A 70,629-nucleotide genomic window follows, 5' to 3' on the forward strand; every position below is an offset into this window, starting at 1 on the left:
CCTTGCGCCATAGGGCGTCATCTGCATGAGCGCACATGTCGATGATCTCGAACAGCTTTCGGGCAGATGTGATTCGTCGTGTCGCCAATTCCTGGTTGGTGTGTCGATCTCGGACGCCTGATTTAAATGCACGAATGACAGAAGCATCGGTGATCTCGGGGATCATATTTCTGCACTCATTGAAGTGCCGAATATAGTCCCTCAATGATTCGCCTGCGTTCTGAGTTAAAGCATGCAGGTCATCTTCGATCGTGTGGCGCTTGTAGGTTCCCTGGAAGTTGGCGATGAACTATTGCCACAAGTCTTCCCATGAGGATATTGAGCGGGATGGAAGATGGACCAGCCATGAGCGAGCAGATCCCTTCAACGCAGCCGGTAGGTAATTCACCAGCGTGTTATCATCTGCGTCAGCGACATAGAGGATCGTGGAGTAGACTTGGAAAAATTCTTCTCGGTTTGTGCTTCCATCGTACTTCTCTATTGCTCCTGGTCGGAACTTCTCAGGCCATCGCACATCTCGGAGCTCGGGTGTGAATGCCCTGCACCCACCCCCTAGGGCGAAAGGTGGCCCACGATGATGACGACATCGGGGAGGTTAATCTGATGAAGAGGATGACGAGGACAAGGATGAGGGATCGCTTGGCTCAGGAGCTCGGCTTCTCGGTTGATGATCTCGTCCTCGATCTCGACCAGGAGCGGGAGATTGGGAATTTTGATCTCTTTGGTTGTCGCCGTTCCGCTCCTGATCTTGGCGATTAGCCCCCCGATCTCGCTAGTTGTCATTGTTGACGTCGTTGCGGCGGCCACTATGGGCCCGCCGGTCTCGATCTTCATTAGGGGTCCCCCTCCCCCCCGACCGTCATTCTGTCTCTGTCGCGAAGGAGAGCGGTGACGATGTCGTCGGTGGGTAGTGTTCTCCCCACGAAGAGAAGGAGAACGATGTCAACGTCAATGATGATCGTTATTGTCACGATCTCTTCTGTCTTTCCGCCGGTCGTCCAAGTGTTCACGAAGATCGCGGTTCTCGCGACGTGGCATAGTAGGATCCCGTACCTCCTGAGGTGATTGGTCACCAGAGAAACGTGCTCCATTGGGATTTTCTCCGTCTGCGCCTTCGGCAGTCGGCCCTCCGTTCCCACATTGTTCCGGGTCGACTGCTGCCTCGGCAAACGCGGCGTTGAGGTTGATCATGGCCTCCCGCAGTCGCGCTGCCTATTGGTCGACGTCTAGGTTTTTCACCCGATCAAAAGGGCTCTCGTTCAATATCGCATCTAGGGTTCGCAACTGCTGAGCGGGTGTTCTCGCTGCTACGGACGTACTCACCTTAGTGTTGCCGACAGCGTTCACATCTCGTGGTGACTCCGAAGAGGATTCGTAGTCTTCCAAGAGGTGTAGCACAGATGGCTCATTTGGATTAGTTCTGACATATCCAACGAACCGATCTGATGTTGTCGCTGCATCTTGTTCCTTGGCAACACATGGAGTTTGAACGCGCGGTTGTTGGACGCGATGATGCGGTGGCTTAAGAGTCCTAAGAAAGATCCTGCAGCTTGTGAGATCGTGAGATCCGGACCTGTGGATTGGGCAGTAGGTGGCTCCTGTCAGTGAAGTACGCTAAATCCCACGTTCTCAACAGGCGTAGAGTTCAGCTTTCACGTGGAGTATCACTGGGCAGCCCTCGAGAGTATGCTTGATGTCTTATGTACGGGATACCAAGATCTCGGCCTTAGGGTGGTTGTCCTTGTCGGCTCCGATTTTTTGTGTAAAGGACAAAATTCGGCCGCTTGAGGATTCCTCCCAGGTATTGGCGTCGTCGATGTTTCGTTCTCCACTTGAGTGGGAGGAATCGTCGGCGGGGTGTCGTTTCTTAGAGTCGCAACCATGCCTTTCTCGTTCCCGATAGTGATTAGGCCAGTCGAGATTGGCGTGACGGTGTAGACTGGAAAGACAATGGATTCGACTTTAGTCCACACCAGCGGTGTCGAGGTAAAGGCTCCTCGGTCGACGCCGGTGTTAGTACTACTACCGGTAAGTCCTGAAGTCATACTGGTAGATCCTTGAGCACCAGGTCCCCCTACCTGGCGTGCCATTGTTGACAAGTGATACTCGCGGACCGGATGAGTAGAGTATTGGGGTACATTGGAACGAGGGTCTATGTAGTACGACATCAAGCAGACAAAAGGCAGAGATTATACTGGTTCAGGCCCCTTATCAGGTAACAGCCCTAGTCCAGTTTATATGGGATTTACGATGATGAAGACAGATTACAAAGAGAGTAGTCGAGACAGATGATACCGACGAGATCATAGTCGAGGGATTCGACGAGATCCCCCGACGACTTGGCTCAGCGTACTCCGGCTTCGTAAACTATGGTGGGTGTGTTTGCGATAGAATTAGATGTCCTTCACCCCTCCCTCAGGGTCCCTTTTATACCGTGGATCATCTTGACCTCCAAGAAAGATTTGAGGATATCGGATCTGGTACGGTACAACAGAAACTCTATCCCTTCCGAGCAGGACTTTGGAAATCACTTGACTCGTAGAGATAGTTTTCATAATTTGAGGCGGATTCCGTACTTACATCTTATTTCTCTTGCCTCCTCCTCCATCTCTCCACCTCTTCCTCCTCTTCCTCATGCTTTCTAGGTCAGCGACTAACAGGGAAAGGCACAACAGCCGGCGGGAGAGGAGCAGCGACTACGGTGGCTCCTGCTTACCGAGCAACGTCGGCGACGACACCTCGTTGTGCAGCGGTGGATGGATTTGGAGCTAGTCCCGGCCACTCCTAACCTCACTCCCCCGTGAGCTCGCTGAGGTCTCCCATCGTCTGCCTCCCTGCGACCTCGAGCTCTAGATCCACAGCCGCAGCCGCATCATTGAGCTTCCTGATGCCACTGCTGCCCGTGCCGCTTGGGAGCTTGGTTATATCGCCCACGCTGCTCTCTTCCATCTCCATCGTGGGAGCCCAAGATTGTTGATGGTCATTTAGTACAAAATTTAATTGTCAACTCCTGCAAAAAAATATTTCAAAATATAATATAAACTTAGTGGTAGGGGTTTATTACTAAATGTTTCCACGAGTTCTGGTAAAAATATGTATGCAGGCGATTTCTGGGAGAAAACACACTCGCCATGCGACAAAATGGACCACCGACCAATCATACGCAAGTACAAAGGATTGGAGGGCCCACATGTGAGTTGAAATCGACTTAAATTGGGGGCTAAACCATCCTCAACCAACATAGGGGTCCACCTGTCATGCATTGGAGAAGATTGGTGGCCATGTGAGGTTAGCCTGGTTTGGCCGAACCAGGGATTCTTCCGAACCAAACTTGTCGCCCCTGGCACCTCCTTTGCATGTGGCAGTCTCCTATTGTATGGTGATGACGGTTATGGGTGAACTGACCTCCATACCTGCCATTCCAACCATCATTGGCACACTATAAAAGGAGGAGTTTGTTTCACTTCTCAACACACAACTCAACAAGTGGAGTACAACTCACCTATATTTTAGGCACAAGTTTAGTATGTGGAATTAGGTAGAGAGTGAGGGGAAGCTCCGGAAGGAGTGTCCCAAATATCGGAGTTCTCTCTAGGAAGTTCGGGATGAGTGTCGGAGTTGTCGGCATTCTTCCACTAGAGTTCTGGAGAAGCGCTGGAGTTGTCGGCCTTCTTCTTGCACGTACCTCGGCGGATGCTTCTTCTAATCAAGTAAGTATTCAAGATTTCCTTATGTTATTAATTTAGTTTACTTAAGTGAGATATATACTCATCGATGCGGGTTTGTCGCTAAGTTTATAAATAAGTGCTCTAGTACTATGACTCTGGATAAAGAAGGAAGTTCCTATGCGATGCTAGAGTAGTAATCAATAGCTTAGGCGTGGTGTCGAAGTTGGTGATTACCTTCGTTTGTTCTGTGCTCTACGGAAAGTGAGGTAGGCAACAGGTGGTGATAGCTATGTTCGTCCTTTGTATCGACCCTCAACGTTTGGGTACATCATAAAGCTCAAGGCCGGACTCCAGGCTAATAGACTAGGGCAGGGCCGATGCCCGAAGCATTTAATAGAGTTATACCTTTAACTTAAGTTACCTAGTTGAATCCCTAGGAATCCTCTCTGGCCTAAGCCTACCATTTGTTGTTGTTCTTGGTTGAATCTTGTTCCTAGATATATAAATGTGTCCCTTGTGATTCGATACCCTTGGAATACTCTAAGGTCAAGTGCTACCGTTGTATCCATGTGCTTGTGGATCTATCTCTGACCATAACAAATACCAACAAAGCTCCAACTATGCCATCCAGAGCTTGGCGGCTACTGGGCTACTGCGTCCATTGCTCGGGAGAGAGAGGAGAAGTTGTCGTCGAAGAGATCCATGGCAGGTGGTGACGAAGACAGTGTTGCGACTTGTCGCGAAGACTGCCCGCCCGTCCACTGCCGTCCCCAGTGAGCATCCTGTAATAGCGCCATCATCATCGCGGAAGGGTTGTTAGGTGCAGCCACCACCGAATTGGGCCTGTGACATGTTCTGCAGTGGCCCAGATCTAAGGAGGGGGGTAGTGGGGGAGAGGAGGAGGCGATGTAGCAAGAGTGTGGCACTGAGGGACCTACGGCTGTGGGAGGCATCAACGATGTGTGCTTTGTTGTCGGTGGGCGAGCGGGTGCGGCGGTCCAGCAACACGGCGGGGTGTGTGGGGGAGAAACTTGCCGGCCGACTGCAAGCGGGAGGAGTTTGTCGACCAACCGCGACACACATGGGGAGGATATCGCCGGCTGGCGACAACAGCGTGGTAAAGGCATCACTCCTCACTCCTCCATGGTGGCAGCGGTGTTGGGTGAAACTCTAGCATAGGCTTCACATCACAGGTCGTGGACAGCAGACGGCGATGCAGATGACGGGACAACGAGGGAAGTTGTGGAGTTGTGGTCACCGTCGGCGGATTTGTGCAGCTGGCCTCGTGGGTATATGGTAGTGGCCATCATCATTGCAGTGTTGCGTGCCCTCACAATCAGCCCATCATCGTCCGCTTCCGCACGCCAACCACTCTCCCTCCTCCGGCGACGGCGACGCTAGGGCGACACACCGAGATTGAAAGAGGAGCAGGGGGTTGGTAAGTGAGCCCTACCTTTTTTTACTTTGTCACTAACATGTGAGACCCACTTCTATCTTCAATTCCTTTCATGACTGGGCTAGCACGTGAGTACTTGTTGGAAAGCTTATGCAGTCTACTTTCAGACGGTTTTAGTCCCACATCAAAATTCCAACTGAGCTGCCGGGAATATGCAAAACAAGCCACGTATATCATCCAGTCCGAATCTGATTTGGGTTTTGGGCCTTGTAATTGTATCGTGGGCTTAGCCCATGGGGTGTGCGCCCTAGGGCAACCCTAGGACGTCCCTATCATATTTAGTCAGTAGCCGTCATCATTTAGAGTGCGGTTTTGCTTAGATTATTCTGTCTATAACAGTTTCGCTGCTAGATCGGTTTGTGGAACCCCAAATTTGAGAGCTTAATCATTCATATGCAATTGTGTTGCAATCTATCTTGTTCTTACTTGTGTTCTTCGATTCGCATGCAGGGATTAGCCTTCTCGGTGAGGTCAACCAGGTTTCGGCACGGTTGATAACTAGAGGAGACGCGGTGCTGCGATTGCGGGGCTTAGTAGCGTGTTCGTTCAGAAGCCGGATCAAGTTGTGTCGCGACTCCCCCCAAATCGACTGTTTATCAGTACCTATCGGAATATCGGGACCTAACTTTCCTCATCAGTTGGTATCAGATCGCGGTTGCCCATTAGGTAATTTATCTTCCCATGACCAGAAAATTGAGTTGGTATCAGAGCGTGGTTTCCCGTTAGTTAATTTATCTTCCCATAACCAGAAAATCGCCACACAAAAATATTTATTCATTACCTAGAAAATTTGAGCCGTTGCATTGTTCTATAAGATTTTGCATTGTTGAATTCTAGGTTGCATCGTCGTGTCGAGTGCTGGTTTAGTTTTAGATTTAATTTTTAGTTTTGAGTATTGCATCTGTTCATCACTTAGGTCTAGGGTTCATCACTCAAGTCTGTGAGTTGTACGTTAGTTTTAGGTCTAGTTTTTCATCTCGTCGGCTGTTAGCGGGACCTTGAAAAATTGAATCGTCTCATCGTCGGGTTTCCGTTTTTGTATTTTGGAGAAATTTTTATCCAACGGTTTTGGAGTTACTCGATTTCTAGAGCTTATGTGTTGCCGTACTACTGTGCACATGTGGGGAGTACCGTGCGCACGCGTGAGGGGAGTACTCCGGATCAGATCAGATCTATCGGTGATTTTCCGTATTTTTCTCTATCTAGAATTGTTAAGTAGCGGATTTGAGATATTTTTATAAAAATAGAACCTACATGATATGAGCAATCCATTTTTGAGGTGATCCAATTTTAGTTTTGCACTTTGTGTTTTAGTCCCTGTAATATTCATATTTACATTCGATTAATATTCATATTTACATTCGAGTCCCTGTTCGAGGTCAGTGGTCAGTTCTTGTTTAAAATATAGTAAAAAATAAAGAAAGAAATAAAAGGCAGAAAGGTGCAAAGAAAAAACCACACCTAAAAAAAGAAAAAAAAAGGCAGAAAGGTGCTTAAAAAAAGCCACACCAAAAAAGAAAAAAAATCACTCATCCTTTGAGTATGTTTTCATAGTGCGGAGTTGTGCATTGATTTATATATAGTCCTTAGTGTTGTCGGGTGCTTGATTGAGGTAGAGTTGAGTCTAGGCTAGGCCAGCACATTGACTAGTACTTTGAACTATTATTCAACTTTGCATTTTCTGATTAGCACAATTGTGTTCCTTGCTACTATATATTGTGCCTCCCAATCTCCACATATATACTTCTGGTCAGCACCGCTTTGATCCTTGTAATCGCAATATCACGTCCTTCAAGGTGTCACGAACTAGCCACCGGTTGTTCCGTCCTTAGCATTGCTAGTAAGACACTTGTAAGAGCTTGGTAAAATGCTTCCATTTGCTAGCCTCCACTACAATCCATGTTCTGTAGTTAATAGGAACAATACTGTTCTGTTGTTCTCTCTTTTCTACTGACAATGGTAGGTTAAATATCTTATGGACATGAGATAAAGTTGGATGGGAGACAAACCATAGCTGCTACATCACCTTCTACAGATGCACATGATGAAAGTAATTTGGTGCAACAAGTTCTAAGTTCTCAAATGGAGAAGGCGGAGCAATGGCAGTACCACGAATTATTTGAAACAAAGTTTGTGGTAAAGGGTAGAGCATGTCGTTGTTATAATCGATAGTGAGAGTTGCAATAACTTTGTGAGTTCAGATTTGGTTGAGAAACTTGAGTTGCCTACACAACCGCATCCTTATCCATATTACATCAAATGGTTCAACTCTTGTGGTAAGTTCAAGGTAAATAGAATTGTGAGAGTAAACTTTTCGATTGGAAATTACCATGATACTGCAAATTTTGATCTTGTCCCTATGCAAGCATGTTCTTTGTTGTTTGGTCAACCATGGATATATGATAATAACGGTTTGCATAATGATATTGCTAATACATGCATATTTAGAGATAATGGTCGAAAAATGAAATTGGTACCATTGAGTTTTGCTGAAATTTTCAAAGATAATCTTGAAGGAATGAAGAATGGAATCGATAAAATTTTCAAAGATAGTTTTGAAAGGATGAAGAATAGAATTGATGAGATTTTCATAGATACCAGGAATGATACTAATATTGCGATGCCTTTAACTAAATCTGAGTTATTATGAAACAAATGTATTTTTGTGCCTATTGCTTTGGATACTAATATTTTGCAGGCATATGAGAACAACCAAGGTAATGAGGAGGAAGAGAAGAAAGACGAAGAGCAAAAAGACCTATCCATAGCTCCATACATGCTTGAGGAATGTTTAATTGACCAAGCGCCTATAATTTCTAAAGATGAGAAAAAAGGTAATGATGATGAGAAAAAAGGTAATGATAACGGATCTACAACTACTCAAGGTTTGCATAGTTATGATGTGCCAACTATGTCCACTACTTGTGCTACATTAGAGCAACCCATAGTGGAAAGAATTATTGAAATACCTTTGTCACAAAACAATTTGCTTGATGTTTCTTGTGATAAAGGAGTTGTGCGATGCTTCACTTATATCCATGCCACAACTAGTGAATGAACATGTTAGTTCTATAGTAGAGCCACCATGTGTTGAGTTTGAACATGTTATTTTCACATTGCTAGCGAGCATGAAGAGTTTAAATTGCTATCTTCTTTAAATACTTGGGGTTATTTTCAATTTGATGATCTTTGTCCACTAAACTATTTAGAGAAGAAATTATTTGCTAGATTTGAATTGCCATGTCTTTCTGATGTGATTTTTCATGTTATTGGCAACTATGATAGTAAAGGAAAATATAATTTGCATCGAGTATATATTTATTCAAATTTGACTATACCTCCTTTTCATGATGAGATGTATTGTCTAGAGGACCAGTTCCTCCAGTTGTTTAAATGAGTTACAGGTTGGTTTGCAAGAAGGGGAATGTTGTGGTTTTGCGACTACAAAGATTTCAGGATCCAACCATATGACCATCAAGAAATGCTCCTCCCTGGATGTTGTGATAGATAACGGTATGTTCAATACGCTCCATGACAAAGTGAAACCGAGAACTGTTTCCAATAAAGAATAAGAGGATGATGAGGACACAACTAGCTCGGATATAACCATGACTACCTTATGTATTAATCAACCAAAGGTGCATATATTCTATATTAGATTTACATGTTATATATTTGAACAAACGTTGCTACACAATGAGTTTCGTGTGTTTTTGTTTGCAGAGGTACTTGCTTGGGCGAAAGAAAAGAGACCAATTGTAAGGAATGCATGGATGATTAAAGAAGTTGATTGGGGACCAAACCAAGACCTTCTCCAAGTCCACTTCCATCTCACCACGTCACTTTTGATCCATAGAAGACAAGAGATCAAGTTTTACATGTTTTGGATTCGGATTTGGGCCTCCTAACAGCATCAACTTCAAATGGACCTAGCCGCTGATCTAGAAGGAATTTCGGGGCCCATGAATACTTGTTGGAAAGGTTATGTAGTCTAGTTTCAGATGGTTTTGGTCCCACATCAAAATTCCTACCGAGCTGCCGGGAATCTGCAAAACAAACAACGTATCTAATCTAGTCCGAATCTGATTTGGGTTTTGGGCCTTGTAATTGTATCATGGGCTTAACCCATGTTGGTGTGCACCCTAGGGCAACCCTAAGACGTCCCTAATCATATTTAGTCAATAGCTGTCATCGTTTAGAGTAGGGTTTTGCTTAGATTATTCTATGAAGAACAGTTTCGCTACTAGATCGGTTTGTAGAACCCCAAATTCGAGTGCTTAATCATTCATATGCAATTGTGTTGCAATCTATCTTGTTCTTGCTTGTGTTCTTCGATTCGCATACAGGGATTAGCCTTCTCGGCGAGGTCAACCGGGTTTCGACACGGTTGATAACTAGAGGAGACGTGGTGCTACGATTGCGGGGCTCAGTAGCGTGTTCGTTTAGAAGCTCGGTATCGAAAGATCGGGACCTAACTTCCCTCATCATGGACCAAGTCAACCCGCCACATCAACAAAAATTACTTCCCAAATCACTGAATAATGATTCGATTTTGCACCGGCTTTTTATGTTGAGGAGGTGTTATACCTGATTTTGGGGTTGAGGAAACGATTTGACCAAGGGCAAAAGACGAGAGACGCAAAATAGACTTATTACTCGTAGGGGATGATGAGCACGCACGCTGGGCACCTATTGGCCCTAGCATTCCGACGAATGAACGGAAGTATTTGATTGGCAGTCGAGATCTCCATTTAAAATAAACATCTTAATTACTCGTGTTCAAAGCTTAATGGGAGAATGCTACCAACAGGTCTACCGATGCTACGAATCTTTATCGGGCCCTCCAACAACTATGTCTACTACTGTTCTCTCTAATACATATATGTATCAATTAATAAAATATTTTTTCTCTTAAACTACTTATCCGAACTACGATCCGATTAAACCAATGTATTTGTTATAATTAATTCTTTATAATATCTATGATTATATTCTAATAAAAAAATATGTTTTATACCATTAATGTTTCATGAACTATAACGATATGTTTTAATATATGTTTTCACCATGTTTTACAAAACTTAAACAATCACTACTCTTACTCTCTGCTTCCATACTACCTTTTTTTCTCCATTCCATTCATGTACCATGTATATAGTGATCTTCAAAATAATATTTCTTCTTCTAAACTCCTTATCCGATCTATGATCCGATCACACTGTTATATTTGTTACAATTAAATCTTAAAAATGTATCATATAGTTATATTCCAATGAAATAAAAAAATATGTTTCAAACTGTTAAAACGTATGTGATAGCGACATGTTTTAGTGTTTTCATCACGTTTCACAAATTTTTTAAAATATTTTAATTGCTGATTTTTTTTCACTATTTATAATCTAATGCTTAACTCGTTGGTAAAGTGAAACACACCTGCTAGCTTTTATTTAAGGAATCGGACGATCGATTTGTGGTTTTCTCTTGAACATAATGTGCAGTATATGCACATCGATCAGCCGTATACATGCAAATATTTGCATTAGCCATAAGCCATTACATTAATTAGTAGCAGTACAAAACTCGGTTCGTATGAAACAACCGATCGATCGAACTCGACCCAATTTCACGTACTTGATCGAATACAAATTAAACTGAAAATTAGCAGTACAGGTCAAAGGTGATGGTATACTAGACTGGTAATGCGCCGTACGTGTCGTCACACATTACGCCTAGCCGTGCGTGGTTATTGCGCTATCCAATTCCAAACTTGTACGTGGACGGACGAGCGCGTCGATCGGCGTCGACCTTGCCACCGGCTTACTTAGGGACATCGGTTGCCTTTGGCTCCGTGGCGGGCTTGGCCGCGGCTTCGTCGGCGTCGCTGGACTTCGGCTTGACCTTTCCCTTGCCGCCCTTGGCGCGCCGGCCGGGGCCGCCGCTGCCACCGAGCGCGGGCGGCAGGATGGCCTCGCTGACCTCCATGATGGAGATGGCGTAGGGGCGCGCGGCGACGACCTTGACGAGCTTGGCGACGCAGGCCGCGCCGGGGGCGCCCAGGTACATCTGCCCGTCGCTGGCCTTGGTGTAGTTGACGACGCCGAGCTTCTTGTCGGTGTTGGACAGCAGCGTGGGGAGCATGGCGGTGCGGTCCTTCATCTCGCCCAGCTGGATGGGGTCGAAGTACTTGAGGAGGACGTGGTTGGCCATGGCCATCCGCTGCTTGTCGGCGGGGAGCGACGTGATCGGCTTCATGGCCTTGTCTTGGAGGACCAGCAGCGACGCCGACTTGAGCCGGTTCGTCTCCTCCGCGACCTTCGTCTGCGTCAGCAACTTCAGGAACGACCCGTACTGGGACTTGTCGGCGAGCATCTGGTTCACGTCGAAGGCGCCCAGCGCCGCCGGCGAGGCCGCGGCGAGGAGGAGGAGGACGGGGAGCAGCGTCATCTTGGAAGAAGCCATATTTCTGGTGCTAATTAAATTAGCCTGTGGTTGCGAGCTCTCTGCAATGGCGATCGATCGTGCGTGGATGCTTATAAAGGCCGCGATGGCTGCTATTTCTGGGAGGAGGTCGGGGTCGTCCTCTCCTCCAAATGTGCTCCTGCGTACGTACGCCGCGCGCCCTGGATGCCGTCGTCGCTGCTCTGCATGCGGCTGGTTCCCCGCGGTCTTCGCTCGCCTCCATTTTTAATACTCCCTCCTTCTCCTTCCCTAATTGTTTGACACCATTGACTTTTTTAAAAAACATGTTTGACTGTTCGTCTTATTCAAAAACTTTTATGAAATATTTAAAACTATATGTATACATGAAAGTATATTTAACAATAAATCAAATGATACGAAAAGAATTAATAATTACTTAATTTTTTTTAATAAGACGAACGGCCAAACATTTTTAAAAAAAGTAACGGCGTCAAATATTTTGGGATGGAGGGAGTAGAAGCCAACCCATTTCATGGAAACGGAAAAAGGGAAATAAATTCGCTACAATTTCCTTTTTTCTTGTGCGAGGAAATCAAACTCAAACAAGTTCGATCCTCAGTGTTGCACTATCACTAAATGTCCTGCTCGAACATCCGAAGCGAGTTACTGCCCCGAGGCACACCGTCACAGTGCCCGGTATGTACATTCAAAAATACAAATTAACCTTCAAGTGTATCCAACAAAACAAAAGGTAGTTTTTTTTTCGAGGAAAAGTCTTTTCACCAACTGCGGATGGAGATTCACAAATACGGAGTGTCAGAGTTACGGATATCACATACCTAATAGTAGTTGACTAAATCTCGGCAGGACCCACCACATACCATGTCTTATACGGAAACAACCTTCGGAGATAAGAGGAGTTCCGCATAAGGAAGGATGAATAGAGTTCTACATGGAAACGATAAGTACTACTCGAATTGTATCCATATTGGTTTCCCTAGTTCTACTTGGAGAAGGGGACACCTACGGGTATAAATACAAGGCCCCCTAGAAGGAGAGGGGACACAGAACAATAGATCAAGACACAAGATCAACATACAAGCCAACATATGACAAGACAAGACGCCGGATATCGACTTCAAAAATAAGCATGGCTAGTCCCCTACGGTGTCTTCGGATACTGTCAGGAAAGACATAGCATTGTCTCTGATCTCGCCGGGCACGGATTCGAGGAGGAAGACTACCCTATTGTCGACTAGTGATGATACTTCAAGCCGCCAAGTCGACAACAGTTAGATAGGCTACCCCAAATATTGTACTGGTGTGATCATGGTGAATAAGAGCAACGACCGGCTTCGGCCAAAAGGAGTAGGGTTATTACCTGACAATTTAGGGGCCCGAACTTGTATAAAAATCCTCGTCTCCGTCTCTTTTACCTAAGTCTCGCATATATTCTAGTACCAACAATCCCCATACTGTCCAAATACCGTAGTCGCGACATCAAACGTCGACACGGAGTAGGATTCAATAATTGTGGGATCTTTATCTAGCGTTGGTGCATATTAATTTGTGCTTGCTTCATGTTATTTGGGTGTGCTTTTATTGACTTGGTGTGTGCTCGTCATTCGTCATCGAATGGATTTTTGTAATAATTGACTGTAACTCGCTGAGCAAAGATCAAAATTTTATCTCATTATCTGAATAAAAATCCCATCCCACAGCTGTTGTACGTCCACTTATACCAGCCTCATCCTTTCCTCCTCCTTCCCATGTGTAATTATGCATAAAGGAAGATATCTTAGGTTTATTCAATAGATTAGAAAGTGGATAATAGTTCTCTTAAGGGAACGGCTATGAAAACCGATTTTCACGTACTGTTTGGGATCACCTACAAAATAAATGATATAAAATTTGGAAATGATGACCTATTATTCCAGGAAAAATAACAAACGATATATCTTGATTCGAGAAGTTCAATTTGAGGGGTCTTTATCTTCCGACAAATATTCTTTATTGTATTCATTCCATTTCATTTTTGCTCCATATCTATATTTGATAATATTGTATTTCTTTTTCGTATCCGGGGTTTCCAATTCCAATTCCGAAAAGTGAATATGGTAGAGCTTGTTTCTTTTCGATCCGTTTTCATCCCTAGGTCTGGGTAAAAAGAAATTACCCATTAATTTGAGTTTTGCGTAGGGGAGATTATACTTATTATTACCCACCTAACTCGGACCCATAATTTTAAAACTCGCATCCACACTATAAAAACTTGTCAAATTTGGTTGAATTTGTTTAGAAATGGTTTATTGCATAAAAAATAACTTTGTGTAATTTTGAGCTATTTCTATATGTGGGTCCACATGTAGGTTACCAATACCAATTGGACAGTATAACACCAATCGATTAGGTAATACCCACACCCATTAAGTATGGGCAAGTTAAATATGAGATGGGTATGGATAAAATTGTGAACCCATACCCCTCCTCCCCAGGTGACTGGTGACCCTAGAGCGTTTTGGCTTGACAGCATTGGCCGCAGTAAAGCAACTACTCATCAGCTCTTACCTGTTCGGGGGAAGTTATTTGCAACTTTAGGGGATAAGATAGCATGCTCTCTCTATTTGCAACTTTAGGTTGTTTAGTAGAGATTAAGATTGAGGAGAAATTCGATGTTTTATGCGTGGAGATGAAATATATCTTTTGCATATTTCTATGATTATTTTTAGGAGTACCAATATAGCATTTGTCAGTTTTTTTGTGAAAAGCTTTCAAATATAATTAAAGTGTAACTATACTTAATGTAATTTATATATGTATATGAAATAAAACGAGCTGGTGCAGTGGTACCATTCATCTACAGCTCGAGTGTTCGATATTCCCCATGCCCATTCATGTACATGAATTTTCTTCTGCCTATCACCAATCTCAAAGCAAATTCGATGGTTAATGATTTGAAAACTGTCGCAAGTATTTTACAGTTTCGTATCGTTTTTCACAATATATACTTATATTTCACTAGTGATCGTCTATAACATTATAACCTTGTTTTTTCATCCCACCGTGAGACAAGAAAAGGAGGGGGTACAGTCCCCACCGTATTATATATCCAAAAGATAAAACTCAACCAAGTTATATTTGGTTTGCGGCCAAACTCAACTGAGCAAAAGAAATTAGCAATTCTAATTTTTACCATATCTTTATCTTTACCTACTTAAAATATCCGTAATGTTTCCGTCGTTTGTGTCCAAATAGCACAAGGTTTACGCTTTCCAACGCAATGACCTGGCCCGCGTGAGTCCAATTGCGTGAGTCCAATTGCTTCATGATGCTTGTGTCGACCTTGCTTCGTGATACTTGTGTCGACCATCCTCATTGACGCGTGGCTCTGCCTAGCACCAGATCGATTGGATAGCTCCTGGCCTCCCGCGTGCGTCCATAGTTCATGATCGATTGCATCCAAGCCCATGTTCCAGATCGCTCGCATACACCAATGTTGCATGCTCATCTCACGGAGCCAATAACCCCATTCGGGGCATTTGAATACAGTGAATTTTGGTTCTATTCGTGAAATACTGTGCATTTGAGGTCAGTGAATCCCTGTTAGTGGATTCGATTCATGAAGTTGGGGCATTTGAGGTCAAAGAAATACGGTGAAGTTATTGGATGCCTAGATACTTTTGCATATGGTTTGGTAATACTTGCTTATTATTGCAAAAACCTAATATTTTGTGTCGCATGTTTTTTTTCTGATTATGTAGGCCTTCTCTAACAAGTTTGTGTAGCTTCGGTAAGAGCGGCTTGTGATTACTACTTTGTTAGTATTTCAGTTCATTCTTACACTGATGAGTCATGAGTCCTTTCAATCAAGGGCACATTTGTTTTACTTCCATAAGAAGATCGAATCTCCACGATCAATACAGCTCTATATGTATGAGTTGCTATTGACTATATACTAGAGTCAAACACGCACTTTGCACGCTACACCAATGGCCTCCGAAAAGGAGAGTAAGATTATTTTGGTAAATAGAGTGAAGAAAGATGCATTATGACATAAGAGTACCAATTCTATAATATTCAATCCAATGTTAATAGAAAATAAAATCTCAATTTAAAATATAGTATGTCCAGTCCAAACTTCTGTAAACATCTATGACTAATTGGACAACAGGGATAGTACAGCAGGAATTTCGACAGGATGAATAATGCAAAAAAAAAAAAGACAGGATAAATAGCACAAAAATTTACATAGAAATTTGGCCTTTCATGGATCCATTTTTTATGTTGATAATAGCATAAAAGCAGTCCACTCAAGATGGAGTTAAACGCCATAGATGCAATTGTAAATTGAGATTTAATTTTCTACCAAGTTTGTGGTTTAGCTAAAGCACTAAAGCACAAACTTACCCTTTTTGAAAATAAGCAATAGTATGAAAAAGCTTACAGCTGCTTTCACGAATTTATACTGTAAATCTGGTTCTATGACTAATTAAGCATACTCTACAAACAAAAGCACGACGATTATAAAACAGAATAGTACAGTAGGAATATTCAAAAATGAAATTTCAGCTTTGCATGGCAGCAACCTCACCCTCCAGCTCTGAAGTTTTTTTTTTTTTTTTGCGATAGTCCAGCTCTGAAGCTTTGTGGGAGGAACGAAAGAATATTTCATTATATCAGTTGTTTTTGGAGAGCTTGGCCATCCCTGGGCAATAAGAACTTGGTTGCTCGTTTCTGAGGAGCTGAAATGAAGTGAAGCAGAGACATGCCAATTGGCCAAGTGAGATCCCCTCCAATGTGAAGCAGATACATGACAACTGGCCAATTAGCCAAGTGAGATCCCCACTAATGTGAAGTAGAGACATGCCAACTGGTCAAGTAAGATCCCCTCCAATTATTCAGGTTGTACTTTCAATTCTTTTTTAGTAGTAAAGGGCACATGAAAGAAAAAAAACGTAAAGAAGATCATCTCTTCAATGATGGTATTATAAATAGTGAAGGAATGCTACATTACTTACCAAAGCCATTCATAATTAGATAGCTTACATATAATCCAGTTTTTGTTTAGGCTTAAGAATATTATTAAAAAAATGCCATACTAACGAAAATAGTTTAACATTTAGCCTATAAAACATAATCTGATAGTTTTCTTCTGTTACGCTGGTAACATTTTATTACAAGATAAAAAAGAACATTTTATAACAAATAAATCCTACAATCTCAGCAATAAATACTATATTTTGTGGCATAAATTTGCTTCTAGTCAAGATAACAGTCACGGATTTGACTTAACATCTTGCACAATATCACAAAAAAATATTATATTGACCAATAGAACCAAACTTGTCACTTGCAATTTTCACTAATGAAAATCTACAATTCTGAGCAATGAAAAATCCAAGCAACTTTAACACTTGAACCACATCAATAAAAAAATGATATAGAAACTTTGAAACCCACCTCGGCAAGACCACCACACCACTTTTTATAACTTTGCATGATCAAATTGTGGACAAATGCAATACAATACATTATTCATTGCCACATGCAAGATAAATATGGGGGTGGCCAGTAGCATCTAGAAAACAAAGTAACAGATCTCATTTTTATATGGGTTAATTGGATCCATGCCACTACAAATACGCCATTTTAGATAAATGTTACTACTATTTACGATATCGGCTACATGCTACTGGAATTTGGGGAAATTAGAACCGTGCCACTCCATCGCGTTTTCCGTCAAAAATCACCGTTAGCCTCAACTGCACGTGGGGAAGAAACAAGAGGGAGGATGGAGGAACTATCTTTGTCTACCCCTCTTATTTTCAAAGAAGTGTTGTTATTGCTATCAGTCAGTCTAACAGCCATCATGTCCATTTAACAAAATATAAAACAACCCAGATATGAATCGCTTTGTAAATTCAACTCAAGCAGATTAACAAATCCAAATTCCAACTGAACTTGCAGATAAGGAATGAGCAAGTAATAATAAGAAGAAAAAATTGGTTTAAAGGCATGTTGCCCATATTTAGAGGGAAAAAAGTGAAAATGTCTTCTAGCTCTAGTCATTCCTCTCCGACCAACTACTGTAAATAGTGCATAATAAAAAGATAAATCCAATGAAATATATTACTTGTGCAACCCAACATCAGGATGGCCTCAATTCATTCATCGCGCCTTGTATATATCATCTAATTCATTCATATCCCTCAATAATTAACATCCATCATTCAAAAAAAAAACACCCATGTAAAAAAATCTATTGCACTCCTAGCACTGCAATCAGCATACATGTGTACTGCATTTTGTTCTATTGCACTCCTAGCATGTCCACTTTGTTAGCTGTGTGCTTCAAAATCTTAGGTGCTGGCATTTTCAGAAAATAAACATGAAGCATCATTGCCATGTGTAGATATAAGAAAAACAAGGGCAACAGATGATTAAATATAGTTGTGGTTTGCACAGTATTAAGGATTTAAGGTGGGGATTTCTACCAGATCATTTGAAGTGTGCCTCTGAATTTGCTGAGTTTGTTGCCTAGTTAAAACAACAACAATTAGGCATCACATTCATAAGTTGTTCCACTTTGTTTATCATATACTTCAAACCCTCCTATAAGATTTACAGCAAATGAAAGCACACACTATACAACAATAATTTGCTTCTGTAGAACAGAAATAGCATATTTCAGAAAAATATAGGTATTATAGTTCCAGCTAATTAAGATGAGTTAATCAGGATGTTGATGGTACTAATAATGACATACCTGATAATGTCTAAGTTGATTCTCAAATGTTTTCATGACCAAAGGCTGACAGTGTTGTATTGGCATCCAAAGTTCTTACTCTTAGTTTTGTACCATCCTGAGGCATTTCAATTTCTTGCCAGTTATTTATCTGCACAAAATTGGAAAGCATAAAAGAAAATGCAGACAGAGAGCATCAAATAGTACACTCAATTATCACATAACCTCATCTACTCACAGAATTAGTTCCGCATTCAGCCTATAAAAGCTCGCCCTATGTTTTTTCCCCTATTGAGGTAGTAAAATGATTATTACAAATGAAATTTTCATCATTGTAAGAAGATCCTGTGGTAATTTCTATTTATCCCTTGGTTGTAGGCCAATTGAGCAAAAGAAGGCATAGGATAAAAAGTTTTGCAACATGAAAAAGGGATCAGTATAGCTGATCAGCAACTGTTTGGGGTTGAACAACCCTACCTTCCTTCCCAAAGAATAAGAATCTCCAAAGGATCAGCAATTGTCTTCTAATTATATCCTCTGGCCAACAATAAGAATCTCCGAAGGATAGAATACTTTTCAAGCATAAACATTCATGATTAGTGTTCAACTGTTCAGTAGCCACCAAATCCCAGTGTACTACTGAATCCAAATTCAGTTTCCTTTTAAATAAACAGATGATATCTATGTGCATGAAGGTAATCAAGAGGTCTGATGGCAAACAAAACAGCAACATCTACTGCTAGCCTATCTAAACTACAGGAGAACATATTGCCAAATACTTTTTGTACATAAACAATTCAAGTCGAGTATTCACCTGTTTGGTAGTCACCGAATCCAAATTCAGTTTTCTTTTTAAATAAACAGATAATATCTATGTGCACCAAGGTAATCAAGATGACTGATGGCAAACAAAACCAGCAGCATCTACTGGTATGCAATTGCCGCTATGCTGTGGAGCTTCATTGGTGGCTCTTGTGTGAGAGGCAAAGCAACTGTAGATGGTCGACCACCTAAAAGAATGAAGCAAACAAATTTATGGATCTCAGTAACTAAAGATGCATAATTAAAGACCAAATCTAAGGAATGCAATAAATCAGTAAAAGAGGTTGAAACAAAACAGAAAGCCAACCTCTTATACCTCTTAAACTTTTATCCTGAAAGATAAAAGAAATTTGAGTTACTTGCCAAGAACCTGCACAAATTCAGAAATACATGATAGTGAGAGCCTGGAAGGCTGCAACACACATACAAAGGGAGAAAGAGAGAGCATGAAAAAAAAGGGGAAAGGAATGATAAGAGGCAAGCAGGCAGCCAGCCCACACATCGTCTGTGCCACTGCCCACTGGTCACCGTCACATATGAGAACAATCTATTGCCGGCGGCAACGATAGCAAGGGACTCAGATACACATGAATCGTGGACGGCTTTGGATGTGGAGAGGGACATGCATGGAGACAAACCTTTTTGGCTGCGTACAATGCTATTCTTGCTTGATGCCGTCGCCGGCCAGAGCGGCTTCAAGCTTCCGTGCAGCACCGTATTACTCATCTTGCCAAATCCAGCACAGTGTTGGAAAGAAGAAAGATGAGGGTGGGGAGCAGAGCATTTCCCCATGGAGCTCACCGCCGTACTGTCGATGAGCCTCCTGTGCTAGCCCTACCCTCGCCTCCGGGTGACCGGATCCGCCGGCAAGGAGGTCGTGGCTACCGAATCCGGCGGGCATGGCCTACCCTCCGCCGGAACTGGCCCCGCGGTGGCAAGGGGAAGGTGCGACGATTTGGCTAAGTGTGAGAAAAGTGGTCGGCGGCGGCGGCACGGGGGGGTGAGGGCGCGAGGAGGCGGCGGCGGTGTGGTCTAGGGGAGAGCGAGCGAGAAGAGAGGTGCGAGGGAACGGTGGCGGCTAGGTTTTCGTGGGGTGGAGGGCTGGGATAGGGTTGCAAGTTTTGCGGAAAAAACCCTTACTTTCCATGTTTTCGAGCGCGGTCTTGTTTTCTGATTTTTCGCTTCTTTAGTCAGAATATTTCGTTTTGTAGAGGTCCTGCACGTAACAACGTAGAACATAGAAACTGTAGGACAGGAACCTAAAACAAATTATCAATTAGTTTAAGGGTTTTTTTGCAAAATAACCAGTGTCGACGCGGCCGCACCTGCGCTCGTGAAATCCCCCAAGATTCCAGCGCCGATGACGCGTCGGCTCGCGCAAGTGGCCACGCCAGCTCAAAATTCTCTAGAGGAGCAATTCCCCTCTGTACAAAAAAAACACTGGTTTTTGTGTTTAAAGTTTGATTGTTCGTTTTATTTAAAAAAATTATGAAAAAAATAAAAAGACAAGTCACACATAAAATATTAATCATATTTTATCATCTAACAATAATAAAAATACTAATTATAAAAATTTTCATATAAGACGGACAGTCAAACGTTGGACACGGAAATCTAGGGTTTATCTTTTTTTTGGGATGGAGGGAGTATGTTCGAAGTATTCTAATATGAGGGCAGTATTATGGGTTGCAAAATAGGTTTTATCAAAATATATATTGCAGAAGCTTTGTGGCTTAAGTGATGAGATTTTCTTTGTTAATGAACAAGGCAAAAGACTGTGTAAATTGCAGAATAGCTAGAAAATGTAGAGTGAGAGCAAAGTGTGATAAATGCACGGTGGAAGAAAATGGAAAGTATCTACATATACAATTACTAAAATTGAATTCACCTGTTGCAACACATCAACATCTTTGCTAGTATAGTAAAGTTGCAACACACGAACATCATTGCTAGTAGTAAAGTGAAAAAATTGGCAAGGTTTACAACGGCAAACAACCAAACGAGCCCGGCCTTCCGCGAAGCCCACACGACGCACGGCCCAACTGCGAACGCTCACCAAGAAGGCCTCCCTCGTTCTTCGCCGACGCAAACCCCCCGCTTCTCCGTCATCCCCGAAAAATCAAACCCTAGGGTTTACGGGGGGGCCCGGCAATGGCCGACGCCGGTGAGCTGGAGGGCTTCCGGCGCCTGTCCGGCCTCGCCTTCGACGAGCTCTCCCGGCGGGACCTCTCCTCCGCCTCCGGCCCGCCACCCGCCGACCTCCCCACGCTCCTCCGCCTCTGCCTCCTGTCGCTGCCTCTCTCCGCCGACGCGGAGCTGGCGTTACGCCGCTGCACCCGCCTGCTCGCCTCCCTCCGCGGCATCCTCTGCCGCGACCTCGACCCCTCACTGCTCCCCGCCCTCGAGGTACGCGCTCCGTTCGCTTCGTCACCATTGGGTTGTTTTTTTTGCTCTCAATTCCGGAATCAGAATGTGATGCTCAGGGGACAACTGAAAATTTCCCCTTACCGGCGTAAATAACTTTTTCCCCTATGAATAGTTAGGTGAGAGCTCATCCGTGACAACGGATAGAGAGGTATTTTTGTTAATTTCTTGTTTGGTTTATATGTTGTAGGTGTTCCTGGACAATCTTGTATCTAGCAACCAACTGATGACTTGCTTTACTGCGGCCAATGCTGTTATGCCGAGACGCTCAAGAATCACCTCTCTGGGTTCGGTGTGCAGTGGTGGCAACCTTTTCGTCATGGAGCTCATGTCGCATCACTTCATTTCATCTGTGCAAGACGAGGAGGGGTTTTTGAGCGCACTATCATGGTCAGCGAAGGCTAAGTTGGAAGTTCCAGAAATTGGCCTTTCAGGAGCTCTTTCCCTGCTCCACAAGAGCTGCTTGCTCTCTATTCCGCCTGCTGTCCAGGCTCATTTCTTACTGCTGGCGTGCAGATGTGCTGACAATGGGGATCTGAACATGAATTTGCTGGCGTTCGAGCATGCCATGGATGTCTATTTGAGTTACTTACCTGCATTAGGTGTTTTCAGAAGAACTAGTGGTGTAAAAAGGCCGTTGGGTTGTTCCATGAAAAGAAGACCTTTGAGCTCTTGTTTACAGGCTGCAACTCATCAGAAGCTAGCCTGTGATATCAATAGGCTGGTTTTGTTTTGCAACTTGCACTCCAATGACGACTTGCCCATCAATGAGAGTGATATAGTCCGTTTCATTGAAGAGAACCAGCAAGTACTTCATGAACAATCTAGGCAGGACACTATTACTGCTGTGAAAAGCATAGTATCAAATGTCCTTCTTTTGGCAAAGCAGGAAGAGATGGATAGATTATATCCTAATGTTTCAGAGGAGATTATCTGCCTTGCTGCAGCACTTAGGCTAATGGGCTCCTCTTTTATACGAATTATGCATTGCATTAGGCAAATGACAGTGGGAGATGGCTGCCAGACCACACATTGTTTAGAACCTTGCAAGGTGTTTAACATCGTATCAGAAACCATCAGCTTACTTGGGCACTATGAACCTAATGAGCTTCAGAGAAATGACTTATTTGATACCATTGGTAAGCCTGGGGACGGACAACAGGGAGCAGTGCTAATGCTATCTCATTTTGCTACCTTATCAGTTCATTGTTTAAGAATGAGGTTTAACTTTATGTGGAAAGGTTGCATTTTCATGATGATGATGGCCAATCTTTGTGCTACTGAAATGTATCATTTTCTTATTGATGGTTCAAAAGCATCTAAAGTTCGTTGTGCTGATCAAGATGGTAGTTTGAAGGTAGTACTCTTTTGTACCGATTCGGATATTTTTTTTATCTCTGATTCTTGTTAGCATGTCTTTTATTTCTGTCATTTTATTTGATTCTAAGACCATATGCATGTAGGCCTCTGTTCCGAGAAAATCTTCTACAGTGATAGCATTACGGTTTCAGAACACACAGCAAGTTTATATTCAAGATAAGCTTGGCCCTGGCTTTGGTGAGGTCTGCAGGTAAGCTCCAAAAAGTTTAGGAGTAGCTCTTGGAGGTGTACAATGAAGAAGATAGTCTTAGTTGGTACTTTATATGGTAATGGTGAGGTTGATGTAGAGGAGCTTGATCTTAACAGTTCTTAGCATTTGTTGTTATTAAGTCTTAAAGTTTCTTCATACTTCTTTGAGCAGAAATCGACCTTTAGGGCAAGCATGGTTTTTCTTTTGTAGGTTGCATTGTTAATTGGTTTTTGTGTCATTGAAAATGGTACATATGCACATGAACACACTAAGGAGTGTAATTTGAAAGTACCATCTTGCTAATGCTCTAATGTACTGCTTTGTTTTTGTTAGGGATGTCTATTTTAAATCCCTGAACTTCCACAAAAGTCTAAAGTTTGTTTCTAAACTTTCAAACTGGATATTAATCACCCCTTAACTTATCAAACCATCTACTTTTGGGATTCTTCCTTCTCTTCCTCCTCATTCTTCCTGCTGAAGCAGTGAAGCAACAACTCTGGACGAATCACCGGCATGCCCCTGCCTGCGCTGGCATCGACCTCACCTGTCCTTGTGCCTCACCCACCATTGCTGCTGCCAACTCGCTTAGCTTCATCGCACATGCATTTGGCTAGGGCTTCGCTGAGGACCGAGCTGCACACAGGAGGCTTCCTTCCGATCTGGTGGGTATCTCGTGCATGTGGAGCAAAGACCCATTTCTAAGCAGCATGAGTCAAACGATGCAATCAATTAATCAAGCTACGTGTTTAATTAATACCCATGAAATATTGCTAGTTGGCACCAGTGAGCTTGGGCAGATTTTGTGTCGCTGATGCTATTTGCTACTAGATCAATGCCTCACCCACAGCCGCCAGGCTGCGGCCTCTGCACTTGGTCAACTTTACTCGCTGCTACTTGACCACTGCCTGCCTGCCTCTGCTTCCTTGCTTGCCCTTGGCCAACCTTTTTTTGTCGGGATGACCGAAGGAGGTCATCCAATGTCATTAAGATAGAGGAAAAAAAAGGTTACAAGAAGGTTTTTCATCGACAGCAAGCTATTGAGGAAGGATGTGCACAAAGCGCACGCCCCGACACCACATGCCAACTGCACAAACACAAGCTACAGAGAGGGGAGCCAAACACCGAACCGGCAACCGCCATGCGAGGCCGGTCACCGCTAGGCTTACAACAACACCACAGAACGGAAACTCAAAAAAGACAACGCCTTCATGAAGGTAGCGACATCAAAAGATGCCGTCGTTGTCCGTCCAAAAGACCGGACAAGGTTTTCAACTAGAGATCCTCGTTGAGGGAGGAGGGTACCTCGACAATGCCCCCAAGAAGGTTACCGCGCCCGAAGGCGTAGCCGCTGCCGGTCACCTTAGCCTGTAGGCTGTAGCTGAGGAAGAAGAGCAAAATGCAGGGATAGCGAATGACATGTAGAGTCCACTAATTTATTATTTTTCTTTGCTAACTGAGATGCCACATATTAAAACCAGTCTGGTTTTGGTTGAAATACGTAAACCAAACAGTTTGAAAAGTTCGGGGATGAAAGTGTCTGGTTTTGAAGTTGATGGACGATTTTTAGACTTATGCAAAAATCCAGGGGTGTAAAAAAGACATTTCCCTTTTTCTTAATTTAGAAGCCCTTTTTTCCCTTCAGAAATACTAGTTTTCTGTTTTATTTTGTGTAGATCTGTTATTCTTGTCACTTTGAACTCATATTTGTTCGTCCAATATCTGAAAAGCTTATATTTAACCTATTGCAGTTCCGATAGTCTTCAGAGGTGTACATCTAGCTATGGAAGGGATAATGTTAGAACCATTCTCAAAGGACTTACAGGACGTGGGGAGGATTCTTCAGATCTATACGATTTTATTGAATGCAATCCAAGTTTGGATTATTCAAATTGGTGGACACAACGGAAGAAGTTTAAAAAGTTTAAGGACCACAAATGGATAAGAAGCAAGAGACATTCTATGAGTAGACTGAGAACCTCAAAGGTATGGTTAAGATAAAAGTGCGCCAATGTACATCACCGCCCCTGATGTTACCCATTCAGTGGGTCTTTTGTATATAGTTCCAGTGGGTGGTTCAGCCGCTAGATCTCATGGGCGTTGGGCAGCCCAGTACCGGTGGAGGTAACATTATCCCTATCTTCCCCTCTTACTCAGTACTGTAGCTCAGTTGGTCAGAGTTTATTGGATAGGACTAGGATGGGTCCTTCCCTCTCTATATAAGGAGAGATTGTATTGTGGTTTGGATTAAGCAATGAAAATCGATTAGTCTAATCTCTACTCCCTCAATGTTCTTCTCCCTGTTCTAAATTTATATCCCTTCTCCAGTAGCTGACGCTGCCTGGATATCTTCTTGGCGGTGGTGTTTTGAATGAAGAAACATTAGATTGAAGGTGATAGTGAAACTTTGATAAGTCACAAGAATCTTATAGCATTAGAAATATCATAACTGAGATTGACTGGTTCCAGGAAGTCCACTCGAATGCGGGATATGTTAATGTTCTGTTTGTACGTGTGCATTATTTGTGTTACTTTATAATAGTAGAATCACTAGCATGTACTGTATCAAGTATCATGTCTGTTACTTTTGTATCTCGGCATATGTTCTCCAACACCCTTTGCTCCTTGAATTTTCATGTAACTTTTGTATCTTAACATATGTTCTCTAACACCCTTTACTCCTTGTTTAATTTGTTCGTACTTCCACCACCGACTATGTTTGGTCTCTCTTGTGAAACTTACATGTAGTCTGCTCGTTCTTTCTAATTATGCGCTCAAACGTTCTGAACGTCGGCACTATTATGCTGATTTTTTTTTAAAAAAAGAAAACGAATAGTAAATCAAAGGTGAATACATGAAAACTGTCGAATATTTTTGTGTATATTTTATTATTTTGTAAATTTGTGTAGTCTAGTTTGCAAAATAGGATGGACGCTGTTGGTCGGGTATTCAGATGTAAATGAAGGGCAATTGAAGGGTATCCCGATGTATATCCAAAACTTTTGATAAGAAAATAGATGTATAAATAAATCGTATAATATAATATGTATGTATATATATGAGAAAAGAAGAAATAAATAGGCCACATTAAACCCTAGAAACAAGAAGCCTATCGTTCTGGTCTCCTGGGCCTCACTCCCCGCTTCACTCCTCTGATGTGCTGGCCAGCCGCGTCAACCGATCAGCACAGGTACAGAGACCCGTCCCCAAGCCACGGCCGCCGCAACCACGCCACGCACCAGTCGGTGGTGGTTTGGATTGTCAGCTATACTAGTTGATACCTGTACCGGAAAAAGTATACTCTTGACTCTCTCAACTATTGTCCGAGTACTCTAAGTATCAAAACCAGTACAAACAATGTCCCTCGGTGGTTTTGAAGGTGGTTTTGGTCTACGTGGCGGTCTTGACCAAGTCTTTGTTCTACGTGACGCTTACGTGGTATTAGAAAAAAAACAAAAATAAAAGAATATGTAGGACCCATATGTCATTCACAAAAAAAAATAATATTGTGGACCCATAACGCATGATTGCAAATGTGGCTTTTGCAGGGCATTGCCTCGGAGGCAAGGTTGGTATCTGCTACGGCTGCAAGCCCGCAACGCCGATGACCTGCCGGCGCCGGACAAGGTGGTGCAGCTCATCCAGCAGCAGTCGCTCAAGTACGCGCGCATCTACGACACCAACATCGACGTCATCAAGGCCTTCGCCAACACCGGCGTCGAGCTCATGGTCGGCGTCCCCAACTCCGACCTCCTCCCCTTCGCGCCGTTTTCAATGAGAACAAGAAACCGGAAATTGAATCTGAGAGGAACTGGGGGCTGTTCTTCCCTGACCAAAGCTCTATATACAGTATAGGTTCTTGAGCTTCACGAAGCTCGGCATCACGCCGGCGAACTTGTTGCCGTAGAGGAGTATCTCAGCCAAGGCGCTGCATTTGGTCAGGTTGTCCACGAACTCCCAGCCGCCGCCGGCGTCGATCGCCGTGAGCTTGTTGTTCGACAGCTCCAGCGACAGCGCGCAGAGCGTGCCGATCTCGGCGGGCACCTGCCCGGCGAAGCTGTTATTTGCGAGGTTGAGAGCCACCAGCGCCGTGGCGTTCGACAGCGACGCCGGGATAGGGTGGGCAGAATAAAACCGAACTGAAGAACCAAACCGAAAAGACCGGACGAAAAAACCGAGACCGAGAAATTCGGTCTCAACCATTAAGACCGAAATTTGTTCGGTTAATTCGGTCAGGGTCTCAATTAACCGAATTGACCGAAATAACCGAATTGGGTCCAATAGATCTTGTTGGCCCAATAAGCCCACTAATTTAGAAGAAACCCTAGAGGCAAACCGATCCCCATCCATTTCACATGTGCGCCGCCGTCCCCATCTGACCATCCCCATCCTCCTGTGCGCCGTCCCCATCCCCATCCCCATCCTCCTTTGCACCTTCGCGCCGCCTCTTGACCGCATCAGCGTGCGCCTCTCGCCTCCGCCTCCATCGCCGCCCGTGCGCCGCCTCCAACCAGCCTACCTCCGCGGCTCCGCCTCCATCGCCATGCGCCGACTCCAGCCGGGCCGCCTCCACCTCCAGCCGGCGCGCCTCCACTTCCATCGCCGTATGCCGCCTCCAGCCGACCCGCCTCCGTCTCCATCGCCGTGCGCCGCATCCAGCCAGCCGGCTGCATCCCGGCCTCGGTGGTGGTCCTGGTGGAAGATGACAGCCATGGCCATGAGAAGCTGATTTCTTTTCTAAATCGTGTTCGATTTGCTTCTTTTCTTGTCTAAATCGTGCTTGATTTGATGGTGCACCAATTTGTAGTGTGTCATCTGCGATCTAATTGTTTGATTCATCGATCTTGCACTGATTATTTGATTTGTGTTTTATTGTTCAAACATATGTTACGGTTAGTTCGGTCTGAGACCGAACCGAACTAACCGAAGACCGATTTGTTCGGTCTTGAGTTTTGTTGGAGACCGATCGGTCTTGAGATTTTGAAGACCGAATTTTCAAAAAGACCGAGAAACCGAACCGAATTTCTCTGTTAGACCGAATGCCCATCCATAGGGATTGGGCCGGCGAGGAGGTTGCCGCCGAGGAAGAGGTATGGAGGTTCGGCGTGCGCGCGCCCGCGTAGCCCGGGAGCTCGCCGCTTCGTGCTTCCTTTTTTTTGCGGGGTCGTGCTTCGTGCTTCGAGGAGGAGCTGCCGCTCCCAACCGCCACCGCTGCTCCCCACCACCGCTTCCCACAGCTGCCGCCGCCGCCGCCGCCGCCGCCGCCGCTTCCCACACAGCCGCCACCGCTCCCCGCCGCCGTCGTCGCCATTCCCCACTGCCGTCCCCGCTGCCGCTCCAGCCAAGGTGAAGAGAAAGGGGGGGATATAATAAGGGGAGAGGGAGCATGACATGTAGATCCCACAATATTTTTTTTTTGTGTGAATGATATATGGGTCCTACATATTTTTTTTTTATTTTTGTTTTTATTCTAATGCCACGTAAGCGCCACGTAGGATAAAGACTTGGTCAAGACCGCCACATAGGTGTCACGTCAGCCAAAACCACCTCCAAAACCACCGAGAGGCATTGTTTGCACTGGTTTTGATAGTTCGAGGAGTCGATATACCTAGTTTTGTGGTTGGAGGACATGAATGATACTTGAGCAATATTTGAGGGATTCTAAGGATACTTTTTCCTACCTGTACCTATGGATGGCAATAAGGCCCGATGGCCTGGCCCAGCCCAAGCATGGCACAGCCTGACAGTTGGATCGTGCCTTGGCCAATGCCTTGGCACGGTAGGCCGGCACGGCATAAACGAAGAAAAATAGTAGAGGAATCCAAAATAGGCTTAATCAACCATATAAGGAATGGCCCAAAGAGAAGGGGAATATAAAATAGACTTATTTTCTAGCCATATGGACACAGCCCAAAGAGTTGAGGGAGGAAAAAATAGACTTATTATGTGGAAAAGCACGATAGGCTGTCGTGCCTTTGGACCGGCCCGGCACGACCCGAGTCTTATTGGGTCGCATCTGGGCCATGTATGCAGCCCGTGGGCTGGCACGCCACGGTTTGACGTGTAGGTCAGACTGTTCCAGCCTGACTGACCTCGGCTAGGCACGGCCGTGCCGGGCCGGACAGCCCATTTGGCCATCTATGCCTGTACGTTACCGTAAGATTTTCTTGATTGAACTGGACAACTAAGACATATGATGTGTTAAATATATTGGTTTTATTTTGTTAAAAAATACGTAAGGATTTTGGGACTATTTCTGCCCGTTGTCCTCAACATCCATAGGTATACACGATTTTTGTTCAAGCTAAACGGACTGAGAAGGGAAACTTTAGGGTTCGGTTGTGTAGGATAAGAGTCGATTTCAAGCGCGATACGATGTATGTAAGGATTCCAGGACTATTTTCGTCCGTTGTCCTCAACATCCATAGATGTATGTAAGGATTCCAGGACTATTTTCGTCTGTTGTCCTCAACATCCATAGGTATACACGATTTTTGTTCAAGCAAAAAGAAAGGAAACTTTAGGGTTCGGTTGTGTAGGATAAGACTCGATTTCAAGCGCGATACGATGCGGTTTTGCTCCGATTCTTGAGAAAACGGAAAGTGGGGGAGATAAGAATCGAAACCCCTCAATCAATTTTGGATTACCTCCAAGGATGTGGCCGGATTTCATGGAGGAGGGAGCTTCAGGCGTCCTCCGAGAGCCGCAGGAGACAGGCGAGAGGTAGGTGACGACACTGTAGCGCTGGGACCCACGCGATAGTGAGAGGAGTAGGGGAGGACGATTAGACATGTTGTTGTTGATGAGCCTGATGCGCGCTTTGTGGGCCGGAAGTGGAGAGGAGGAGAAGGAGGGAGGGGCTAAGGAAAGAAATGGTCTCAAAATGGCCCAGGGAGAAAGGAGGGTTTTTATTTAGATTTTTATTTAAATAAATATGAAAATGATGTTTGTATTATTAAAATTAGAAATGCAGATCTGAAAATTCTGAAAAACTTTCACATAGTGTAATTAATCATGTAGAATTTAATAAAAATTAAATCCAGTCATATTTTATTTCCCACATTTACATTGATTTTCATCAGCCTTTCTTTTCTTCAACATCGTATACATGTGTAATTGTAATTTTATATTTTAATTAATTACATAATGTAAATCTTTCTTAATTTTTTCTTAAATCTCTCGTGTTTTGTTACATAATGCAACGCACATGCACTTTTTCTAGTGTTTATATGATAGAAAACTTGTGGTAGAAAAATGTTTTTTTTAGTTCATATTTCTAAGATTTGTAAGATTTGTAGAAGTAATGCAAGGGATAATAATTACGTAGTCCAATATGAGAACTAATATAGGACAATAGTTATAGCACTGGAAAAATAAACTGGCAGATATTATAGCCCATAATACAATGGAGAACTAATGAATAAGTATTGTTTAATTCAAGTTCCTCTATTTGAAAAACACAAATTCAAATCAGACTGAATAAAGAGGGAAAGATAGGATTGGAACGATATGTTGAAATATTGTGAAAATAATGTGACCATGATTTGATATACTTGTGTGTAGAGCTCTTGAATGTAATTAACTATAGATTGGCATGTTTGTATATTAAGATTATTTAATTCAAGTTCCTCTATTTAAAAACCACAAATTCAAATCAAACTGAATAAAGAGGAAGAAAAATAGGATTTGAAGAATATAAGTTGAAATATTATGAAAATAATGTGAGAGGGATTTGATATAGTTGCACGTGGAGCTCTTGAATATAATAAATTGTAGATTTGCATGTTTGAATGTTAAGATGTAATAATTGTTAGTGGATGATGATGCTTTAGGATGTAGTAGGTTGTAACTTTATAGAATACATATATTAATGAAGTTACTTTACAAACCATTGGATTTTAGATTTTTTTTATTTTTTTGTGGTGGTTTAGATTGCCAATTGCATTAGTGTTCTTACATGGCATGGAACAAATGTCTCAGTTGTTGTCCACCTTTGTTTAGTGAGTTTATTTTACTCACTCCATATGTTGATCGCTTTGATATGTTAAACAATTGTCAATTAGAAGTTTAATATTTTATATGTTGAACAATTGGAAATTATTAGTTTAAATCAATTCTATGAATATATGAAATTATGTTCAATGTTGTGTTATATCTACTATAAATTGTACAATTAGTATTTAATAGTTCAGTGCCATTGATGCTATAAATTGTACAATTAGTAATGGGTACTAATCCTTATCCGTCAGATTTTAGAAATACCACATCGGCACTCGAATCCACATCATATGATCTGCATCTACATTCATATCTGCTAGATTTCTATAAATCTATACCATATCCTTGTTTTGGACGGATTTGAAGTGGATCAGATTGTCCGATCCATTTTCACCCCCACCAGCATTGTGTTCATACGTAGGAACACTCTAGAACATCCAATACGTACATACTACACCATAACATAGATATAGAAGCACTCATTCATCAGGATAAACAGGTATTAAAGGCAAATTATATGTCAGGAAAAAAATTTGATGATACTTAGTCTGCCGCACGTGTCTGACAGGGGTTCAACAATCGACAAAAGTTGTTACCATTATATATCTTTTTCTATGGATGGAGAAACGAAAATTCTTAGTGATAGAAAGTTTGACAGTATATTCCCTGATAGATGAAGGGTTAACGATTATCCACTTTTATCAATAGACCACAACGTCCTAATTGGTGTTGTAGTGTAGTGATGTTTCCTCCCCCATCATGGGGATCTCCCACTATCCCGCACCAACTACCGTCCACCTCGGAGGCACACCATCCTCCATCTTCTTCAGTATCCAGTAAGCCCCGCGCCTCCATCTTCTCCAGTATTCAGTAAGCCCCGCGCAGCGGTGTAACAGCCATCCCTTTAGAACCGCATAGCCAACCCATCCGACGAGCGGACCCATTTACGCATACCACACCACTTACACTTTCGTCCTCGCTTCATGTAAAAGGGTTAACCCAAGAGTGATATGCTTGGAGGAATTATGCTCTTGCTAGACTAGCAAGGTGGTACTAAACATGCGCACACAGCTCACATGGGTAACACAGGCATTATCCTAATTGGGCCAGGATGTCACACGCAGTCCCTCATCTTTTTCGGCTCCAATAGCCTAGCATCACCATCCTTCTCTTTCTTTGATAGCTCTTGTCACCGGATCTGGATCAGTCGCCACCTTCCACCGCCTCCTAAGCACCCATTACAAGAATTTTCCTATCTACTTTTACCGAGAAAATATCAATATTTAAAAGCACTTCACATAAACTATTGTGGTGTTGCACAGTTTCTTACTCAGGGTTGTGAATTTTAAACTCTTTAGGGAACATCCACTTGTTGTATACATTAAATCTAAATATTTATGAAAGAAATTGAGAATATAGATTAATATGTTATATATCATCGTATAAACATATAAGTTAAAATTCAACTTCTATATGTTGAAATAGAAAAGTTAAACTATAACTAGTTAACTAGAAAATTCATAATTATTTTTTAACTAGAAAAGGTTTAATTTGACATTCTATCATTATATATTAATCTATCTTATAACTATTTAAATGACATGTAAACTATGAGACTTCAAGAATTTAGAATTACTTCAAGGAGCATATCTATTTTTACGGAAAGTGGCATTAGTGGCTCATGTTTTTGCCGCACTCTCACATTGTTATCCCAGTATTCCTGATAGGAGTAGGAGGGTATGACAATGGACACACATATAACACAATCTACCTATACAATTAGATTACTATGTAGAATAAAGTTACTAAAAGCACTAATTAGCACCGTACTATATCCAGGGTTGGAAATTTCGGACCGAAATTTCGAAAATTTCGGTCACCTCCGATACGATATTATTTCAGTCTCAATTTTTCAATTTTTCATGAATTTGGGTAATATTTATTCAAATTCAACTAAATTTTACTCGAAATTTTCCAAATTTCGGACCGAAATTTTCGAAATTTCGGAATTTCGGTGACCCCCGATACAAACGTCTCAACCGATAGAGTGAACCCTGACTATATCGTTTCCTAATGGTCATTCTATTTATAAACTCTTCCGATTTCTCGGCCTCCACCATTTTAGCATTGATCAGAGTGAGACTGAGGGGAAGATGAGAACCACAAGTGCAACGACGCCAAGGCCTGCGCTGCTGGCCACCGCCCTGCCGGCGGCGGACGGCGCGTCTGCGACGTCGCCCTTGTCGTGCGCCGGCGCGTCTGCCTCAGTCGGACCATCCGCCGCAGGACCGTCCGCCGCCGGCCCGTCCGCCGTGGGGCCATCCACCGCCGGTCCCGGCGCGTCGGCGGCGGTGTCGTCGTCGACGTCGTCGGACGGGCCCGGTGCCGGGGCATCCGACTTCTTCCCCTTGGACTTGGACGGCGAGGGTGCCGGCGCGCTGGACTTGGCCGGGTGGGGCGGTGGCGCGCCGGTGTTGCTGTTGCTGACGGAGGCGATGCCGGGCGGCACGATGGGGGAGTTGACCTGCAGCACGGAGATGTTGTAGGGGCGGGTGACGACGACCTTGACCATCTGGGACGTGGCCTGCGCGCCGGGCTCGGCGGAGCCGAACACCATGATGCCGTCGGAGCGTTTGGTGTAGTTGAGGAAGCCCATGCGGTCGGTGGCCTGGCCGGAGGACTGGAAGAGGGTGGTGAGCACGGCGGAGCGGTTCTTCATCTTCATGCCGCCGAGCTTTTCGGTGTCGTAGTAGTCGAGGACGACGTGGACGGAGAGCACCTTCCGCTGCTCGTCGGAAGGGAGCGAGGAGACGCCGCCCGCGGCGCCGTTGTCGAGTGCGAGCACCGTGATGGTCTGCCGCCGGTTGATCTCGTCCGCCAGCTTCGTCTGCGTGAGGAGGTGGTTGAAGGTGGAGAAGTCGGAGAACTCGCCGAGGATCCTGGTGATGTTGAAGGCCGCCGCCGGTGACGCCAGCAGCGCGAGGACGACGGTGCCGGCGACGAGGAGGAGCGGCATGGCCGAGGAGGAGGCGTTCTTGCAAGCCATGGTTTGGTTCGAGCTTGAGGTTACCGGAGGTGGAGGGGGAGGAGAGAGATTGCGGAGTGATATAGAAGTCGCGCACGTGGGGAGGAAGCCAAACTTGGAGGAGGAGGCGCATGCATATGCATGGTTGGCTGGTTGGAAGGACAGTGTGGCGGGCGCGTGACGCTAAACCAGGGCCTCTAGCTTCATGGGTGCTTGCAATCTTGCATGGCCGTGGCCATGCACGCGCCAAGCTTCTCGGGCCTCAGTTTTGTCGTGCGCTAGCACGTCGCGAGTCCTACCTCTACTCCTATTTAATTTGGTCCCTGATTTTTCTTAACGGAATTGTTAAACGGTCATTCAACAAGATTTCAAACAGATTTTGAACCACCCAATCGGTGAGAATTAAATATGAGGGTGAGTTCGCCTCCCCACAGCACTCCAGGCGAATTCAGGCCGACGTGCTCGCTTCCGCATCTATCCACGTCACCCCGATCAATCCCTCCATTACTGGAGAAGTGATCTTTGCTGGGTCGAGCGATTTTTGCAATAGTCCCGGTTCCAAAAAGAACTGGGACTTAAGAGGTTTTTTAGTCCCGGTTTATTACTCCAACGGGACTAAGGGATCTTTAGTCCCGGTTCGCCCCCTGACAGGACATGTCAGACCCCTGTCGGACGGCTGAGGAACTTTAGTCATACCAACCGGGACTAAAGAGATTTGAGATCTTTAGTCCCGGTTTAAGCACGGATGGAATGTATCCGTTTAGAGAGATGAGCAGCGGCTATAGCACTTGGCCGGTCACCATGTGCATCTACAATCATGTATAGCCGGGGGGGAGATTGTAGATGCACATGGTGACCTGGTAACGACATTGATGTGTACCTAAAATCATTGGTTGTAGATGCACATGCCGATTATTATTCAAGGCCCAAAGCAACCTGGTAACGACATTGATGTGTACCTAAAATCATTGGTTGAAGATCTGAAAGTGCTTTGGAGGAAAGAGGGCGTCCCCGTGTGGGATGAGGACAAGCGGGAACAATTTAACCTACGAGCGTTGCTTTTCGTTACCATTAACAATTAGCCTACACTTAGTAATCTATCCGGACAGTCAAACTAGGGTACAAGGCATGCACTCACTGTATGGATGAAACTGAGAGTACGTATCTGAAGCATTGCAGGAAGGTTGTGTACATGAGCCATCGTTGATTCCTTGTTGCGAACCACCATGTACGGAAGAAAGACAAGCACTTTGAACAGAAGCCAAACCATCGTACTAAGCCTAAACATCGCAATGAGAAAGCAATGTTCGCTATGGTGAAGGATCTGAAAGTAGTATTTGGAAAGGGGCCTAGCAGCCAACTTATAGAGAGCGAAGATGGTCACGCGGAGATGTGGAAGAAGAACTCTATTTTTTGGGAACTACCTTATTAGGAAGTATTGGACGGCCGCCATGCAATCGACATGATGCACCTCACTAAGAACCTTTGCGTAAACCTACTGGCTTCTTAGGTGTATATGGGAAGTCCAAAGATACACTCGAAGCACGTAATGATCTCAAGCATATGGAACAACGCGAGGGCCTTCATTCGGAACCGACTGAGAAAGGAAGCCATTACTTGAGTCCAGCAAGCTACACCTGAGCAAGGAAGAGAAGGAGAGTATGTTTGAATGCCTGGAGAGCATCAAGGTACCGTCCGGATACTCCTCGAATATAAAGAGAATAATAAGCACGAAGGATAAGAAGTTCACAAACCTGAAGTCTCATGACTGTCACGTGCTGATGACACAGCTGCTTCTTGTTATAATTCGTGGTATCCTTCCTGATAATGTACGGGCAACAATAACGAAGTTTTGTGCTTTCATGAACGCAATTTTCCGATCTCACAAAGTCGTAGTATACGACAGAAACAAAAATTACAAAGTCCGAAGGAATTGTAATACATGTATATATTTATATATGCACACATGCATTTACTTTTGTGTATACTTATTTTGGTAATATATGTGTATATTTACTTAGGTGCAAACTCATATTTTGTTAATATATGCATATGGCCTCTAATTACTTAAGTGCATATATGTGTATATTATATGTATTTCTACATATGTATGCACATTGCATATATATGTGTAAAAACATATAGACCACATATATGCACTTAAGTAAATATAGGCCATATTTACTTAAGTGCATATACATATATGTGCACACTATATGTATCTATATGTATGTATAGATACATATGTATATGTGTAATATATACATTTCTATATTATGCATATATATGTATTTAAACATATATATATATATATATATATATAGTAAATTTGTTTGATGCTCCATGGTGCCCGGGCACCATTGTTGAAATTGAGTATATACCCAATTCAAATGAGTATGAAACTTTTTCAATTACTTAGGTATTAACATTAACTACTTTACTAACTAGTTTAAAGCAAGTTTGAACTGAATTTGAACTTGTTTTTGTTAGATTTTGATTCTAGGTATATAGCATCCATACATATAATTAGTTAGGTATGTAATCATGGATTGTGAAATAAAGTTAAATTTGAGTTGTTTTGTTGATAAGTATAGGTATGAATCAAATTATTATAACTAGGTATATACTCACAATTTGAAAATTTTGAAAAATTTGAGTGATTTTGTGCATTAGATACCATGGTGCCCGGGCACCATGGTGCCCCATATGAGTGTCATATATATATATATATATATATATATATATATATATATATATATATATATATATATATATATATATATATATATATATATATATATATATATATATATATATATATATATATATATATATATATATATATATATATATATATATATATATATATATATATATATATATATATATATATATATATATATATATATATATATATATATATATATATATATATATATATATATATATATATATATATATATATATATATATATATATATATATATATATGTGTGTGTGTGTGTGTGTGTGTGTGTGTGTGTGTGTGTGTAGGCAGCACATAGCACAACCAAATTAAAAAAAAGTAAAGAAAAAAATCACCAACCGGGACTAAAGATGGCTGAGCCAGCCACGTGACTAAGCCATCTTTAGTCCCGGTTGATGTTACCAACCGGAAGTAAAGATGGAGCTTTACTCCCGGGTATTTGAACCGGGACTAAAGACCGCCATCTTTAGTCCCGGATTCTCCCTCCTGGTTCGCTACCCGGGAGTAAAGGGGGTTGCGAACCAGAGAGATGAGGAGTTCTCCAATAGTGCTCCCCGCGTGCACCTCGGCTGGCTGTGCACCCTCGTCTAGTTTTAGTGATTGGCTACGGCCCAACGAGTTAGTTTAGGGCTTTAGGGTTGGGTCAGCATGGGAGGGGATGGGGGCTAGTGAGGCTGTGAGGGGAAGAGAAGAAGATTGTCAGCATGGGAGGGGATGGGGGCTAGTGAGGTTGTGAGGGGAAGAGAAGAAGATTGTCAGGCTTAGAGGGATAATCATAGGAGGTGGTGGCGCAATAGTGGGTGATGGAACGGGCAAACTGTGGACGGTGAGGTAGTGGCGATGCCTCCGAAACCATGGTTCTATAGCGAGCGGTTGGCCAACGTTGGCAGTAGGAGCAAAACAAATCAAGATGTTAGGAATGGTGGCTAGTGATGATGGATCTGATGGATCTGATGGTAAAAAAAGACGGGATAGGGACATGGTTGATATTCAAATTTGGCAGTAGTTTAAATTTATAGCAAGTTCAAGCTGATTCGACAGACACCTCCCTACTGCTAGTTTGAAAATGACAGGTGCGGAAGAGAGGAGGGGAAGGTCCGGCGGACCTCAGTGAGGCAGGTGTTGGCACCTATCTGTTGCATCTCAGCTTCTGCAATATTTTTCCTTTCATGGACAAGACAAGAGGCACCTTGAACTAGACATGGTGTGGTTTTTATTTGTGGGATTGCTAGATGGTATTCGATATACTATTATTAAAGCCAAAATCTTGTAAATTTCCGATCTTGGGATTTGCTTCACGATTCGTGCTCTGGCAACCATAGCTCTTCTCCAGCTTTGATGACACATTCTTCTCTAACTCTGACAATGGAGGCAATGGAGCTTTTGGGTTTTAGGGTCCCGGGTTGCAGGGGGGTAGGAGGAGGCCATAAGGCAGGGGAGATTCCTGGCTTAGAGAGATGGCAATGGAAAGGCGGTGGCCTAGCGGTCGATGCTACTGGTGCTAGTGATAGCGGCGGCAGCATGAGGAGGGAGTCGGGATAGGGATGGAGGGAGAAGGGGTTTTTAGGGTTTGGGTGCCTTGCATAAATCTTAAAGCAATCGGATAGTCTAGAATTTACATGATTCCTAAGGGGTTTCCTGTCGAACGGTGGGTGGAAGGTAATACTCGAATGGTGTGTAGAAGGTAGACAATGCCTTTTTTTTTTTTGCGTAAAAGCGTATCTAGGATGTGGTTAGGTCTTGTTCATTAATCCCCTATCCAAAAGGATTAAGAGGGATTTGAGGGCATTAATTCCACATATATTGTGATATAAAATTATTTTCCCTCATTTTTTTTCAATCTCTTTCTTGTAGGGATTAAATGAACAAGGCATTCTATGGTTGGCCCTTAACGGTGTACCCTCTATATATGGCGTTATGCTACCCAAACGATATTCGACAAGTGGTTTATCATTCTAGTCCTAATATAGAATTATACTACCCAATTAGTAATCTGGTCATTACCAGCCAGAATTGCCTAGATTTCATACTGCTTGTTCCGGTACCGCCCAACCATGTGTAACCTCTCTTTCGAATTAAGCTACATGTTGTCTTGTTAAAATCTTATAAGCTATACTTGAGCTATGAACTTATTTATCTATATCGCATTTAATCTAATATATATTTGAACAGTTACAAATGAAATTTGATAGAACATTATATTACAATAAGTATTTTATTAAACTCGAAACAGTACACATGTATCAGCCAACTCAGCAAGGGAAATTTTCCGTTCCAAAATCCAATTTAATTCCGTTTAATTAACCATGTGATTAATTTCAGACCTTAATAGGTACGGAACAAATCCTCTTACGAAAGAGATTAACCAGACGAGTCCTTAAATATCTCAACGATGGATTTTTTTTTCCCCACCTCTACAATTAACCTATACGTCTCCTTGAATCAGTTGATTACCATAGGTCCTCTGCTACAGCTTTTCAGAAAACGTCTCCACTATATATTTTTCTCGTGTTTTATGTCCTACGCAACTGTAGGATTGACAAGGATATACTTCCTCCGTTTCGCCGTTGATTTTTTTAAATATGTTTGACCATTCATCTTATTTAAAAAATTTAAGTAATTATTAATTCTTTTTCTATCATTTGATTCATTGTTAAATATATTTATATGTATACATATAGTTTTATATATTTCACAAAAGTTTTTGAATAAGATAAATGGTCAAACATGTGCTAAAAAATCAACGATGTCAAATATTTAGAAATATAGGGAGTATCTCCAATCCAATCAGCCATGTACAAGTGTACTGGATTTTTCACATTTTGGTCCTTTTAAAAAACTTATTTCGCAAATAGACCCCTAGAAAAACTTATCCTAAAAATGGTCCTTTTTGGGGTGCCAGAGTGGCTGGCGCCGTCCTTCGGCGCCAGCCTCTTTGGCGCCGTCCCCCTGCCGACGTGGCGGGGCGATGCTGAGGTGGCTAGGGGGAGTGCGTCAGAGTGGCTGGCGCCCCCCCCCCCCCGAAATTTTTTATTTTTGTTTTATTTGTTTGATATTTTTTTCACGCTTAGGGACACACAAGAACCAACCATAGAAAAATTGAACTCAAATGGACGTAATATGTGACATGTAGAATTTTTCCTCTCCTCTCCTCTCTCTCTCTCCGAACTAGTGCAGAGGAGAGAGATGTGCAACTTTTTTATTTTTATTTTATTTTTTTGATATTTTTTTCACACTTAGGAACTCACAGGAACCAACCATGTAAAAAATAAACTCAAACGGACGAAATATGTGGCATGTGGAATTTTCCAAAGCTCCACCGAAAAACTTCTCTCCTCGAAAACACAATCTTGCAAGCGGAATTTGGAGGTTTTAATATCGCTGAACCCAGCAAAGCAGGGGAGAATCAAATGTAACTTTTTCTGTAGATGTCCGTGCATATATTATTTGCCTGATTCCGAGTCCGTATGAGAAAGTTACGCCTATTTTAATAGATGACATATTTTGTCTGTTTCGGTAGAGTTTTGGAAAATTCTACATGTCACATATTTTGTCCGTTTGACTTTATTTTTTATATGGTTGGTTTATATCTTCTCCTAAGTGTGAAAAAAATATAAAAAAATGAAATAAAAATAAAAAAATTACATCTCTATGTACTGTTTAACTTATATATGTCATTTCATGTGGTTATATTTTGAATTAGATTAAGTAATTTCATATAGTGGTAGATTGCATTATGTTTAACATGCTGATCAAAGAGTTTTACTAAAGGAGTTATGGTCTAATTTTAGTGAAGGTGCAAAGTAGACTAAGTGGTATGCTAGATATTTTCAGACTTAGCTAAGTGGTAGTTTGAGTTTAAATTTTTTTTTGTGGTTGGTTGTATCGTGATCCTGAGTGTGAAAAAACATCCGAAAAAATAAAATAAAAATGACACCGTTACAACTCCATACAGAGAAAGAGGAATGGAGGCGGCGGCGCCAGCCATGCTGGCGCCCTCCTCCTGCCACGTCGGTTCGCGTGCACCACGGTGGCAGGAGGACGGCGCCGTCCCGTTGGATGACGGCGCCAGCCACTCTGGCGCCCCAAAAAGGACCATATCTGGGATAAGTTTTTTTAGGGTCTATTTACAAAATAAGTTTTTCAAAAGGACCAAAATGTGAAAAATCCAGTACAAGTGTACACCTCCTGTTCCCCTCGACGCCTACCTGACTACGCATTACCTGCAACAGCCTGCATTTTTCTAAACCCTCTAATGAATACTAGTAGCTTGCTCACCACCCAATTCAGTGAATTCGCCTTCCTAAGTACTAACTTGTTTAACCAGTGTCATTAGGAAGGTCAGCTAAGTACGTAACCAGAGCCATCCCCTGTGGCCGCCACGCCTCCTCCCATTGCTTCACACAACGGTAATTGCCATCACAATCACAAATTATCGCATTGCCGGCCGCCCACAAGTACTAAAATTCTTCGCCGTGATCTTGAAACCAAAGCACAAGAAAAGAGAGAGAAGAAGAGAAGATTATTAGCATCCTTTGACATCAAACCAGGGCGAACAAAACATCCCTTAAACCAATGCATTTTGACTTGCAAAAGGGCATTCTTAGCAAGCACATAAACTGGGCAAATGACAATTGAGCCTATATAAGACACCCCTCTAATGCTGTCCTAACTCAAAACTCCAGAGGAAAAGCTAGCCAGAAAAAAAGTGAAGTGGATGGAACAGAGGAGAACAGAAGGGAGGAAAGCAATGGAGAGCGCCGCCGCCGCCGCCACGTCGCCGGCCGGTCTCCTGCACGGCGCAGGCGGCAGCGACGAGCTGGGGCACTCGTCGAGGGTGTACCGCCCGGCGAGCGGGAGGGTGCCCTTCGAGTGGGAGGACGAGCCGGGGAAGCCCAAGAGCCCGCCGCCGCTCGACGCGGCACCACCGCTGCTTTGCCCGTCGCCGGCGATGCAGAGCGCTCGGCTCACCAGCCGAGGCGATGGCGGCAGCGGCCGGCGGGGGAGGAAGCGCGGGAAGGAGCCGGAGCTAGATGGATGCCTGCCGGTGAAGTTGCAGCTGGGGAGAGCCATGAAGAGGTGGCACCTCATTTGCTTCTTCAGGGGAGAATGATGTCAGAAACCATGATGCACCTGAGATGACTTCGTGTGTACTTGGCTGCAACCTTTGCGGCGGGGGGAATACATGCAATGGAAAAAAATTTTTAAGTCCTTCTGTACATGAATCAGCTGTAAAGTACAATGCAATTTACTTTCTTCCCACTGCATAAACGATTCTTCCTATTGCAAAGATGATTTTTTTCTGTTTCAATTTATGCACAGGTCAGGACGCGGAACAAATCCAATTTGTCTGATTTATAGCACTATACAGAACAAGTGGAATTAGAACGTAGAAAACGAGGTTTAAGCGTGTGCTGAAAAGCATTGAAATTTAAACGTCAGCACCGGCTTAAAAATGGTTTCTGCTATTTGCAAACCTAGGGGCTAATCAACTTGGATAATGTGCAGTTGCGGACAATTTACCTTGCCAACAGCCAACCATATAACTACAGTAAAATTCAGGGGAAACCAACTCTTGACCAGTTACAGGCAAAACTCGGCCGTTAACCAAAGCTATATGAAAGTTAAATTTAACGACATATTCAGAATTATAACGCTGCATGCAAGATAGTACTCAGCAAGACGTTCAGAGTATAAAGCTGCGGCCAAATTTGCAACCATCACCCACCAAATTTGTAACCATCACCCATCACCAATAAACTCATTCCAGAATCTACAACTGAAAGTAAAGGCTGTTTCAGTTTGTCGTCCCATTACCTGAAAAAAAAATACTAAGAGAACTGTGAGCATCGGTAATTCAGAAGCAAATGACTGCACAAGCATTGCTTGGGGCTCACCAAATTATATGCAGAAACAGCATGGAAAGTTGTAAACCCATAGTTCAAAATGAGCCACCAAATTCTGTATCCCTGGAATGTCGACAGAGCAATTGATGAAAAAAGAGAGATCCCATAGTCTACAAAGTTTTGCGAAGTAACTAGCCATCAAGGTTATACATGCTCAGTAGCAGTTCATTGCCTACTATGTCCAGCAAGACAGCAACATGTTCCAGTAGTCCAATGCAACCCAATATCAGAATATCTTCATCATCCTACAGGACAAATATTTGTTTTTTCATTAGCTAACAAAAAATAGACCAGTAGTAGCTACTTCCTCTGTCCCAAAATATAAGAACCTAGGACTGGATGGGACATTTCCTAGTACAACGAATCTGGACAGTAGAAAATGTCCCATCCAGTCCTAGGTTCTTATATTTTAGGAAAGATGGAGTACTTGCTAGATAAGCAAGACATGAGTAAGCAAGTAACAGGCCACGATATCAGTCATTCTAAACTAACATGTTAGTTGCCAGAAGACAAACACAGACAAATTTCAGAGCTAAACCAAGAAATCACATGACTTGACAATTGCCATTGAATAATAAGACTGGTGAGAATGTGCTATCTATAGCTTTTCCATGGTCATGGGGAAAGCAAAACATATTTGACAACTAAAATTTGTTACCATGAATAAACTGCATCACAAAACAAACATAACATGGGAATGTCTTAAGTAAGATAACCAGTAGTCTCTAGGAATGATTCATCACTAGTCTAGCATATCTTAGCTAGAACCAAAATTTTAGAATGCAGAATCAAAGGTACAGAATCAAGAAAAATATGAAATGGTAATATGCAAATTGATGGCTTATCTCAGCAGAAATGGGTGGAACTAATGGAACACGATACAGAAAATAATAGGACAGGTAATGTTATGTTTGCGATCACCATCAGTACAGATCATGCAAGTGGGATGCATACCGGCCCTCTCTCTCTCTCTGCTGGTTTCAGGTTGCCATAACTCATCCCTGTCCCTCCCTCTCTCCTGGCATGGGATTGGGGTCGCCATAGACAGGCTGGTCAAGGTCAACGCGTCGGACATCCTGGAGCTAGCAGAGCTCCACGACGCCTTGGCGACACTATGGCAATGCCTTTAAAACCATGGTTGTATGGCTATGGCAACGCTAATTGCTTCATAGCCCCTGGTCAAGTTGGTCTTAGGCTCCTAGCTGCTAGCCCTCCCAACTATCTATTGTAGCTCATCGAACCATGACAAAGAGGAATCAAAATGACTGTGTTTCCCATACCTTAGAAATAGGAGCAAGAATGGTAGGGGAGATGTTTCTTGCAAGTTGCAAATGCAGTAGAGCAATATTAGTGATAAATGTGGGCAAACAAGGAAAGGAGTCAATAAATTCACGTGTAAACCTTATATTTCATCAATTTGGGGCAGATATGATTTGCAGTTTGATTTGTATTAGGATATCATCCTAATTCATGTAAGACCTTATGCAGCAATGAGCACCAAGGAGCATACTTTTCTCCCATCCATCGAATACCATGTTAGCAAGATCTTTACTCTCATTTGAAAGGATGGCGCTAGGAGAGTTAGGGCATTTTCTGTCTATTTTCTTATAAAAGCTATATCATCCCAGGAGAGGTTGGATACATATTTATAGCTATAGCTGGTTAGCTGCAGGCTACTCTAAAAATGAGCGGGATGCTATCCTAGAGAGCATCCAAACTGAAAGCATAAAGCATGCTATCCTAAAAAGCATCCAAATTGAAAGCATAAAGCAAAAACTGAAAGATATTGTCTTAATAGGAATAGATGCTGTCCTAAAAGGAGAAAACAACCTAAAAGCAAAAAAGAAGGACCACAAAGACCAAAGACCAACATCACAAGGACACACAAGGACTTATTCTGTCATTCTCCCCCTAAGTCTTGTACGTCGTCTTGTGGGAAAGTCGGGCCATCCCGGCCCTAGAGCAAAAGCTCAAGGAACTTGATCCTCCCAAGGGGCTTGGTGAGCAGGTCCGCAAGCTGGTCCTTGGTGTTGATGTAGCTCGCCTTGATGCTCCCTTCCTCTAAGCAGCCTCGGATGAAGTGGTACCTAACCCTGATGTGCTTGCTCCGTTCGTGAAAAACGGGGTTCTTTGCCAGGGCCAGAGCGGACTTGCTGTCCACCCTGAGCTCCATCGCTCCAGTGTCTCGGCCGAGGAAATCACCAAGCAGTCAAGCAAGCCAGAGCGCCTAGGTCGAAGCGGTGGAGGCTGCTATGTACTCGACCTCGCAGCTGGACAGGGCTACCGCTGCTTGACCGACTACCAGCTAACGAGGCACTCACCAAGGAAGGAGAATCCCGCTCGTGCTCTTGCTAGTGTCGATGTCGCCGGCATGGTCGTTGTCGCTGTACCCGATGAAGTGTGCCTTGCCAGGACACCTCAGGTAGTAGAGGCTGTGGTCGAGAGTCCCCGCAACGTAGCGGATGATCCTCTTCACAGCCTGCTGGTGCTTCGTCGTCGGTCGCTGCATGAACCGACTAACGTAGCCGACGGAGAATGCCAAGTCCGGCCGTGTGTGGGTGAGGTAGCGAAGGCTCCCTACAAGACGCCGGTACTGCGTGGCGTCCACCTCCTCCGTCGTGCTGTCGCGGCTCAGCTTCAGTCTCTCCTCCATCGGAGTGAGCTAGGTTGCAATCAGTAAGCCTAGCCAGCTCAACGACGCGCTTGGCGTAGGCGGTCTGTCGAAGCGTGATCCCGGAGTCGTCCTAGTGCACCTCGATCTCCAGATAGAAAGAGAGAGGCCCCAGATCACTCATCTGGAAGGTGGCATTCATCTCTTCCTTGAACGCCGCCACCTCCGCATCCTTGGTGCCGGTGATCACCAAGTCGTCAACGTAGACACCCACCAGCAAGGCATTTCCTCCATTGCCCCGCCGTTAGATGGCCGCCTTGTGCGTCCTTGTGCTGTTGGTCTTTGGTCTTTGTGGTCCTTTTTTGCTTTTAGGTTGTTTTCTCCTTTTAGGACAGCATCTATTCCTATTAGGACAGCATCTTTCAGTTTTTGCTTTATGCTTTCAGTTTGGATGCTCGCTTTATGCTTTCAGTTTGAATGCTCTTTAGGACAATATGCTTTATGCTTTCAGTTTGGATGCTCTCTAGGATAACATCCCGCTCATTTTTTAGAGTAGCCTGCAGCCAGCCAGCTATGGCTATAAATATGTATCCAACCTCCCTCAGGATGGTATGGCTTTTATATATAAGAAAATAGACAGAAAATTGTCCCAACTCTCCTAGCGCCATCCTCTCAAATGAGAGTAAAGATCTTGCTACTAACATCTGGTATCAAAGCCATTCTATCCTGTAGCCAAGACATCTCTTGCTCATCCCCTTCCCGAGCTCCTCTCTAGCAGGAACACCGGCTGTTCCTGCTCATCCTTCCTCCCCTGCACTGACGAGCAGCAGCTCGTCAGAGGCAGCCTCTTCCCCACGCAGAAGCCCCCCAGTAGCGTGCCATGTCCGCAGGAAAGTCAAGCGCTCGGTCGCCTCGAGCGCGTGGCTCCGGCAGGAGGCCGAGCTCGCCACGGCAGAGGAACGCGAGCAAGCGGCAACAAAGACTGCTGCGATGGCAGCAAGGGCAGCAAGGCTGGCGGCGGCGGAATTGGCGGCGGCAAGGGCGGAAGTGGAAGCAGCGGCAGCGGCGGATGCAGCGCGTGCGGCGGTGGCAGAGCTCAAGGCTCTGCGCGACAGTAGCTCCAGCAGCTCTGTCTCCGCCTACGACATCCCCGCTGATGAGCTAACAAGGGAGGCAGCTCGTGAGCGGGTGAAGCAGTGGGCAGCCGCGCACCCCGACGCGCGCGGTGGCGGCAGCCCAGCCGGGCATGGACGCGCCGGCGGCGTTCCTGGCGGGAGCGCGCGCGGCGACAGCAGCCCAAACGAGCTTGGACGCTTCGGCGGACCCCCTAGCAGGGGTGCGCACAACGGCAGTGCTCCCGGCGGCAACGGTTGGGTTGACGAAGATCGCGATCGTTACAAGCAGCGCGTCTCTCCCTCCCCGGACCGATACCGTGGACACCACGGGATTCAGGATGTCATCAGGGAGGTCGGCCCCGGCGGTGGGTGGCCTATCCTCACCAAGACCAACTACGTCGAGTGGGCTGCGGTCATGAGGGTGAGGCTCCAGGTACGGCACATGTGGGAGGCAGTTCGGTACGGCGACGTCAACTACGACAAGGATCGACGGGCGCTGGATGCTCTCATCGCTGCAATCCCGCCCGAGATGCAGTTCTCGCTTTCCCAGAAGCGAACTGCCAAGGAGGCCTAGGACGCCATCGCTGCGGCACGCATCGGCAGCGACCGCGCCCGCAAGTCCACACTGCAGGCACTCAGCAAGGAGTGGGAGAACCTGGCCTTCAAGCCAGGTGAGGACGTTGATGACTTTGCCCTTCGTCTCAACACTCTTTTGCATAAGATGGTGCAGTACGGTGACGACACCTACGAGGAGAGAGCCGTCAAGAAGCTCTTCCGCTGCGTCCCAGAGAAGTACCAGATCGCTCACTCGATCGAGTCTCTGCTGGACCTCTCCACGATGTCGATCAAGGAGGCGATAGGTCGCCTCAAGGTCGTCGACGGCGATGAGCCACAGCCTCTCTTGGGGCCTATCACCATTGGCGGGAAGCTCCATCTCACTCGGGAGTAGTGGGAGGCTAGCCAGGGTGACGGGAGGGAGACTCCTACTCCTCGACGGGCGGCCACAAGCAGCGCAAGGCACACGGAGGCGGCCAGCTGCGGTGGACGCGAAGACGCACCGAGGGTGGCCCTCTAAGAGGCACCCAGGGCGGCGCCGCTAGCAACCATAAGCCAGCACGAGACGACGCCTGCCGCAACTGTGGCAAGCTTGGCCATTGGGCCAAAGACGGTCGACAGGCTCGACGCGGCTAGGCCCACGTCGCACAGGTGGAGGAAGAGCCAGCTCTACTCCTGGCACACGCAAGCATCGAGCTCTCCAGCAGCACCGGCCGCAGCGGTTTTTCTCCACCTCGACGAGTCGAAGGTACACGCCTTCCTCGGCAACAGCTCCAACAACGACAAGGCTAATGGGTGGTACCTCGACACCGGCGCCACCCATCACATGACTGGCCGACGGGAGTTCTTCACCGAGCTTGACTCCAGCGTCCGAGGCTCCGTCAAGTTTGGGGATGCCTCCGGCGTGGACATCAAGGGCGTCGGCTCGTCACCTTCACCGCCAAGTCCGGTGAGCACAGGCTGCTCACCAAAGTCTACTACATCCCCGCGTTGAAGAACTCTATCATCAGCATGGGGCAGTTGGATAAAAACGGCTCACGCGTGTTGGTCGAGCACGGAGTCATGAGAATTTGGGATCGCCGTCGCCGCCTTCTTGCCAAGGTAACCAGAGGCACTAATCGACTCTACATTCTCAACGCGCAGGTGGCACAACCAGTTTGCCTCGCCGCTCGTCAAGACGACGAGGCGTGGCAGTGGCACGAGTGCTTCGAGCGCCTTCACTTCGAGGCCCTGAAGAGGCTCAGTGCCAAGGAGATGGTGTGAGGCCTGCTGTGCCTTGACCACGTGGAGCAGCTCTGCGACATCTGCGTGGTAACGAAGCAGAGGCGGCTCCCCTTTCCCCACCAGACGAGCTTCCGAGCCAAGGAGCGGCTCGAGCTCGTGCACGGGGACTTGTGTGGCCCAGTGACATCGGCCACACCAAGAGGACGACGTTACTTCCTGCTGCTCATCGACGACCTCTCCCCACTACATGTGGGTGATGGTCCTCAGCAGCAAGGGAGAGGCTGCGGACACCATCAGGTTGCAAGTTCCACATGCTGCGCACCGACAACGACGGCGAATTCACGGCGGCTGAATTCGCGTCGTACTGTGCTGATGAGGGCATTCATCGCCACTACACCGCGCCATACAGCCCGCAGCAGAACGGCGACGTCGAGCGGCGCAACCAGACGGTTGTGGGGATGGCTCAGGCTTTCCTCAAGCAGAGGGGGATGCCGGCCATCTTCTGGGGAGAGGCGGTGGTGACGGCCGTCTACATCCTCAACCACTCGCCTACCGAGGCCCTCGACAGCAGGACACCGTACGAGGCTTGGCATGGGCGCAAGCCGGCGATCTCCTACCTGCGGGTCTTCGGTTGCCTCGCGTTCGCCAAGGAGCTTGGCCACATCGGCAAGCTCGACGACAGGAGCACCCCAAGGGTTTTCATCGGCTACACGGAGGGCTCGAAGGCCTACCGCATTCTCGATCCGGAGACACAGCGTGTGCGCACGGTGCGCGACGTAGTGTTCGACGATAGGCGAGGGTGGGCATGGGACAAAGCGGTGGACGACGGTTCGACTCCGACATACAACGACTTCACTGTCGAGTACGTCCACTTCGAGGGAGCTGGGGGAGTAGGCAGCTCTTCTTCACCGAGCGTGTCTACCCCAGTCCCCGAGCCTCCACCGACTCCGGCACAGACACACCCTCGAGCCACTACTTCGACTACGACGAGCTCTTCGTCGACACCACCACAGCCGGCGACCCCACGCACTCCAGCACCAACAGCCACTCCTCCGGGCACGTCCACCCCGACGCCAGCTCGTGTTGAGCACAGCCCGGTGGAGTTCGCTACTCCGCTCTCCCACGACGAGGAGCGCATCGACGCGTACCACGATGGCGAGCTGCCGCGGTACTGTACGATGGAGGACCTCCTCGGTGACCAGTCAGTGCCGGGACTGGTGCCTCGCGACCTGGAGGCACAGTTGCACCTTGCGTGCGACGATGGTGAGCCTCAGTCTTTCGCAGAGGCCAAGAGACACGCGGCATGGCGTGCCGTGATGCAGTCGAAGATGGACGCGGTTCAGGAGAACCGCACCTGGGAGCTTGCTGACCTCCCTCGTGGTCACCGCGCGATCACTCTTAAGTGGGTGTTCAAGCTGAAGAGGGACGCACAAGGACTTTTCTGTCATACCATACGTCCATACTGATTTAGAGTGCTTCATATTACACTATGGTCTATGAATAGTTGAACCAACTTTTGTTGAGTAAAATGTAACTTAGATCCACACTTGATGTCCATCTATAGTCCACATTTGAACATAGCCATTTCCGAACTTGTTTATGATTAAAACCAGAATAATGAATATGCGGGATTTGGCTAACAAAAGGCAACAGAATGTTTGGTGCAAGCATTTGATAGCAAATATAATTCCAAATGCTTAGAAAACCTTGCAATGCATACCATGGATCAATTACAATAAAACATTTTATATCTTCAAAAAATCATAAATAACAAAATCCATTTGAAAGTATTACTTTCAAGTGACTTTTATATTTAATATGAAATGCCCTGGCAAATTATTATTATTATTTCTGTGCTTGTCAGTCTCATAAAGAGTTCAGAACATTCCAATCTACACATTTGATATATAAAAACATATCGCAAAATATCACAGCATGCAGAGTTTAATCCCATCGCCCACATAGAATAGTTACCCTGTGAAGAAGATTTAGAGCAGCATAGCCTTGTTCAGGCCTCAGTCCCTCAAGGACCAACACCGTTTTAAAGCTAAACTACGATCTTATTTCATGCACATCTTGCTACTACAGGCAAGTCCAACTACAATGAGAAGACAAAATGGTTCTGAAGATGAAATACAGAATACTAGTTTTGTTCTGTTTGGAAGTTGAATAAAACAGCTAGTCAGAACATAAAGGCACTAATGAAACTAAATGCCCTGCGTACAAAGTACAGACATGCTCATAGTTTAAAATGCCACGGCACTTAACATTTGGAACAGATCTTGAACATACAAAATCCATATAAAACAGTTTGGATTGTAGGTAAGCGTAATGTTTGTATTTCGCTCATAATTCAGAACATTCATAACAAGATGCTAGTAACATAACTCATCCAGTTAGTCAAAAGATTCAGGCGCAATTTAGCGCAAATTTCCACAAGCAAAACAACTCCATCCAACTCATGCCTTCAGTAGAATTAAATTGTGCTCGCAATCAGCAAGCAGGTCTATAAAAAAATCTAGAAAATCTAAGAGCAAAAGGAAATGCAAACCTTCCTCTCCTCAGCGGTTGCGCTCCGGTGGAAGGGGCCGGTTGAACCCGCCACGGCGGTTCATGTACTGCCGCGGCTGCCGCTTGGTGACGACGCGCACCCCGCTGACGTCGGCGTCGGGGACGTGCTTCCCCTTGGTGGAGTCGAAGCCGACGGGGATCCCCATCATCTTCATCATCTCCAGCTCCTCCACGTCCACATCCCCGTCGCCCGGCGCGACCCCGTCCCCGGCGGCGCTCTTGGGCACCACGGGGGCCTCCGGCTTCTTGTCGTCCTTGTGGTCGGTGGCGGCGGCGGCGGGGGACCCGTCGCGGCGGCGCTTGTGGCGGCCGGCGTCCGGGGACGGGGACGAGCGGCCGCGGTGGGAGTGGGAGTGGGAGTGGCGGCGGTGGGAGCGGTCGGCGGAGGGAGAGCGGGAGCGCTTCCGGTCACGCTCCCCACGGCGGCGTTCGCGGTCGCGGTCGCGATCTCGATCCCTCTCCTTGTCCCGGTCGCGGTCACGGTGGTCGCGGTCGCGGGGGCGGTCGAGCTCGCGGTCGCGCTCGCCGTCTCGGCCGCGTTCCCGGTCGCGGTCGCGGGGCTTCTCCCGGTCGTGGCGGCGGTCGGACATTTGTGCTGCGAGGACGAGGAAGAGGAGAGGAGAGGAGCTAGGGTTTCGCCGAGGGGGAGAGGGCTTTACATGGGAAAGTTGGATGTGTTCCGCCTTCCGCGTTCGGGGGAAATTCTATCCCCTTGTTTTCGAATTCATCCTCCTGTCCTGCCGTTTCGTTAATCAAAAAATCTCTAGATGTTTTCGTCAGTAATTTAATACGTCGTATGCGTATGAATCGGTTTTTAAGTTCATTTGCTTTTGAAAATATATATCCGTATTTGAGTCAATTTATAAGATCGTTCACTTTTGGTAATACAGAAGAAATCATATAAGAAATATGTTTAAAGAAACTCACATGTCAATGTGAAACGATCGGACTCCTAACTATAGCTCATGATTTTCTAAAAATATATATATCCCAGCGAACTCGAATTTCATTTTAACTAAACCATATAACAATAATAAGATTAAAATAGACTCACCCGTTACAACGCATGGACATTTTTTCTAGTAAACTTTTTCGAAAAAAATGAATAAACTACCAAAATAATAATTGATTAAAATTAATATATTTTTTAAAAAACAGTCACATTTAAAAAAGTCGGTTTCTTAAATAAACCATTGCATTACCAGTGTAGTTGCTATTAAGGAATGAAAAATTCGCCATAAATAATTACAATATTGATGACAGTGGAAAAATCACATGATTCATAGCTTTTCTCACATCTAGAGAAGACGTACTGTAAAACTTCAATGTTTCTAACTATTATATATATTTGATCTAAATATATGATAGTAAAAAATAGTTTCCTTCTAATTACTAATATAGTATGTTGAAAAGAGAAAACTAACTCGTTTCCAAAATCTGGCATGATTTTTTTTGAGCCGCCACCAATAATTATTATTGTCTCACATTTCTCCTCAATTTTCCTTTCTCTATGCCCTAGCATTGAAGCAAGCAATTTTCTTTTATCTAACCCTGTGCCTAAGTAAAATCTAGGATGTATGGATAGTCACATACCCATATTGGATACACCGTCTTATATATCTGTATCCCGTACATATCGCCAATTACCAAGATTTCTAAATAAAAGAAATAATTCCGGATACTTTCCCGATACATATCGACGCACTCCTAATAAGTCCAAGCCCTAGCATCGATCCTGACATCCACCCCGTGCGCCACCGTCGTTCAACCTTACGAAGCGCAGCAAGGCACAACAACTAGCATGTTCCAATCGTTGGATATCGAGCGCAGCGCCTCAACCGTCCGCATAGTGTAGAAGTGTGCTGCCGTCTAATGTGTTGCCTCCGCCGTCCTCCTAGTGCTGCAGCTTTGCTCTCCGACGAACAAACGCAGAGCACCTCTGTCGGCCATTGGGTGCCGCAGCCAGCAGCTTGGCAGCCGGGCACATTGCTATGGCCGCTAGGCACAAAGTAACCCTCTCACCACCTTTCACTTGTTCATCCACTCCACTTCAAGCCCCCTTCAAATCTTCAATGATTTTTTATATACCGTCATTATGCTAGTAATAACCGCTAATGCAACCGCAAATTCATAACGTTAGAGGAGATAGCTATGAGATGTTTCATTTTGCTTGTTTTCTCTAGCTTTAGTGAACTCCTACTCTCCTATCACTCTGTGCATACAACTACAACCTTAAGAGAGTACTAGAAGATCTTGGAGCGTTTGATCTATCTGATGATGCAAGAAACAATTAAACTGATCTAGCTATCTAGATATTGAGTTGAACCTGAAGTTCTGAACAAGTTTGTTCTAATTTGTCATTGATTTTTTTTTATTTTTCTGCACTATATATATATAGACGTATCTGCGTATCTATGTTTTTTTTAGAAAATGTTGTATCCACGTATAGACGTATCACGTATCCGTATCATGGTACATATATCAAGGTAACATAGAGTAAAACTAATGGAATATGAAAAACGAGAATGAGGTGAACCCTTAGCTCCACCCACTCTCAGGCACATTGTTGGTGGCTCATATCAGCTTATTCATTGACCTATTGCTCTGGAGGAATCAAATTTAGCCAAAGATGATGATGATACAAACATTGAGTTACACCTTGCTTACTGTTCCTCCATGGTTGACTTCACCACCCTTTAATCAGCATACTCTAAGTTGATATGCAGAGATGATTGTTAAGTCATGAGTGTCGGATCTTGTTTGAATTGAATGAAATGAGTTGGGATGAGAATTAGTGGCAACCTATTCTCTTAAATTTATATGGGCATGCAAGGGATGATGTAAGGTTTGTCATGAGCCAAACATATGATGTTTAGCCGTCCTAAGATTTTGTTCTAAACCATAAGTATGGGTGCCCTAGTTGCAGCAAACATTTTTATTGTTGTATGAAAAAAAATTATTTCTGCGCAAGTAGTAATTTTGGTTGCAATGGGTCTGCCCTTAATTGTAGCAAAGATTTTTTGCTTATTGAATAGGAGCACTCTTGATAAATAAAAAACACAAGAAATTTGCTAAATAGACGTTTCTTTTGAATAAGGATGATTTAGTTGAGGATTACTAGCGACATAGTGTTTGATAATTGGAAAAAAAACCAAAAATAGTTGTAAAATAGATGTTCATTTGAGAAGGAATGATTTAGTTGACGGTTATTGTTCAATGGAGATAGAAAATCTATTGTACTGTTGGTTGCCACATTGCGAGCAAATGTTTTTTTTAACTCATGCATTTATTAATATAGCTAAGTTAGAGACATACATGAGTGGTTACATTGCATGAATCATAGGTGTGGACTGGGATACATCCACTTTTGTAAAGAAACCCCTTGGCAATGGGTAAATTACACCGTCTATAAATATAAGCTTCGGCGCACACTATATTTTGCGGGACAAGAAAGAAAGAGTCAAAGCCATTGATATCACTGCAAGACTATCAGCAATTCCTCGGGAAATCCAAAATATAGAAAACACTAAGCTCAAACTAGAGCAAATTCTGGGTGTCCTCGAGGAGTCTTTATTTCTGGCTTTCGTCGATCTAGCAGTGATCATACAAGATCATATACTTCTTGTTCAGAACTAAATCCGCATTCTTGAAAACAGGAAGAAGGCATTGCTGGAAGAACAGCAATCGCTCTTCGTGATAGCTGCCCTTTTAAGCTACATTTTGCAGAAAAGGACTTAGGAAGAATTGAAAAAAACAATCAGGTCCTTCTTCTTCGATTGCTTGCAGCGTCAACAACGAAGTCTTGGAGCTTGATTCCAACAGAACTAGAAGCAAGGTGTCATGGTTACGGATAAGGCATACCTCATATCCTACTACTCATGGAATGTACGGATACGACATACCTTCATATGTGTGATATGTTTCCATATACAATAAGGAAATTAGCAAGAGATTATGGAAATTATCCTCACGAGCAAGTGAATGTCAGAATCCTACTCGGGGAGGATTGGGTTTGTATTATATCGGATGGGGTCCATAGTCTCTGAGGTCTACTTGGAGACTTAGGTGATTCACAGTATAAAAGGCACACCTCCTGAGGGGTTTGGATCATCGAATCATAGCATCAACACAACCACCATAGCCTATAATCTAGAGGATGCGAAGCCTACTCACCGGGAGATCTCGTCGAATCTATCTCGACAAGGATCTCGCCGGTAATCTCGAGATTGTTGATTCTCCATTGTAATATGTGGTCTTTCCATATCAATCTCATATAAACTGGATTAGGGCTATTACCTTACGAGGGGCCTGAATCAGTATAATCCTCATTTTCTTATTTGCTTGATGTCATGTCGTGTAGATCCTCGTACCAACGTACCCCACTACCCTATTCATTCGGTCTATGGGTATCCCCGTCGACACAAGGTGAGCTGCATATGATTGAATCACTGCATAATCCCAAAAGGGGCCCTCACACACATATGGAGGTTCAAGCGATAGCATACAAATCGAAATTTCAGCCACACCACAAAAGATTTCCACTGAATCATAAGCCAAAGAAAGATGCAATAGCAACAATTCCAAAGATCAAGTCTAGATCCAAAGCACTGACGAAGTATGGTGAAGAAGCATAAGAAGTTGCATAAGAAACCAAAGACCACACCCAAAAGAGGCCTTGATGCATGGGAGGTTGAGGTCAGTTCGGCTTGAGTCAACACCATCAGCCTCCCATAAAGAACTTTCGCCGAAGCTCAGGAAGAAGGCATGCATCCCTAGAACGAGCTCGCCAAAGATAACGGTTAACGGTGAAGGCCAGTGCGACCTCTTCTTGTGCATATGTGGAAGCATCCTAGCCAGTAGATAGGACGCCGTCGATGTTGAGACTTGCTGACGGGACCAAATCTGACGATGAGCCTCACAACACCAATGCCAAAAACCACCTCAAGAACCTCAAAAGCAAAAGCTACGGGAGTAACCTGACAAGACCTACAACTACTACTACTACTACTACTAGAGGAACGACATCGGACCCCTCCCCACCCTAACCAGTGGCGAACCGCTTGAGAGAAGGAAAAGGGGTCAGGAAGAAATGAGCGGTATTGAAGGGGGATGCGAGAGAGTTGTGGAGAGACCGAGGAGAGTGACACCCAAAGAGCCCGACCAACCCAAAAGTTTAAGCTGGTGAGGAAAGACGGACAATTCACTTTATATTCCAACACCATCCCCCTACGCGAGGCCCCCTCAAGCCTCTAGCATGGAATAGAAGTGTGCTGCAATGTTTATTTAATTGTGTGCCAGCCAGGATTCAAACTCGAGACCTTTGACTCTGATACCATATTGAGTTGCATATATCGACCAGTTCAACCCAAAAGCTTAAACTAATAAGGAAAGGCTAACAATTCACTTTATATTCCAACAAGCGATGTCAAAATTTTCAATTGGTGCAGGAGAGTCACATGGTGGGATAATCACGAGCGAGCTCAAACCAAAAGAAATCGGACGGAGCATGTGCACACTTCCATCCAATTGCTAATTGCGTCCTTTTGGAAATGTGAGGACAAAATGTCCGGTTAAAAATAAACTTTGAAAGGTTAAAGAAATGCGAAGGTATATTTAGTTTGAGACCTTATTAAAAAGAAAAAAAAATAAGCCTAGTGTTGAAGAGTGGCAACTTTTGTTTCTTTTTTCTTTTTTTTTTTGGGGGGGGAGGGGGTGGGGGGGGACAGGCAACTTCTGTATTTCCCCATTTTTGGTATGTTTGAGCCATTGAGGACGGTAGTAAATCAAACATGCATATAGGTTCCGTAATGGAAAAATAGCATGCTTGCCGTCATTCTCACTTGGCATGTTATGATGACACAAATTGTTGGTGACTGAAGTTTTGTTTTTACTAGTTATGCGACAATCAAAACAGATATTTAAATTAGTATTTGGTAGAAACATGAATGAATAGATAAAGTCATAGAGTAATATAAAATGTTATTTCCTTAGTCTAACTTGATCAACACATTCGCCATAATAAAGTCTTGGAGCGATTTTAGTGATTAGAATTTTTTGCGCATTTGCCAGTTGCCACCACACATCAAGGTTAAAGAGCTCAGAAGAATATGCAATTTGCATATTTCACGGAAGGCAAAAAAAAAAAACACTATTAGGCATTGCGAATATGCAATTTTGTCATAACATAGGATTACAATAGAGATCCTGGCAGGAGTGAACAAAACGCCTAGCAGTCTCAATTCCCTTCCAGCGCAGCCCGTAAACCTGCCAAGAGACTCCATGCAGTTGAAAAACAGACAACCACCTTTACGCCCCCAAGATCTAACAAATCGAACTTCTCCACACATTTGCTTAGCTACACATTCAACCCAGAAAGAAGTCGCTGCAAAATGCTCCTCAGCGTAATTCCAGAAAAGAACTGCTGGTTTTATCATGTGAACAGACCTTCTAAACTTTCTGCACTTTGCTAGTAGTAAGCTCCTTTGGCTTGCCAGCTTTGCCACACTCCACTTCCTGCAGTCAACTAAAATTATTAGGCACTGGAAGATGCAAGTTACAACCCTTCTCATCAAAGTTCTAATTGGGATGCTTGCCAATTCATTTATTATAATCAGATAAGCAATTGTATTGCATAAACAATGATGTGACAAGAAATGCTTCTATGATACAATTACAAACATCTGATGCCACAAGGGGTCCATGACATAGCTGCACTATACACCCATATGGCCGCCAACAATTGAAGGTTAGGATTTGGCAAATATCAGATAACACCAAAGGATGTAGACATACAGCCATCCAAGGCAATACTATTAATTAAAATGGTGAGTCCTTTTATGATGAGTGATGACCTCATGGAGTTAAATATCACATTCTTCTAAATAGCTGTTACAAAGTGCAAGTTGAACAGCGCAGTTGGAGAAGTTAGGTGGGTGTGCTCATTACCACATTAAAGCTAATCAATTAAGAAGGGTATATAAATGTGTTGGTAGTACCTCATTACATGTTGACAATGCTCTAACTGCCAAGTGTTGCAACAAAGGACATTGTTTGAGTTCCTATTTTCCATATAAAAGACAAATTTATATTCTTGGTAATTGTAAAGTCTTATGACAATGTTACTTCGAAGTTCGAACAAAGCAGAATAGTTAGAACAAAAAACATTCATAAAACATTGTCCATGTGGTAACAAAAATCATTGAAAAATAACCAACGATTCCGCCAACTTGCTACATTGTCTGTTTGGGATGGCACTCCTAAAACAAAACAGGCATTCCCTAGAACATAACCAAATGCAATTGTACATCTGTAAGGAATCACCAACATTCTCTACAAATGTGCAAGTGTGTAAAAAGGATAGGTTGTAAAACAAGTATTTATAAATGTACATAAATGCAAAGGTGGCATAGGTATTCTATGGCCCCTAAGATAAAATCAGTTAAAATGGAGTGAGCTAGTCTATTAAATATCAGATGTTTGCCAGTTTGCCAATCACTTAATGTGATTTAGTCACTCCAAGCAATGGAATTATGTCCCATTACGTAAAGAAATCAGAACTGTTTCTTCCATACAATCCTACCTAGTAAAGCCATCCTGAACATACTTATCATATGAACTATTCATATCTAACTCCACATCACACTTCTAAATACCCTGTTGACAGTTCTTCTAGGAGCGTTTAATAACAGAACGGTCAAAAGGTTTACAGTGACACCAGTCCCAGGGGCATTTGCCACTGATACGAAGGACGCAAATATCAGCAGGGACAAATTTGTCATTTCACCCTCTTGTCAATCATGATTGTTGCAATTTACAAATCATCATAAGTGTCATTAAGTGTGCTGAGCGGAAATAATTAATACAAACAGCAGGTACACTCAAAGGTAGAATCATGGAACAACTTTGAAAAAGCTTCCAAGAGCATCTCTCTATACAATATGATAAGCCTACTGCACATTTTCTACCAAGTGATAACTCTCGATCATTTGTATAGATGCTAAAAAGGGCGATTAGGTATCTATCCTTGCCTTGTGTTTCAGGCCTATGCTTGAATCCACCTTTACAGATGTTAGGCCGAATTGAATTTTGCTGCACACACTCAATCTAAAACCCTTTGCATATATTCCCCACAACACAAATGCCTTTCGGGCCCAAATAGTACCTACCACATAAGACACACCTACGAGCATCTATCACACTCAGAACGCACAGATCAACACTTTTATGATCTAAAGGACATGGTCAGAAGGACAGCTCCATGTTCACCATCAAGTAGTAGACTTCACCAGGATAAACTACAGCAGCATCCACCATAAGTGCATCCCACCAACCAAACAGAAACGTTTGCTCAATTTCATACTGAAAATTACCGAGCAAATTCTATCCCAGATTCTCATTACGGGCGCAGATCCAGTAAAGAATAAACATGCACACGAAGCAACCTACACGACATGGATCGAATCCGATTCCCCGAAATTACATGCAAAAGCAGCAAAATCGCGTAAGAGAAATCAGGGAGAACGAACCTTGCCGGTGCTCTCGTAGTAGTCGTTGAGAGCCCATTGGTACTTGGATTGATCCAGCCCAAACCAGTTCGCCACGTACTCGTCGAGGCTCGCGTGGGCTGCGGCGACCGGAGAGAAATTCGACGCATCAGAATCCCAAATCCGGAGCTAAAATCTGAAAATGCAGTTGAAAAAAAAATCTGGATGCGCCTCACCTTCCTGCACGCGCGCGACGGCGTCCCAGAAGAAACCAAACGCCGATCCGTCGTGCTTGCCCCCCGCGGAGGCCTTCTCGTACTGCGGCGGGGGCACCTGCACCGGAGGCGGAGGAGGGACCTTCACCGGAGCCGCAGGCGGGGAGAACTTCACCGGGATCGTGGGCGGCGGGCTGGCCACCCTCTGCTGCTGCGGCGAGGGAGCCGGAGACGGCGGCGACGGCGAGGCGGCCGTGCGCGGGGCCGTCGCCGGGGTCGAGAAGCCCGACCGAGGGGACTCGGACGGGCGCGAGGAGCGCGGCGTGCTCGCCGGCGACGGCGGCGTGATGAAGACGGTGAGGTTCCCGGCCCTCCCGATCATCGGCGGCGGCGGCGGGGACGGCGAGGAGGTGGACCCCATCCCGGCGACGGAGGAGGAGGAGGAGGTAGGGTTTACCGCTGGAGCGTCGGGGCCCCTAGGGCGAGCAGCAGCGGCGGGGAGCTCGTGGGAAAGCTCGAGACGCCATTGCAGACAAGGGGGCAGTGAAGCTTTTGTTCGCTTGTTAGGAGGAGTGAATTGTTTATTTTATTTTATTTTTCCAATTTCCCCCCTCCGCCTTTCTTTTTTAATCCCTTTCCACCCATCAAATAACGTGCCTTTGGAGGTTACCACCCCGTGGAGAGAGGCCGCATGCACCGCGTCTACCAACGCCCCGTCGAGTCGGGCCCACCGTCAGCGACACATGCGCACGGATGGTCCACGCGGTGTTTGGTGGACGCCGTGCAGGCGAAGACCACCGAGGGGGGGCGCTTTCATTTGTAATTTCCCCCCTCTTCTTTTTCCTCTCAAACAGCGTGCCTTTTGGCGATGGCCGTGATGTGGGCGGGCCTCTGCACCGGGTCCACTGAACCAGGGTGGTGCGGGGCCCACGTGACAGTGGGATGGTGTATGCAGACCGGGTGTAGCAGGGGAGGCGGTGAGGTGGGGAGAGGTAAAGGGGCTCTGGGTGTGTTTGGTTGCAAGCCACACTTTGCCACAGTTTGCCACGCCTAAGGTTAGGCAAATTTGACAGGTGTTTGGTTGTAGCCACAGTTGTGGCAAGATTCCCCTCTAACAAATTAGGTCCCACGTGTCAATGGCTCAAAAAAGTGTGGCAAGATTCCTTTAGGCTTAGTAAGTTGTGACTAACAATTTGATCACCTCACCTTAGACAAGGTGTGTCAACTTTTGTTGGCAAGTAATAGTAAAGTGTTCCTGGTAACCAAACAGCCCCTTTGTCCTGCGAGCCCACTTTGCGCGGGGGGGTCGATCGGGTGAGGGGAGGGAGGAGGAGAGATGGTGGATTACGGTTTTGCCCCCGGAGTATGGGCGGATTAGCGGGGCGGTGACACTGTAGTGGAGTGGGAAGTGGGAACTAGTAGGCTGTTTTGATTGCTCGGCCTCGTTTGTTGCTCTTTCTAGGCGAGAATGATTGATTGGTCGGCCTGGCCACATGGAAGCGAGGGGACAGGAGGGGATAGTACGCCTGCACGGCACAGCCGGGCGGCCCGGGCCGTCGGATCCGAAGATCACACACACACATTCCACGGTCGCTACCTTTTGCAAATCCGTCCCACGAGCTTGCAAAACGTTTTGATAGCGGGGATCAAAACGTTTGTTTCAATATTAATTTTCATCGTAGGTTATATGGACCCATAAAAGGGTTTATTTGCTACCCTTCAAGTTGATAATAAGGGTTTATTTGCTACCCTTCATGTTGATAATGCTTATCGATTTAAATAAAATTATAATTTTTTAAAAAATAAATTTAACCAATATTTTATATTATAAAATATATAAAAAATTTAACAATATACTACCTATAGCAATATTTTGGGACGGAGGAAGTATAATTTTATTGAATTATTTTTTAAAAACTAACTGATATATATATATATTAAAAATTTATTTATAGTTAAAGATTTTAAAATTTGATATTAGTGTTGTTCTAAACATATTATCAAGTTGGAGGGAGTAAATGGTAGGATACATGGCTCAGGGCCTGTTTAGTTCGCGAAATGAAAATTTTTGGATGTTACATAGGATGTTTGACCGGATGTCGGGAGGGGTTTTCGGACACTAATGAAAAAACTAATTTCATAACTCGCTTGGAAACTGCGAGACGAATCTTTTGAGCCTAATTAATCCACCATTAGCACATGTGAGTTACTGTAGCACTTATGGTTAATCATGACTAATTAGGCTCGAAAGATTCGTCTCGCGATTTCCTCCTTAACTGTACAATTAGTTTTTCTTTTAATCTACATTTAATACTTCATACATGTGTCCAAAGATTTGATGTGATGTTTTTGGGATCTAAACGAGGCCTCAGTTTACATCCGTTGGCTCTTATATCGATATTTACGTTTATCAACTATTAAACAGTTCATTTTACCCCCTTAAAGGCTGTGTTTAGTTCACACCAAAATTAAAAGTTTGGTTGAAATTGGAACGATGTGACGGAAAAGTTAAAAGTTTGTGTGTGTAGAAAAGTTTTGATGTGATGAAAAAGTTGGAAGTTTGAAGAATTATTTTGGAACTAAACACGGCGTAAATCAAAGTGATTTTCATCCACATGATATTAATGCAGTTGACCAAACCGTGGTGTTCACATGTTGTTGACCACCTCTTTGATGGTTCTCCTCCTTATGTCCTCCATCCCTCTTTCTATCCCCTCTGAGTAGCGTCAATTTAACGATACAGGAGATATGTAAGCAGTGTCAAGTTGAAAGAGTTAAGGCATGTTTAGTTCACGAAAAGAAACTTTTTGAATGTCATATTAGATGTTTGATCGGATATTGAAATGGGTTTTTGGACATGAATGAAAAAACTAATTTCATAACTCGTCTGGAAATCACGAGACAAATCTTTTAAGCCTAATTAAATTCATCATTAGTATATGTGTGTTACTGTAGCACTTATGGCTAATCATGGACTAATTAGGCTCAAAAGATTCGTCTCGCAATTTTCCCCCCAACTGTGCAATTAGTTTTTTTTAATCTATATTTAATGCTCATGCATGTGTCAAAGATTCGATGTGATGTTTTTGGGAAAAATTATTGGGGAACTAAACCAGGCCTTACATTGTGAGAAAGTTTGTGTTATGTCCTTTCTCTCCTTATGTCCTGCTGCGTTCGGCAGCGTTAGATTGTGAGAAAGTTTGTTTCGTTTTCCGCACGTACGAACTATTAAATGGTGTGTTTTTTTTAAAAAATAATATACGAAAGTTACTTTAAAAAATTATATTAATTCATTTTAAAGTTTAAAATAGTTTATACTCAATTAATTATATGCTAATAGCTCACCTCGTTTTTTACTCTCCTCTCCTCTCAAACTCACCCAGGCAACAAAAACAAATACAGTCGTTGTGTGCGATGTCTTGAGCTAGAAACAGAAAAGCAACACGAGCAGTGCCAAGATGAAGACAGACTATAGAGTTGTCAGTTGAACCTTACGTCCGTTAACTTCGACAACTGGTGTAGCCCCTCTTTTTTATAGTTCCCAGCTTGATTTCACAAAATTTAGCAGGCAAAATTTGCTACTCCATCCGTTTTATATTGCAAGACTTTCTAGCATTATCCATATTTATATGGGTGTCAATGATATATATATGACTATATTCATTGACACCCATATAAATATGGGCAATGCTAAAAAGTCTTACATTATGAAACGGATGAAGTACAAGACACTAAAAAAAGTGTAATTAGCTGAGAGACACCGTAAAAACGTGACACGGCTGATGAACACTATAAAAATTATGTAATTATCTGTAGGATACTGGAAGTAATATTTTATAATTTCTGGATCAGAAGAGGTGATTTTTTTTTTTTGAAATGGCAAGATTGCCCCTGGCGCTGCTCCTCTCGAATCGCTCGCCCTGTCACGGACCGCCGCCCTCGCGCGCAGCCACCTCCTACGCACCCTTAGCTCCTGCAACATCTCGGGTCCCTCGACATTGCATTGCCTCTTCTTCTTGTTCCAACCAACCAAAAGGCAAAGGCCAAATCTTCTTCTTCCTCCATTGCTTCAGCTCATCCGCTCCAATCACCTAAATTTACAGAAGGCGACTTGGCAAGAGGATGCGGAGGAGAGATAGATATAGGTAGTGTGATACTAGCTTGAAAAGGAGGGATTTTTTGTTGTTGTTGGATATTTGGAGAGTGAGGAGATGCCGACTGGTGCGATGAAGAGGCTGTTCGTTGAATTGTTGTAGGCGTCGAACTCCGGCAGGGAGGCGACGGTGCTGTGCGCGCCTCGGCCGCGGAGGATCCAGATCCACCCCTGCAGCGCTGACCTCATCCTCAGCCCTCCTCACTTCCTCCTCACCTCCAACACCACCAACAAGGTGAGATTTCTCTCTCAAATCTGAAACATAAATCATCTCTTTCCTCTCTTTTTTTTATGTTTGTTCTTGCAAAAAAAAAGTAGAAAAACTTGTTCTTGATGTGTTTTCTCTTTTGTTCTTGATTTTTTTTCTCCTTGTATTGTTCTCGGTGCCTGGGGCAATCGTGAGCAGGAGGTGGCCGCGCACAAGGCAGCAGCGCCGGTGCTTCGTGACAGGGCGAGCGAGCCGGAGAGGAGCAGCGCTAGGGGCAATCTCGCTATTTCAAAAAAATTCTCACCTCTTCTGACTCAGAAATTATAAAATATTATCTCCAGTGTTCTACAGCTAATTAAATAATTTTTTAGTGTCCATTAGCCGTGTCAATTACACATTTTTTTAGTGTCCCATTGCAAATTTTGCCAATTTAGTATGACTCTTCACAAGAATGCGAAATTCGAATCTCAAATAATCCTTCTCAAGGTGTTAGCAAGATTGCAAGAAACTGTTCCTAATTGATTGGTGAGTTGAAATGATACAATTCGATGAATTATTTCTTATTATATTCATCAGGCTATTAGGGAGCAATCAGTACGTATGGGCGTAGAACTACATGGCAAATTGGTAATTAGAAAATAGAAAGGCGTGGACTTGTACATCCAAGCATGCATGAACAGAAGATTAGCTAATGAGAACGAAACTACAAGGCGGGTTAGTTGATTCTATGATTTTGTCAGTACCAAGTATAACACATACCTTCTATACATGAGTTCGTGGTATACGAGAATACCATATACCTAATGGAATATGAGAAGGCATCCTTTGATTAAGTAAATACAGCGGATAAAAAAAAAGTATCTTCCCAAAACAGAATGTGTTAGAGTCGTAATCAGGGAAGATAAGGTCTCCTTAGTTCGTATCATGTTCTATTTTTTCCAACTTCTACTTGGAGAGTAATAAATGATGATCTTCGTTATAAATACAAGACGCCATAGAAGGAGAGGGGACCGACTAAGACAAGGAGAGGGACAGACTAAGACAGAAGACAAGCAAATACAGATCTAAACAAACCCAATATAGAAGCCACAAAGACCAGCATGAGGGATAGCTACCTCCAATCTCACTGAGTTCATGTTTGAGAAAGAAGACTACACTGTAGCGCCGACTACGTGTGAGAGCTCCATGCCGTCAAGCTGACAGAGATTAAATTAGGTCATCCCAAATCTTCTACTCTTGAGATGAGATACTGATATATAAAAGCAATACTGGCTTTGCCCAAAAGGAGTATAACTATTACCTGTCATTTAAGGGGCCCGAACCTGTATAAAAATCCATGTCTCTCATCTCTTTTACCTCAATATCGCGTATACTCTGTTCCAACTATCCCCACACTCTACAAATACCATATATGGATATATCTTTGTTAACAGGTTTACCCAAAATATGGCAGATTTGAAGATTTCAATAATACTACACATACGTTAAATGCCAACTGGAAATAATTAATCTCCGGTTGTCAGGTTTTTAATCTTGATTTTTGATATATGACTTGTAGACAATAATATTTTCAACTTCGCAGAAATTTATTTTTTGGATGACAGTATGAGCATGTTCAATCTTCAATTTGTTCACTTTGTGAATTTTGGCACATTTTATTATTACCAATTTTTGATAACGTTGGACGTGTTTGCTTTGCAACCTTTCTAAATTTCGGCTGTGTTTTTATGAAAATAAACTTAAATAACATACTAAAATTTGATAAGGTGAAGATGGAAAAAGTATAGGAAGTCAAACTTGTTGTACCAAAATGTTACAAGCTTCTTAAATAGGCCTACAAATCAGAAAATTAGGCGTTGCTTTATTACTCGTAGAAGAATGTTTCACTACTAGTTTAGCACATGTTTGAGACTACTAAAATCATGAAACATGGTTGAATCATGGATTGAAACACTTTCTTCTAATACATGAAACATCAAGCTTCCACTGCTGAAACGTCAACAAATCCACAATAATCAAAGAGAAAAATGGAAATACCATTAAAACATCACGATACATTGGCTGAAACACAAAAAAAATATCACAAAATATACCAATTAGATCTAGCTTCTTCCTCCCCTCCAATGGCGTGCTCTAGACTATGTGACAATGAGTGGCAGCGGCAAAGGGGTAGTAGGCTGAATCAGAGATATCCAATACTTCAACAACCTAAGGGTTGTGGAGCCCGATGAACTCCGACCTAAGCGGAAGGGCCAATCGTCGATGATTGTGTTGTTGGTGGAGGACAAGACCGGATAAAGGGCGTCAGTGGTGACAAAGCGGGGGCAATGTGGCTCGGGGGGGAGGGGGGTAGCGGTGTTCCTAGTAAAGGTTGGGGGTGACGCCATCCTCTCCTGGTGAGTGTGTGAGAGAGAAAAGTGGGCGTATGAGAAAGAAGAGAGAAAGGGAGTCAAGGAGGTAAACAACTGGTTGGGAAGAAGCTCGATATTTCGCTATCCATTGAGCACACGATAGCTGGCGTTCTCGTAGTAATTTAGCACTATTTGATTTGCTACCAAATTTACTAAAATGCCGGTAATACAAAAACTTATCTATGTTGGCATTGCTCTTATTAGAGCATCCACAATATAGGGACACTAAAGGAGATAGAAGAACAAAAGACCGGCTCCTATACGTTGCATACAAACCTTTTGCATCGGTACTAGCCTTGGTGTTCTTTTTTCCTAAAGATAAAGATGAAGATTAAGTTTTTACACAAAACGAGGTGGTATTAACGTATGATTGATTGAGTTTTAATTATTACAAACTTGAAAATATATTAATATGATATTTTAGAGCAACTTTCATATAGAAAATTTCCGCACGATACGCAACGTTTATCAGTTTGAAAAGCCACGAAAATCTTAATCTTCATCCAACTCTTGTCAGAGAAAAGAACATGACCTTAAAGAAAGAGAAGAAACGATCTCAAGTTAAGCATCAGGTGTTCTAAAAAAAAAAAGCTAAGCACCAGGTAGCAAGGATATATTTTAGGTACACCTAGAAACATCAGTCAATGGAAAGCAATTTTGCGAGAGAAGATGCTCTACTTTTTCTAGTTTAATATTCCAAGGTGATGGGCATGCACAACCAGGGACACTCTATGGGTGCCCTCACTAACTGAGGGCACTTTCTGGGGAACTCCTCATACAATGGAGGATACCCCTGGTGGTCCAATGAGTGTCCCTAACCCAAAAAGCCCATGTAGCTATTTTACTATACTACCCCTCTCTTATCCCCCTCTCTCTTCCCCTCATTTACTCCATCCGCCTCCTCCTACCAACTGGCGCACTCATCTCATCTTGTGCTCGCCTCCTCCCTTCGCTTCTCGTGTCATTGCTGCCACCGGACTCCGACGCAGCTCTTACCCCCGCAGCCGCCTCCTCCTCCCACTCCTTGCGCTCCTCCTCCGGCTCTGCGCAAGCGCGCTTGCGATCGGGGCACGAACTCTGATGGCGGATGGCGGGCGACGACGGCTGCTGCTGGCGGATACGGAGCGTGTCGAGTGGGTGGTCCGCCAGCATCCCGGCCATGCCTTTGCTCTTCTTCCTCTTTGATCTGGATTTGCTTGCTCTTCTTTCTTCCTTCCCGATCTGGATTTTGGATGTGGGTCTGTAGTGCGGCAGTCAACGTGGGTTCCCAGTGTGGCTCCGAATTGGCCGATGGCGACTCGTCGGCGGGCGATTCCTCCGGCGGCTACTCCAGCTCTGCCAAGGGGTGGAATAGGAATACGAGCTGGGGAATCGATATCCACATGAGCCCGTCGCCCCCCAATACGTCTCTTGGCTGCGTCGCTCGGCCGAAAAGTGGCGAGAGACGCGTCCCTCAGCCGGGGGACACGCTCCATCGTGGGGAGCCGGCGCGGACGGAAAAGCGGACGTCCGTCGGCGAGGGAACGACCCAGAGACACGCATTTGCCAAGAGAGATGCTACACTGTGAAATTTTTTTAAATGAGATGTTTGCACATGTGGTAGAGATGTTAGTACCTTAAAGTAAAGGGTATTATACATTGCGGATCCTATATAAAGCAAAATTGCACGAGGCCTTTGGTCCTTTGCTCCTCCGAAGGACCACGGTTCCCTGCATGGCACGTGTTAGAAACGAATCTCAAAGCAACTGGTCTCCGTATCTCAGTCTCTCTCCCTTTTTTCCTCCTCCCCTGTTCGGTGCGGCGGCCGGCGGCGAGCTCGTGCACATGGAGGCGGCGGCGCACGATGGAGATACCTCCTTCCCATTAGGCTCGGTGGCAAGGTTTCGCGCATGGATGGTGGGGGGAGGCGGGGAGCGGTGAGCTCGCGCACATAGGGAGCGTTGCGGCGGCGGCGTGAGCGTCAGCTTCCATAGACTCGCTGAGTTGTCCGTCTTCTCGCTGATTCCCTCCGGCCGGCGTTGGTGCCATTCCCCGTGGCAGCGGGCTCCCATGGCGCTCACCAAACTGGTGCGGCGGCGCAATTGCTGGAGCACGCGGATGGGTTCATGGGTCCCCGGGTGTCGGGAAATGCTGGCTGGGGCCATCCATTTATTATTTATTATTGTTATTATTATTGTTAAGTCTACTACATTCCAATATGCCTCCATTAATGGTTACACATATAGCATAAATAGCACAGATTGTTCATTCCAGTGTTGTTGAGGAGCTTTATTTATTATACACATGCCTCTGAGCATAACTTCTTTTTTTTCCTCTTCTTGCAGAACTCTTGGAAATCAACGGAATTCAGTAGGATCTGTGAGTAGTTTGACTGTTGAATTAATGAATTGTAGATGCAGTCTCTTTTGTCTAATATAAGTAGCACATAATCCATATTTAGATGTTTTATTTCTTTCATGTCAGCAATGCATGTTTGCTAGCACTTATTTTCTTGTTATCAGAAAGGAAACAAATGGCATTCCATAATTCCATTACATTGTTAGCGCGCCATGCTGGACATAGTTTTTCTAACAATTGATCATGGTGCTTTTTTATTTCTCTCTGAAATCTGATGAGCTACTCCTACAATACATGGCCTGTTTAAGTTTGTGCTGACAAAACATAGAACTGCCAAATATAGTTATCTGCACGACATAGAAAGTGAGATCAGCAATACACCACTTTTAGTTTCAGGTGACAAGTTTTATGCAATACAACATTTGAAATCTTCCTATTCTTCACTGATTCAATCTCTTTGATGGAATAAGTTCAACAATAGCCCTATTTGACCTTAATCCAAAATGATCTTCCTTATTTTTTAGTAAGATGAAAACATCTGTGTCGGTTTTGTGAATTATTGTTCTGATGCCCAAAATAGTTGGAAATGCACTGAAAACAACTGTCTCTCGTTTTTTTTTTCTTGACATCCATTCTTATTCAATCCATTGGAGACTTCAGGCTTCTTAATTCTTTGGTATTGCTTTGGTAGATTGACCGAATATGGTCACAAATGCAAAGGTGTGAATGGGCTAAATGAGGTTTCTTGTGCAAATTAGAAGAGGCAGTAAATCTTGTTATATTGCTAACTCTATCTTAGTGACGACCTGCATGGTAATATATTGGGTTCATCCTTAAAAATATAATATTTTAACTCTTCTATCATTTAAAAGGTTATTTACCATTTTTTTTCCATTTCTTAACAAGTAGTATTCCTGAAATTTCAAATTATTCCTGCAAGCATTAATTTACCATTTTGAAAAGATTACAAATCTTTTTTGGCCCTGACAATGCTAGATATAATGGGAAATTACATTATCATCTATCGGATTAGCGCTTTTAACTTTCCTGCTTTTATGATGCTTAATTTTGTGATGTTCCATATTAAGTGCAGCAGAAGACTCTATTGAATTATAGTGTAAGGGCAGACTGGAAAAATTAAATTTACATAAAAAAATTCATTTTAATCACAAAGTTATTCAACATGCTCCAATGTAATAGAACTGATTTTCTGTAGACCTATGTGCATGGGCATACTACTGGTCTTCCAAAAGATTGAATGGTGAAAATTGAAATACACTTTAGATTAGGTTTGAGTACAGCATATTACTTGTTTAATTTGCCTTGGGCATGTACTGCTCACTTTCTATGCAATATTAGCGAGGAAAAAAATTATCTAGAGGTATGCTCAATTTATTTTTAGTTTGTGATATTGGAGTGCGGAGTGTTACCTGTAAACCCATGTCCAAATTTTTTTGCGGAGTCAGACACCCTGAGTCCTAGTCGGATTCCGACACCTGTGTCAGACTCTAAGAAGAATTTCGCGTGTCCAATTCTTTATGATGAATCAGACATGTGAGTCAGAGTCAGATTCTGACAGTCCATGTAACACTGGTATCTACCACACTGCCAGTGCGGTAGATTTGGTTCAAGCATGCTTTCAGTCTATAGATATCGGTGCTTATGGGTCAAATACTAGGTCATGAAAATCATCCTGGGAGTAGCCTAGGTTGCCCCTTGCTCAGAGAATTAGAGAGCCTAATTATATAGCCAAATTCATATGGAATTCGAAATTTATTTATTTTTTCTTGAGTTACAGAAAGTAGGCAAGAAAATATTTTATTGAATATGGCAGGGTTTAGCTCAATATATTTGTCCAGGAAACCACCTGTTTTCTTTTGCAGATATGCATGTACTGATGTACAGTTGACTTTAAGCTTGCATGAGCTGCAAAGACTAACTTTTTTTGACGAAAACTGCAGATACTAGC

The 70,629-nt window shown here is 44.0% G+C and overlaps 6 protein-coding genes and 2 long non-coding RNA genes across 23 annotated transcripts in view; 2 read left to right on the forward strand and 6 right to left on the reverse strand.

The window, feature by feature from the left end:
- Positions 1-10,645: 10,645 nt before the first annotated feature.
- Positions 10,646-12,113, reverse strand: LOC4329295 (fasciclin-like arabinogalactan protein 3). Its single transcript, XM_015769276.3, has one exon. The coding sequence runs from the start codon at positions 11,581-11,583 to the stop codon at positions 10,942-10,944; it is 642 nt and encodes a 213-aa protein (XP_015624762.1). The 5' UTR covers positions 11,584-12,113; the 3' UTR covers positions 10,646-10,941.
- Positions 12,114-15,879: 3,766 nt separating this feature from the next.
- Positions 15,880-20,171, reverse strand: LOC4329296 (uncharacterized). Of its 6 annotated transcripts, none has more exons than XR_010739548.1 (5): positions 19,750-20,171; positions 19,428-19,481; positions 19,104-19,299; positions 18,311-18,440; positions 15,880-16,414 (listed from the first exon to the last, which is right to left on the reverse strand). It is a non-coding gene; the product is annotated as an uncharacterized lncRNA (long non-coding RNA). The 6 variants fall into 6 exon arrangements; XR_010739544.1 differs by having other exon boundaries at positions 15,880-16,461; XR_010739546.1 differs by having other exon boundaries at positions 18,767-19,299.
- Positions 20,172-21,196: 1,025 nt separating this feature from the next.
- Positions 21,197-27,043, forward strand: LOC4329297 (uncharacterized). 3 transcript variants are annotated; one of them, XR_001542877.3, is made up of 5 exons: positions 21,197-21,517; positions 21,726-22,892; positions 22,999-23,105; positions 24,854-25,226; positions 26,651-27,043. XR_001542877.3 is itself a non-coding variant. In XM_015767703.3 (4 exons), the coding sequence occupies exons 1-4, from the start codon at positions 21,263-21,265 to the stop codon at positions 25,101-25,103; spliced, it is 1,779 nt and encodes a 592-aa protein (XP_015623189.1). In that variant the 5' UTR covers positions 21,197-21,262; the 3' UTR covers positions 25,104-25,574. The 3 variants fall into 3 exon arrangements, 1 of the variants encoding a protein (XP_015623189.1); XR_001542876.3 differs by lacking the exon at positions 26,651-27,043 and adding an exon at positions 25,431-25,811; XM_015767703.3 differs by lacking the exon at positions 26,651-27,043 and having other exon boundaries at positions 24,854-25,574.
- A 5,990-nt stretch (positions 27,044-33,033) lies between these two features.
- Positions 33,034-34,484, reverse strand: LOC4329299 (fasciclin-like arabinogalactan protein 3). Its single transcript, XM_015769461.3, has one exon. It carries the CDS (start codon positions 34,144-34,146, stop codon positions 33,232-33,234), a length of 915 nt encoding a protein of 304 aa, XP_015624947.1. The 5' UTR covers positions 34,147-34,484; the 3' UTR covers positions 33,034-33,231.
- A 6,896-nt stretch (positions 34,485-41,380) lies between these two features.
- LOC4329300 (uncharacterized) lies at positions 41,381-51,547 on the reverse strand. Of its 8 annotated transcripts, none has more exons than XM_066307816.1 (5): positions 50,834-51,547; positions 42,928-43,022; positions 42,769-42,840; positions 42,600-42,688; positions 41,381-42,029 (listed from the first exon to the last, which is right to left on the reverse strand). In XM_066307816.1, exon 1 carries the CDS (start codon positions 51,441-51,443, stop codon positions 50,844-50,846), a length of 600 nt encoding a protein of 199 aa, XP_066163913.1. In that variant the 5' UTR covers positions 51,444-51,547; the 3' UTR covers positions 41,381-42,029; positions 42,600-42,688; positions 42,769-42,840; positions 42,928-43,022; positions 50,834-50,843. The 8 variants fall into 8 exon arrangements, with proteins under 8 accessions (XP_066163913.1, XP_066163912.1, XP_066163914.1 ...); XM_066307815.1 differs by having other exon boundaries at positions 41,381-42,036; XM_066307817.1 differs by having other exon boundaries at positions 41,381-42,036; positions 42,600-42,702.
- Positions 51,548-56,981: 5,434 nt separating this feature from the next.
- On the reverse strand, positions 56,982-60,076 carry LOC4329303 (classical arabinogalactan protein 9). Of its 2 annotated transcripts, XM_026023485.2 has the most exons (4): positions 59,573-60,076; positions 59,379-59,476; positions 57,849-57,911; positions 56,982-57,366 (listed from the first exon to the last, which is right to left on the reverse strand). In XM_026023485.2, the coding sequence occupies exons 1-4, from the start codon at positions 59,970-59,972 to the stop codon at positions 57,301-57,303; spliced, it is 627 nt and encodes a 208-aa protein (XP_025879270.1). In that variant the 5' UTR covers positions 59,973-60,076; the 3' UTR covers positions 56,982-57,300. The 2 variants fall into 2 exon arrangements, with proteins under 2 accessions (XP_025879270.1, XP_015622666.1); XM_015767180.2 differs by lacking the exon at positions 57,849-57,911.
- A 3,460-nt stretch (positions 60,077-63,536) lies between these two features.
- LOC4329304 (uncharacterized) lies at positions 63,537-68,930 on the forward strand. The gene is made up of 3 exons (XR_001543820.3): positions 63,537-63,696; positions 63,808-63,939; positions 68,648-68,930. It is a non-coding gene; the product is annotated as an uncharacterized lncRNA (long non-coding RNA).
- A 1,686-nt stretch (positions 68,931-70,616) lies between these two features.
- Positions 70,617-70,629, reverse strand: part of LOC4329305 (uncharacterized) — a 1,637-nt gene continuing 1,624 nt past the window's right edge. Inside the window, exon 1 of the mRNA XM_066307780.1 lies at positions 70,617-70,629. This exon is cut by the window's right edge and continues 1,624 nt beyond it. The gene's annotated coding sequence lies outside the window, so the exon portion shown is untranslated.

This window comes from Oryza sativa, chromosome 2, assembly GCF_034140825.1.
Source record: "Oryza sativa Japonica Group chromosome 2, ASM3414082v1".
Lineage (NCBI taxonomy): Eukaryota > Viridiplantae > Streptophyta > Magnoliopsida > Poales > Poaceae > Oryza > Oryza sativa.

Excerpts from the sequence above, each read along its gene's own strand:
- LOC4329303 (XM_026023485.2), bottom strand. The coding sequence starts at position 59,972 with ATGGGGTCCACCTCCTCGCCGTCCCCGCCGCCGCCGCCGATGATCGGG. Across the intron at positions 59,477-59,572 it reads CGTCGCGCGCGTGCAGGAAG|CCCACGCGAGCCTCGACGAG; the intron begins GTGAGGCGCATC and ends CGGTCGCCGCAG. Across the intron at positions 57,367-57,848 it reads CATTGTCAACATGTAATGAG|GAAGTGGAGTGTGGCAAAGC; the intron begins GTACTACCAACA and ends AGTTGACTGCAG.
- LOC4329295 (XM_015769276.3), bottom strand. The coding sequence starts at position 11,583 with ATGGCTTCTTCCAAGATGACGCTGCTCCCCGTCCTCCTCCTCCTCGCC.
- LOC4329297 (XM_015767703.3), top strand. The coding sequence starts at position 21,263 with ATGGCCGACGCCGGTGAGCTGGAGGGCTTCCGGCGCCTGTCCGGCCTC. Across the intron at positions 21,518-21,725 it reads CACTGCTCCCCGCCCTCGAG|GTGTTCCTGGACAATCTTGT; the intron begins GTACGCGCTCCG and ends TATATGTTGTAG. Across the intron at positions 22,893-22,998 it reads ATCAAGATGGTAGTTTGAAG|GCCTCTGTTCCGAGAAAATC; the intron begins GTAGTACTCTTT and ends ATATGCATGTAG.
- LOC4329299 (XM_015769461.3), bottom strand. The coding sequence starts at position 34,146 with ATGGCTTGCAAGAACGCCTCCTCCTCGGCCATGCCGCTCCTCCTCGTC.
- LOC4329300 (XM_066307818.1), bottom strand. The coding sequence starts at position 51,443 with ATGTCCGACCGCCGCCACGACCGGGAGAAGCCCCGCGACCGCGACCGG.